This window comes from Lagenorhynchus albirostris, chromosome 4 (genome assembly GCF_949774975.1).
Source record: "Lagenorhynchus albirostris chromosome 4, mLagAlb1.1, whole genome shotgun sequence".
Lineage (NCBI taxonomy): Eukaryota > Metazoa > Chordata > Mammalia > Artiodactyla > Delphinidae > Lagenorhynchus > Lagenorhynchus albirostris.
In genome coordinates, this window is record NC_083098.1 from 17,480,991 (window position 1) to 17,541,938 (window position 60,948).

A 60,948-nucleotide genomic window follows, 5' to 3' on the forward strand; every position below is an offset into this window, starting at 1 on the left:
CACAACAAAGAGTAGCCCCCGCTCGCCGCAACTAGAGAAAGCCCGCACGCAGCAACAAAGACCCAACACAGCCAAAAATAAATGAATAAAATAAATACATAAACAAATACATAAATTAAAAAAAGGACATATGCATAAATAGAGGAGAAGGTTATTCTGCTTATAGTAGAATGTTAAGGGCCAAACAGCCAATGTGCAGGGAGTGCTGGAGAGGGAAAATCATCATTTTGCAGCTACAGAGTAGAGAGTAGGTCAGCAAGAAACACCGATGGATGCTAAATCCAAGGGGAGATTTTGAAGAGGAACAGGATACATGCCTTAAAGTGTCTCCTCGCAGACTGCTTATGAGTTCAAGGGAGAAAATAAAAGCTAATAATTATTTAGCAGAGATCAGAATTACCTTCACCAGTGCATAGTGTGTGTCTCCTGACGCACCACCCTGTGAAGGACACAACTTCGCCTGTGCGGCATTATGGCCAGCAACACATAACCCCAGCAGAATCATCAGACAGACAAAAAATCAGGACTGTTCTGTTTTCTACAAGAAAGGTACATGTATGGGAGGGGGGACTCTATTTTTCAAAATGTCAATGTCACAAAAGACAATGAAAGGCTGTGGAAGTGTTTCAGATTAAAGGAGACCAAAAGAGCGTGACAACTAAACGCAGTACCCAACTCTGCACTGAATCCTGTGCTGGAAGAGAATGAAGTGCTGAAAAGAACATTATTACATCAACTGACAAAATCAGGATTCGGTTGCCAGATTAGATGAAGGTATTCCATCAATGTAAATTTATGAAGTTGATAACTGTACTATGGTTATGTAAGAGAATATTCTATTCTGAGGTAATACACACTGAAGTATTTAAAGGGAAAATACCATATGCAATTTACCTTCAACAGGTTCAGAAAAAAGAATTCTATATTCACACACATACGTGTGTGTGTCTCTATATAAACACAGATGCATGGATGGATGGATGGATGGATGGATGGATAGATAGATGATAGAGACAGATAGAGGGAGGGAGGGAGGGAGAGAGGGAAACAGGGAGGGAGAGAGAGAGAGAAAGAACAAAGTTCCTTGGGGAAAGAGAGAGCTCTGGGGGAAGAGAGACATTTGTTCCCTGTGCCTGTAGCGCTTATTAAGGCTGGATGAACTAGTCCTCTGGCCTGAAGAAATGACCAAAAATATACAAGGTGAATTTGGGGCACTGGTTAGAATCAGATTTAGACTCAAGTGAATACACCTAATGCACTAGCTCCCTTTCAGTGTCCATGTGCTATGGTACATTATAAACAACTCTAGCTTAATCACTGTACCAGTCAACTTTCCAGCAGGAAACAGATGGCAGGCTGAAACTAGATAATCCAGGACAGTTTAATAAAGGATATTTACCAAAGTGGGGGACAGAATTAGAGAAACCAACAAGGGAAGGTGCAGCTCCCCATGAAAAGCAGCAGTGAGGAGCCAGTGCTGTCAGAATAAATGAAGGGAGAGAGCAGTTCCCTGAACTCGAAGCCCAGAGAAAAGCTGTGTGGAGACCTGGTCTGGCCACTCGACAGGAGCTGTGGTCTCTGGTAGAGGGATGCACCTGACTCTGCAGCCAACCCTTAGCAACCCAGCAGGGAGGGAGCTATAGGGACCAAACACCCTGACTGTACTTTCCTTGCACCCTCTGGTCTCCTGCCAGGGTCTCCCATTGGCTGAATCCCCCTGGCAGCCGGCAGGGAAGAGAGCCTACACACGTCAATCTCCCAGGGCTATACTGGGTGATTGTAGGGTGGAGGAGGGTAGAGAGTGAATCTTACAGGGGAGATGGATTTGGCAGTGATTTGGGGCTGCAATGAATGTTTAACTTTGTAGAAGCACAGAGAGCTGACATTCAACATCACCAAGCAAAAGAGTTCTGATTGTATGGAAAAGATTCTTGGAACTGGAGTGGTTAAAGAGTTTGATAGGAAAGTTGAAAAAAAAAAAAAGTGCTGTTTTCCTGATTTTTGGAAGTAGGATTTTTTCAGTCCTTACTTTCTCTCAAAAAGTAATTTTCTAAATTGTCAACCATGGCCAGTAGGAAGATAAACATAGGAGAATTCATTAACAACGTAGCAGTTACATTCAATCTGGATGGAGAAATTCTCCCATTAATTTTTCCTGGAAGTAGAATACCTATCGGATTTGACAAAGTGCTAAGTTTCTGGAATGCTCCACCAAAGTGTGGCCCAGCATCGGTGGTATATTCAGTGGGGGTCTCTGCAGAGGGCAGGAGGACAAGGCAGGATGTTAACAGCACGGGTTGTTCCCAAAGGAGATTCAAGGGGCAAGATGAAACTAACGACTGAAAGATGAATCATAAAATGAGAAGCTGGGAGGTCTGGAGGAAGAGCAGGGGGTGTGGCATATGACAACACCTGGCCAGTGATTCGGGACAGGGTTGTGAGAGGCCAGCGCTAAAGTGTCGTTAGCCGTTTGTTTTGGAGGCAGGACTCACTGTGGAGAAGAGAAGAGGACAGACCTCACTGCAGGACGACTAAGACCAAGCTGACTCTTCCCAGCCCATCACGTCCTCTTTTGGAAGACACCAAACCCAGCCACGATTTCCCAATACACAAAACTACACTGAGTCCTGTCTTTCCAGCCCCACGTCCCACCACTCCCTAACTCCTTTCTCCATGCTCCAGTCACAAGGATTTCCCTGAACATATCGTGTTGTTTCACACTACTGTCTTTGAGCATTACATTAGACTTCAGGTTAAACTGCTGTAACAAAGAGAGAAAAAAATAGAGGACACTAAATTAAGTTTTTCTCCCTATGAATGGCAGCGCTGCTCCCATTTAAGGAACCAGGTTCCTAACATCCTGTTATATCATCATCTCCTGGGGTACTGCCATCATCCACAGAGTTGAAGTGGGCTTTACCTTCATGTCTGGCAAAGAGAGAGTCCAGGAAAAGTGACTTTCTCTCTAAAGAGATGGCTCAGAAGTTACACACGTAACTTTTGCTCACTCTCTATTGACCTGAACCTAGTTACATAGTTATTTCTAGCTGCAAGGGAGTCTGGAAAGTATACCCTCTACCTGGTGGCCCTGTGCTCTACCCAAACATATCACATTCTTTCATGAAAGGGGGACTAAATGGAGGATGTCACCAGAACTTGGGCGACAGGTCAAAGGGGACCCACTGGACCCCAAATTGCATATAGTTGGAGCACTAAAATATTAAGGACAATAATAAACTATTTTAAAATGGGAATGCATCAGACCATATCAATGATTTGAAAAGGTACATAAATAAATAGGGGAGACGGGAGGGTTCTTGTTAATGGTACCCATCTGCCACCAGTCTGCCATTTTCTCAGGAATGGACTTTGCTCACCTTGATCACATCCCTGAACCTCCCTTTCTGCCCTTTTTTGACTTAGTTAAAATTAAACTTTCCCTACTCCCCAACCCCAGCATTTTGTTATCTCCTCTCTGTTATAATTATCTGTGTACAACTTAGACTGTGAGCTGAAGAAATCAGCAATAAATTACCAAAATCACTCCCAAAATAGAACAATTTTTATAGAGTTTATAAAAGTCAGTTATTGCAGTCTTCACTTGGTCACCCTTCATAACAGTATTGTTGTTGAAGGAAAATGGTTTCCAATCCTGATCATACTCTTTCATATACTCTCAAAGTGAAATATCTTCTGTGACCAGGAAACGGTCTCTCAGGCAGTGACTATACTATTCCTCTTAGTTGTTGTCTCTTGCAGCAAGTTGTGTCCCCCTCTCCACGGTCCTACAATAGAACCTGCTCAACTTTACAGACCAGACATTACTGTAATCATAAGCTGCTCTCATCTGTATCAAAATAAAACTTATGCATTGACCAAAATCTAACAGCTCATTTGTGAAAAGTTTGTGCTGCAGAGAGCTGAGGTCTTTTGATGAAAGAGCACGGAAGTAGGCACTCACTGAGTATTAACTGAATGAATGATTCATTCACTGAACAAATGAACAAATAAGTGAAAGAACAAAGTTGGTCAATATTTGATCCAAAAGCTAGTTATAAAAAACTTTAATTTGAAAAGATACATGCACCCCAATGTTCACAGCAGCACTATTTACAATAGCCAAGACATGGAAGCAACCTAAGTGTCTATCAACAGAGGAATGAATAAAGAAGATGTGGTATATATATATATACATACACATACATATACACACACACACATATACACACAATGGAATATTACTCAGCCATAAAGAAGAATGAAATAATACCATTTGCAGCAACATGGATGGACCTAGAGATTATCATACTATGTGAAGTAAGCCAGACAGAGGAAAACATATATCATATGCTATCACTTACATGTGGAATCTAAAAAAAAAAACATGATACAAATGAACTTATTTACAAAACAGAAACAGACTCACAGACATAGAAAACAAAGTTATGGTTACCAAAGGGGAAAGGTGGGGAGGGCAGATAAATTAGGAATTTGGGATTAACAGGTACACACTACTATTTATAAAATAAACAAGGACCTACTTTATAACACAGGGAACTATATTCAATATCTTGTAATAACCTATGATGGAAAAGAATCTGAAAAAGAATATATATATATATACTTATAACTGAATCACTTTGCTGTACACCTGAAACTAACACAACATTGTAAATAAACTACACTTTAATTTTAGAAAAAGTTAGTTACAAAGAGTCTGGTTCTTTCAGTTGTCTTTTTTTTTTTTTTTTTTTTTTTGCGGTACGCGGGCCTCTCACTGTCGTGGCCTCTTCCGTTGCGGAGCACAGGCTCCGGACGCGCAGGCTCAGCGGCCATGGCTCACGGGCCCAGCCGCTCCGCGGCATGTGGGATCTTCCCAGACCGGGGCACGAACCCGTGTCCCCTGCATCGGCAGGCGGACTCTCAACCACTGCGCCACCAGGGAAGCCCCTTTCAGTTGTCTTAATCATCAAATGGCATTTGCAGGTCACGTGAAAGCAATTGTATTACCTAGAATCTGATCTTGATGAAGGGTGGTACTAAGTTTCATGATTTCTAGAAGTCTTGGAAATTAAAAGGAATAAATTCTGTTGGACTGCTGGTGTAGAGGGTGGTCTAGGTAGAATCTGCTTTTTCAGGCTTGCAGGACAGTCCTGCTATGGCTTTCCCCCAACCCTTTTGATACAGTCCTTATTTAAGGTGGAGCAATGACAGCAGAACACACAGCCCTCCTGTCACTTCAGAACCCACCCAGGGCTCCTGCATGTGGTGGGAGACCCTGGTAGCCATCAGAATTATAGGCTGGCAGCTCTATCCAAAACAGGCTTGCTTGAGCCTGAAGGTTTAGGACGACAAGATAAGTAAGAAAAATGATCTAACATCAAGGATTTATATTTAAAGACAAAACAACCCACCAGCTACATCTTGGGATCAATAAACATTCAGCCCTGTCTCCATTAATATCCAACAGACTCCATGAAAAGCATTGGTTCCGGTAATGACATAGCTCAGGCGCTGTAAGACCCCAAATCATCCTAGATCCAACCATGTTCAGAGTCCTATACTTCCCAAACATTGGAATATGAGCTTATAGAGTCTAAATCAAAATTTCACTTTTACTCTATCCCCTGAGTTTCCTGAGTTCATTTTATTAATGAAACCTGTTTCTTCCCAAACAAAATAGGGTCTGGAACCTGCCAACGTCCTAAACCCCTAAAATCTAGAGAAATTCCAAGCTACTTGGTACAGTCCCTTATCAAACCAGATGTTTGGTGTGTTTTCTCCTAAGAATAACAAGAAACATCCTAAAACAGGAGTTTAAGTTTTTTACGACCACCCTAAAAACTAATCACAACCTTTGAATAACTACAAAAGTATCAACTGAATTATAAGAATTTATGTCACACTTTTAACAGGGGGAGAAAATGCCTTTGCAGACTAATACTGGGGAGACTGTCACATAAATAGAAGCACAATAAAGTTTAATGAAAGTGAAGGGAAAGGTTGTTGACAAGAAGGCCAAATATTCTTGTACAGGCAGACCTCGAAGACATTGCAGCTTCAGTTCCAGACCAGCACGATAAAGCAAATATTGCAATAAAGTGAGTCACACAAATTTTGGGGCTTCCCAGTGCATACAAAAGTTACGTTTACACTATACTTCAGCCTATTAAGTGTGCAATAGCATACATCTAAAAAAACAATGTATATTCCTTAATTTAAAAATACTTCATTGCTAAAAAAATGTCAATCATAGGAATATTCAGTGAGTTGTAGTAGTAACACCAGAGACCACTGATCACAGATCACCATAACAAATATAATAATAATTAAAAAGTTTGAAATGTTGCCAAAATGTGACAAAGACACGAAGTGAGCAAACGCTATTGGAGAAATGGCACCAATAGACTTACTCGATATACGGTTGCCATAAACCTTCAGTTTGTAAAAAACACAATATCTGCGAAGCACAGTAAAACAAAGCACAATAAAATGAGGTCCGCCTGTAATGAGATTTCCAAACAGATAAAATACTATGTCCTGTTACAGGATACTATAGCTGATGTCTGACGTAGGACCCAAATGGGATTCAAACACATCTAATGTAACTGTTGAGTAATAGGCAGTCCTTAGAGTTAATAATTTACATAAGAAGACCGAGAGTCTGTCATACAGAGTGAAGTAAGTCAGAAAGAGAAAAACAAATCCCGTATGCTAACACATATATATGGAATCTTAAAAAAAAAAAAAAAAAAGTTTCTGAAGAACCTAGGGGCAGGACAGGAATAAAGATGCAGATGTAGAGAATGGACTTGAGGACACAGGGAGGGGGAAGGGTAAGCTGGGATGAAGTGAGAGAGTGGCATGGGCTTATATACACTACCAAATGTAAGATAGATAGCTAGTGGGAAGCAGCTGCATAGCACAGGGAGACCAGCTTGGTGCTTTGCGACCGCCTAAAGGGGTGGGATAGGGAGGGTGGGAGGATACGCAAGAGGGAGGAGATATGGGGATATATGTATATATACAGCTGATTCATTTTGTTATAAAGCAGAAACGAACACACCACTGTAAAGCAATTGTACTCCGATAAAGATGTTAAAAAAATTTACGTAAGAAGAACTGTCTGTGGCTGAAGGAGTGAAGAGGGGCTGGGGCACACGTGCCTGATGTCAGTGCCCCAAACAGCTGGTCAGACATGAGACTCAGAAGACACCATTTAGTGAAATGGACATACTACAAGGAGAAAGCAAAGTGTATATGAAACATTCTGGGCTGCAAACCTGGCCTCTAATCTATCTTTGCCTCGGTGTCATTTCTCCAGTACGTGCCATGTATTTGGCTTGGGCTAGATGATGTCTGTGGACCTTCCAGTTACAGTGTTCTCCAACTCTAAGGAGAACCGTGACCAAAAAGTTAATAAAATAAAATAAGATGGTATGGTATAGTAAGTATCAAAGTCAGTAAAGAAATGGCAGGCAGAAAGGCATGGAAAAGAAGTGGCCAGGAATGTCTCCTTTATCAAATGGAAGAAGGATCTGAAATCCACTTCTTTGGACACAGACAGAGGGCAGCAATAGCAGCGGAGTCATAGATTTCTGTCGTGTCTACAAATCCCAACAAATTCTTGTTTCCATGGGAATGAGGAAACAAGGCTGCTTCCTAACAGATTGGTGGTTTTAAAATCCCATCTCTTCTGAAACTTTCCTTCCATCTGTTTCTGCTGTGCTGCACTCTGCTTTGGTAGCATGAAAATGGAAAGACAAGTTGCACCTGAAAGAAAAAGAAATTGTCCCCTCCTACTCTTCCAGTACATTCTATTCAAAAGATGGGCAATGCGGAAAAATGAAACCAAATAAAATGATACTGAAAATTCTGAATGTTATTTTTTTCATACTCCATATGAGTTCACAAATCTGTTATAATTGTCAATCAAATCCTTAACATTTTTATCTCCTTTCAATCTCTTCTCACTCCCTATATTTTAGTACTATTTTGTGAATTCTCCTACCATGCTCTTGCCCTTGAGATTTTTCTCAATACCCTTTTACCTACAAAAAAAGAAATATATAGCACAGTGATGAAAGGAATGGTATGGACAGACAATGAGGGGAAAAGATGGTCCAAAAATACCCCAGCAATACTAAATTCTTATCTGCAGTTGTCTCTTGCTAATGACAGTCGGGTGGAAATGGAAGGTGGTAGAGAGAAAGCAAAACACACTTTCCTCACCCTTTGCTCAGCTACTATGTGTGTCACTTATTATGAGACCCAATTCTTTCAAGGAAAATACAGAGTGGAGAGTCTGCTCTCTGCCATTCTCAGATTATTTTGCTCTAAGATGACTGACATGCCCTAAAAGCAAGTAGATGTGGAAGAAGATGATTAGTGTAACTTACTGGTGAATTATTTGAAGAATTAAATGAAGATAATAGCAATAATTAAGGGTAATGTTGTATATTGATTGCACTAATGAGCCAATCCTTCATGCCTTCTTATATCCATGCTCTTGGTAGTGCCCTATACACACTGACTTTCTGTCACATAACTTGCTTTGGTCAGTTGGGTTGTAGCAATGTTGATTCAAGTAAGGGCTTTGAAAAAATCCTCTCATGTTTCCACCTCCTCTCTTGTTCTCTGTCATCATCATGAGAACTAGTCTGCTGGTGGATGAAACTCATGTGGTAAACCCAACCATGGTCTATCGTGATAGCTGAGGCCATCATAGATTAGATGACAGGCAGATGATCCCCATACATGTGAGTGAGCCCAGATGAGCCCAGCCCTGATCAAAAGAGATACCAGACAACCCATAGACTTGTGAGAAACAACTGTTGTTTTAAGCCACGATAGGTATGTAGGGTGATTTGTTACATAGCAATAGCTAACTGATACAGATAACAATGATAATTTTTTGAGTATTCACAATATGCCAGGGACTCTTTCATGCTTCTTTCAAAAATCATTTGATCCTTATAACGAACATAATAGTACTATTACAAACTCAATTTTTTAGTTCAGCATATTGAGTCTGAAATATAAATCTTCAAAATAATTTTTCACATACCTTTAAGCATCACAGATATCCTGTGCCACAGATAAGGAAGATACTATTTTCTCCACTGAGATCTGTGAGACAAACGGACACATTAAAAGTGAGCACTGTGTTCACTCCTGCTTTCTGCCTAGAGATACTTTCCAAACCAAACTGCAAAACGATGAAGACCAAGAGAAGAGACGTGACATTGCTGAGCTTAGGAAGCAGAGATGAGAGTGCAGGGCTGCCAACGTGGCTGGACTCTGCCAGGCAAGGTACCAAAGAGGAGAGAGCTGCCCAGAAGGGGGTCCATGGAAGTCTACATGGGCATTCACCTAGGTTCTTAATTGTACATGGGCAGTGAGAGACATCTTGAGGCCCAGCAGAGAGTGGGCTTAAGAGCTGAACAGGGTTACCAGGGGTTGTATAGTCCTGGAAGACATTGGAGTTCTATTTCAGCCAGAATGAAGACACCCACACTAGCACCTTGGGCATTTCAATGAGACCCCAGAAAGGTCACACTTTAGGAATAATGACCATGCACTAGGAAAAGGGTCACACCTTAGGAATAAGAAAAATATCAAAATAGATCCTAACAAAGCCTAAAATCAAGCTTGAAAGGATTTAGAAACAATCTTCCAGTAAATCACCTACCTACCAGAACAAAACTCCATCCTTTCAACAAGAAATCGTAATTTAAACTCCCTACAGAATAACGTTCACAATGTTCAGCATACAATATAAAAATTTTAGACACGCATAAAAGCAAGAAAATATGATCCACAATCAAAAGAAAGGAATCTCAAGAAGACCCAGATGTTGGACTTATCAGAGGAGTATTTTAAAACTATTATTAATATATTTAAGAGTAAGTGAAGAGATATACATAATAAGTAAATAGATGGGAGTCTCAGCAGAGAATTGCAACTACAAAAAAGGTAACAAATGAAAATTCCAGAACTTAAAAATAAAACATCTGAAATGAAAATTCAAAGATGTGTTTGACAGAAGATGTTACAGAAGAAAAGGCCAATAAATAACCCTGAAGACAAATCAATAGAAATTGTCCCAACTGAATAACAGAGAGGAAGAAAATTTTAAATAATGAAGAACAACTCAGACACATCAGGTAGTCCAACATACATGTGATTCAAGTCTCAAATGAAGAGGAGAAAGGATACAGTAGAAAATATTAGAAGAACTAATGGCCAAACATTTCCCACATTTTGTAAAAAAAAACCAACCTACAGATCAAAGAAACTCAGAAGACCATTAGTTGAATAAATACAAAAAAAAAAACCAAAACACACACATTTAAGCACACTATAGTTAAACTCGTTGAAAATTAAAGATAATATCTTCAAGTCAGCTAGAAAAAATTCTTAAATGATGTTACAGAGGAACTATAAGAATGATATCTGACTTCTCATCAAAAACAATGGAGGCCAAAATACAACAGAATGACATCTTTAAGAAAAGGGAATCCTTGTACACTGTTGGTGGGAATGTAAATTGGTGCAGCCACTGTAGAAAACAGTATGGAGATTCCCCAAAAAGCTAAAAATATAATAGAACTACCATATGATCCTGCAATTCCACTCCTGGGTATACATCCAAAGAAAACTAAACACTAATTTGAAAAGATACATGCACCCCAATGTTCATAGAGGCATTATTTACAGCCAAGAAATGGAATCAACCTAAGTGTCCATCAACAGATGAATGGATGTGGTATATACATACACACACACAATAGAATATTACTCATCCATAAAAAAGAATGAAATTTTGCCATTTGCAACAACATGGATGGACTTGGAGGGTATTATGCTAAGTGAAATAAGTCAGACAGAGAAAGACAAATACTGTATGATATCGCTTATATGTGGACTCTAAAAAATACAACAAACTAATGAGTATAATGAAAAAGAAACAGACTCAGAGATATAGAGAACAAACTAGTAGTTACAAGTGGGGAGAGGGAAAGGGGGGCAAATAGGAGTAGGGGATTAAGAGACACAAACTACTATGTATAAAATAAATAAGCTACAAGGATATATTGTACAGCACAGGAATATAGCCAATATTATAACTATAAATGGAGTGCAATCTTTACAAATGGTGAATCACTATGTTATATACCTAAAACTTATATAATATTGTACATCAACTATACCTCAATAAAAAAATTTTTAAGGGGACGGGGGTGGGCAAAATGGGTGAAAGCAGTCAAAAGGTATAAACTTCCACAAATAAGATTAAATAAGTCCTGGAGATGTAATATACAACATGATGACTACAGTTAACAACACTATATTTTATATTTGAAAGTTGCTAAGACAGTAGGTCTTAAAAGTTCTCATCACAAGAGAAAAAATTTGTAACTATTGATATATGTGGTGATGGATATTAGCTAAACTTATTGTGGTGATCATTTCACAATATGTACATATACCAAATCATTATGTTGTACACCTGAAACTAATATAATTTTATATGTCAGGTATATCTCAATTAAAAAAACATTTTGATGTATGAAGCACATGAAAAAGAAGTGAGAAGATATTTCAAATATTAGAAAATGAAAGTCAAAACGAAAAAGACATCTTTAGCACTAAAAGGGGAAAAAAATCAATCTTGAAATATATACACGGTTAAAATACACTCCAAAAATGAAGGGGAAATACACATTGTCAAGTATATGAAAACTAAAAGAAGTCATCACCAGCAAACCTGTACAAGAAATGCTAGACAGAGGGAATTCTTCAGGCTGAACAGAAATGATAACAGATGAAAACTCAGATCTGCAGGAAGTAATGAGGAGCACCAGAAATGTAAATATGTTGGTATATATGAAAGGCTATCATTTTCCCTTTTATTAATTATGTTAAAAGATAAATGACTCTTCAAAAAGATTATTTTTACCATTTACAATTTGTGGAGATATAAAATATTGTATATGACAACAATAACACAAAGTACAAGGGTATAAACATTTCAGAAGCCTCGATTTCTGGTGTCTAATATTTACTTTAATTAAATGCCTCTTTTTTTTTTTTTTTTTTGCCATACACAGGTCTCTAACTGTTGTGGCCTCTCCCGTTGCGGAGCACAGGCTCCGGACGCGCAGGCTCAGCGGCCATGGCCCACGGGCCCAGCCGCTCCGCGGCATGAGGGATCCTCCCGGACCCGGGCACGAACCCGCGTCCCCTGCATCAGCAGGTGGACTCTCAACCACTGCGCCACCAGGCAAGCCCTAAATTCCTTCTTATCATGCCTAAAGTTTGCTACTTGCTATCTCAGTAGCCAACCAGAGGAACAACAGAAATAGGAGACATGGTCTTTGACATCAAGGGTCATACAAGGAGTTGAGAAAGCAAAATATACAACAGTGAAATACCTTAGCAATAATTACAAAGCAGTGACTGGAAGATACAAGAAGAGACAAAATGCCTAAGTTTTCCTAGGGTTCCTGACACAAAGGAGTGATAGAACTCACTCCTAGCGCATCTGGAGAAGTTTTGTGAAATAGGAGGGGGAAACCACGTTTCTCCTCATCGTTGAACAAGGATGTGTGAGCTTGAATTTCAGCCCCACCAGCCCTCAGTGGGCAATGAAACTGCACAGGCAACCACAGTGGCTCTGATCTCAGCAGACACAGAAATAATTAGGAAAGACTTCCAGGGTCCTGAGCTCTGCTTCATGAATATGGACTGTCCTCATCTCCAAAGGAAAGAAAATAACTTCCACATTAATTTTCAGAAAGAGCTTCAAAGGATCTCAAGCCTGGTATATTTTTGGAAGTTCACATCCAGCTTGTTTAAACTTTGCTCTGTCTTTCTGTTTCTAACAATCTTATGGAAATGTCTTACATTTCATCTTTAAACTTCTTTGTTTTAGGAGAAATTGTGAAGACAAGTGTTCAAATGACAGAGAAAATATAAAAGTTTGTACTTGTTAATTTGTATTGAATTTAAGTAGCCCAAAGAATATTTTGCTAAGCAGTGACTCTCAGGAATGATTTTTTTTTTTAAATAATATTTATTTTATTTTTTAACTGCATCAGGTCTTAGTTGCGGCATGCAGGCTCTTCATCGTGGCGCCCGGGCTTCTCTCTAGTTGTGGCACGTGGGCTCCAGAGCACGTGGGCTTGGGCTCTGTAGTTTTGGTGCATGGGCTCTGTAGTTGTGGCATGCAGGCTCCAGAGCACATGGGCTCTGTAGTTGTGGCGTAGGGGCTCCAGGGTACGTGGGCTCTGTAGTTTGCAGCACGCAGTCTCTCTAGTTGAGGTGTGCGGGCTCAGTAGTTGCGGTGCTCGGGCTTAGTTGCCCCGCAGCATGTGGGATCTTATTTTCCTGACCAGGGATTGAACCCGAGTCCCCTGCATTGGAAGGCAGATTCTTAACCACTGGACCACCAGGGAAGTCCCAGGAGTGATCTTTAAAGGAGTCTTTTTCCCACCTTTCCTATTGAACACACTCATGTATGCATATACACATAGTCCATCTGTGCTAGTACAAATATTAAAATTTGGCAGCATGATTTTTCTCATAGTAAGTCATTGATTGCCAAATTGGGAGTTAACAGCTCCTGCCATTTAAATTATCATTAGTTTTTTTTTAAAGAGTGTAGAAATTTTAATTTTTAAACTATGGGGAAATGATATTGTTTGTTATCTTAAAGAAAGTAAATAAAAATTGTAAATCATTATTCTTTTTTTTTTAATCTTTGTTTTTGGCCTCACTGGGTGGCTTGCGGGATCTTAGTTCCCAGACCAGAGATTGAACCTGGGTCCACAGCTGTGAAAGAGCCAAGTCCTAACCACTGGACTTCCAGGGAATTCCCTGTAAATCTTTATTCTAATTGTGCCCTCAAAATTCACAAGTTTGTTAATTATAAAATTGTTTATGTTCACTATAGTGTTGTGTTTCAAAGACATAAAAAAGAAAACTTTCAAATTCACAGTCCAGTCACTTAGAAATAAACAATGCTAATGTTTTCGCTTTCCTTCTCATCTATCTTTTCTGCATGAAGAGGCATGCCCAGACAATATCATGAAAAGTTATTTTTAATACATTTTAGATTATATTGAATTAAAAGTTTTGAATCCTTTCTTTCAGTTAACCTATTATTAAAGATCTTTCAAACACCTTATTTTAGATATCTGCCATAATTATTTGTCAGTCATTGTGGTAGCCAGCCTCCAAGACGACCCCCAATGACTATGGCCTCCTGGTATTCATGACCTTGTGTGGTACTGCCCCACACTGAATAGAGGTGACCTGTGTAACCAACTCAGAAGTAATAGTTTGACTTCCAAAACTCTGTCATAAAAAATATTGCAGGGCTTCCCTGGTGGCGCAGTGGTTGAGAGTCCGCCTGCCGATGCAGGGGACACGGGTTCGTGCCCCGGTCCGGGAGGATCCCACATACCACGGAGAGGCTGGGCCCGTGATCCATGGCCGCTGAGCCTGCGCGTCCGGAGCCTGTGCTCTGCAACGGGAGAGGCCACAACAGTGAGAGGCCCGCGTACTGCAAAAAATATATATATATATATTGCAGTTTTCATCCTTTTTGGTTTACTCAGTATAGGAGAAGCAGGCTGACGTGTCATGAGGAGTCCAGCATCCCTGTAGAGAGGTCCAGGTGGTGAGGAATTGAGGTCTCCTACCAATAACCATCACCAATTTGCCAGGTATTTGAGTTCATCACCATGGAAGTAGATCCTCCCACTCAGGTTCTCAGATGACTGCAGCCCTAGCTGACACCTTGACCGCAACCTCATGAGAGACTCTGAGACAGAATCACCAAGCTAATCTGCTCCTGGGTTCCTGACCCATAGAACTGTGTGAGTTAATAGATATTTATTGTTTTAAATATTTAAATGTTGGAATGACTTGTTGCACATAGATAAATAATAATGATTTGGGGACCGGAAGTGGGACACTACTATAACAAAAACCTAAAATGTGGAGGTGACTTTGTGACAGGAAAGACTGAGAAGTAAAAGCATAAGGTACATGGAAGAAACTTAGCAGAAGCCTGGTGACCTTCAAGGATGCTATTGGTAAGGACTTGGAGAAAAATCTGGAAAATATTATTGGGAACTAGAAGATAAGAGATCCTTGTTAGGGACTTCCCTGGTGGTACAGTGGTTAAGACTCCGTGCTTCCATTGCAGGGGCACAGGTTCAATCCCTAGTCAGGGAACTAAGATCACGCGTGCCGCGCGACACAGCCAAGAAAAAAAATTTAAAAGACGGATCCTTGTTAGATACGATAGAAAATTAACCACCACTGTCACATGCAAAAATATGGGGGGGAAAAAGAAAATATGTCTGATGAACTAAGTGATCTAGCTAAGGAGATTTCCAGGCAGAGTGTTGAAAGTGCTGCTTGGTTTCTTCTTTTAGCAAAATGTGAGAGGAGAGATAAGCTGAAGGAAGAACTATTGAATTGAATAAAAAGGAGTCAAGACTCTCTGCTTCTGAAATTTTCCAGATGACAGAAGATGCTAAAATTGTAAAACAGCTTCCAGGCAAAGATAAATCCGGGGCTCTTCCAAGAAAACATGGTCTAAAGATGAAGTTGAGGCTGTGACTGTATAATCCCATTTAATGATTAAGGAGAACCTAAGGGAGTGCTTCAGAGAATCCTAAGGCTTCTGAGAAGCTTACAGGCAATGTTCCTCAGCAGTTTCAACAAAAGCCCAAGGTAGAAAAGGGCTTGTCTTGAAGAGATTTATGGTGTGGTTTTTGTCTAATGGAATAAACGCTACCTACTACCCTATTGCAGATGACCTACAAAGTTGTGGGTTTTTTTTAATTAATATTGGCAGAAACATTATCAGGTTGGACTGAATGGACAGAAACCATACAAAGTGAAAAGAGACCTTCAGACTCCCAAACTTTGAGAGGCAGGAAGCAGGCTGAGACTATCTCTTAGCTGCAAATCATGGGTTACCTTTAATGGAACAGGAAGGAAGAATGAGAGGGTGGAACCAAGGGCTCAGAGGGCAGAACCAGGAGCCATGGAGAATCATTCCCAGGAAAGAGCAGACCTGAGTCCTCATTAAGGAACTTTCCATATTTGCCTGGGTGAATATTAGGATTTCTGTGAAGCAGTACCCTCTGCGAGCCTCCTGTTCTCCCCGTTTTGAATGGGAATATCTACAGCAGTACTGTAAGGTCCCACCAGTATATATCAGGTGTGGGAGGGGGGCAGATAACTTGTCTCTGTAATTCATGGGTCTTCAGGGCGACAGGAAGTCCATGTGAACTGTACTTGGAACCACATACTGAAGAAACTGTACCCAAAGAGCTTCATCTGCCCCTGGACCTGATGTAGCTGGTGAGGCTCTGGACTTGGAACTGATGCTGAAACAGAATGAAACTTTTGAGGAACTTGTGAAAGGGTGATTGTATTTTGCAAGAGTAAAGGATACGAATCATCGGAGGCCAGAGCACAGACTCTGACTGTGGTAACCACCCTCTCCAATGATCCCCAGTAATTCTTGCCTTCTGGTTTTCATGTCCCTATTGAGGTCCCTCTGAATAGGGACACACTGAATAGAACCGATCTGTGAAATGCAACAGTATATTAGAAAATAACAGAGTGTGACGTCCAAAAAGAGACATTGCAGTTTCTACTCTGCTCTCTCTTGGATCACTCGCTGCAGGAGAAGCCAGCTGCCATGTCACGAGAGAACAACTCCAGTCCTATGCAGAGGTCCACGTGGGGAGGGACTGAGACCTCCAGCCAACAACCAGCACTGCCTCAGCAAGCATGTGTGTGAGCCACCTGTGAAGCAGAACCTCCAGCCCCAGTCAAGCTTTCAGATGACCGCAGCCCTGGCCAACAACTTGACTGAAACCTCATGATATGTCTTGGGGCAGAACCATCCAGCTAAGATGTTCCTGGGTTCCTTATCCACAGAAATTGTGTGAGATAATAAATATTTATTGTTTTAAGCCACTAAGTTTTGGGGTAATTTGTTATTACTAGTAGATAAATAATTCAGTCTTATCTTATCATGTGGATATACCATAATTCAGTGTTGAACATTTAGATTTCTTCTAATTTTTCATCATTACAGAACAATGCTACTATGAAAAACCTGATAAATAGTAAATTGTCTGAATCTCTAAGTGTGACTCTAGACTAAATCCTTGGAAGTGAAATTACTAGATATGAACAATGTAGGTTTACAGCTGCATTATACAAGAGTATTTGTTTTACTGCAGCCTCTAGTTATGCTTTTAAAAACCACAGGACAAGGATATCCATTATCAGTATTATTATTTAACACTGTACTGGAATAAACACACATAGGAAAGAAAATGAAATTAAAAGCATAAAAGTTAGAGACGAAAAACTTAAACCTCCACTATTTTCATTTGATATGATGAGTATTTGGAAAACACAAGAGAAACTATTGAAAACCTATTATAAATGACAGGAGAACCCAATAAGGTAACAAGAGACCAAAGAACTTCATCGCTACCCTAGATGCATTCAAGACGCTTTGAACAGAGGTCTGACCAATTGTGTTTATTGGCAGAGGTAGGAGGAAAAAGAGCTGCCTCTTGACTGTATCCTACTGAATTCATCTCATTCAACAAACAAGTTACACAAATACATACAATAATGTCAGCTGTATAACACTTGAGTATCACATGTACACCTCTCAAATGTGCACACGGTGCACTTATAATCCCTAATTATCGGGAGGGGGAATTGTTGCTGATTTTGAAACTACAACTAGCAAGAGGGAAATAAGGGAGCACATGGTGACTGAAGAGGTTCAACCTGAATTACCTCATTCCTTACCTCAATCCCTGAAGTTTCTCCTACTCCATCAATCTTCTCTGAGACTGACAGACCAGGTCTTCGGCATTTAGCATCTCGCTTCCTGAGTCACGGCTTAGTCACTCTCCCACTCCTGGCAAGCCCTTCCCTGTGAGAGTTTCTGCTAAGCTCCTATCCTGAAGGGTATGTTCAAGCCCAGAAGCCTAACCAGACTGATGCTGCTAGCTGTCAACTCGCCCTGGCTACAGGCCTCAGGAACAGGGGGATCTTGATGCTGAACCACAAGCTAGATTCTGCCCTTGAGATTCACCCTTCTTTACCAGATCAACTAGCAAGGGCCAGAGTTAATCAGGATGTTGTCGCCTCCGCTCACTCTATCACACGTTCCCTGAAGAAGACAGCAAGGATTATCTTTTTTGGATAAAAATGAGGAAGGGAATAAGGAGGGAGAAAGGGCCCAACGCGTGAACGGCAAGTCTCTGGACCACGAGGACTGAACGAGATCTCACTTGGCACTTTGGGCTCCACCCGCAGGCTCAGAGCCCTGGCAGGAATGTTTTATACGCATGTGGCCTTCCTGCCAAGTCTGACAAATATTCCTAAGGCTAAAGTGTGTTAAAACACAGGAAGAGATCGTGGGTTCATTCTTGCAGAAAGACCTCAGAGAGCTGAGTGCACCAGGTGCTATGAGGAGACTCCAGATCTCCCCTTCCCTGTCCCCTGCCCTGCAGGATGGGGTTCGGGCACGAGCAAAGAGGAGGGGTCTGCACGTGGCTTTTCAGCACCCACAGAGAGAAGCCGCTCTCCACAGGCCAGGAGGCAAGTTGCCAGAAACCCAGATGAGCCTCTTGCAGCAATGCGTGCTCTCTTCCCAAAGTGAACCACAGAGGTCCTACCCTCCAGTTTCAGCAAGTGAAGGCGGGGCTTCTGAGAATCTCTCATTCACAGCTTGGAGAACTTGCATGGCTGAAGTGCATGCTGTATTCACTCACATGAAACTGCAAGCTAGGCCTATAGAGAACAGAGCAATTGATTTCTAAACGCGTAGGAAGAGAGAAAATATACGAAAGTCATCCTCAGCATTCCCGCATCTAGGAAGCCATTAAAATAGTCACATCCTGGAGTCTCCAGAGTGTGAGTTTCCATCAGGTTTCACCACACCTTTCGGCCTCTTTATTTACCCCATGAGATATTAAAGAATTCACAAAACAGATTTACAATTAATTTTATTTCAAATGAATATATAGCAGATCGCATTTGGTGAGTCAGAGAGGAAATCTGAAATAAAATAAAAATAGAATGTGGTGATCTAAAAAATAGTGCAACTCATAGCTCTCCAGACAAAACTGGCATCTTAAATGGACACAGAGCAGAACAGTGCATCACTGTCCTTTTTGAACGTCATAGATGTTTGTAATTCTTCGTTTGGGGTTTTAACCTCGATTCATATTAAATTTCAAAAGCACAGTCTCAGTTCACGATCCAGTTTGATTTACCTTCTCCTACATGCTTGGCACTGAGCTAGACACTAGTGAGACAGAGGAGAATCACACACATCTGCCCAGAAAGAGTCGAGAAGTTGACATTCTTGCTATTTTGCTCTCCAAAAGAAATAATGCACCAAGTTAGTGCAGCAAACATTTTAGAGAGCGGACTGTAAGGTCCTGTGCGAGGCCCCAAGAAACCCCCAAATAATGCCAGGCCACAAGTGGCTTTCTAAAGCCACAGTACATATTGACTCTGTAACACAGAATGTTCATCTGGGTAGATTTATTTCCCTCATTATGTTTTGTTTGTGCTGATATTAAAATGAGCCTGTATTCCCTGATCATCTTCAGAGGAAGAAGTGCTTTAGAAGCATGCTGGGCAACAAGATAAAAAAGGACTGACGATACCCAAGCCAAGAAACATGGCTCCTCTGTCCCGTTCTCTACTCCTTCCTCTCCGTGCCTTTTTTTTTCTTCCTTCCTTCCTTTATTTCCTTTTCTTTTTTTTTTTGAGGAATTATATGTGACTCCTTTGGAATATGAAAAATGTTTATAGTAATCTTCATAAAGTCATGGGAGGAAAAAGAAAACATTTTAATTTATTGAGCCCCTGCTAAGGGCTAGATATTGTACTAAGTGTTTCATAAGTTGTCTCTTAATCCTCCCTAGAGCCCTGTGAAGAAGGCATTGTTATCATCAGTTTAGAGACGAGGACACTGAAGTACGAAAGTATTTACATAACTAATAAAAGATTGAACCAGAATTTGAATAAGGTCCACCAACGTTAAGACCTATTTCTTTCTATTGTCCAGTTCACACTAACCTTTTTTTTAAGAGTTTTTTGATGTGGACCATTCAAAAGTCTTTACTGAATTTGTAACAATACGGCTTCTTTTTTATGTTTTGGTTTTTCGGCCACGAGGCATGTGGGATCTTAGCTCCCCAACCAGGGATCAAACCCACACCCCCTGCATTGGAAGGCGAAGTCTTAACCACTGGACTGCCAGGGAAGTCTCCACTCTAATCTTTAATATCCCAATTTACCAACAGCCCAATAGAGAAATGGGCAAAGGAGAGGACCAACAGTTTGCAGAAAAGGGCCTTAAACATGTATTTTTTTAGATGTTCGATTATACTCGTAATAAGAGGAATGCAAATTACAGCTTCACCCACCACCATAGCAAAGCTAAAGAACACCTGGTATCACACTGTAGTGGTGAGTATGGGGGAAGCAGCTTGCCCTTACATTGCTGGTGAGAGTAAAGACTGACATAACTGCTCTGAAGGGCACTTGGGTAAAATTCCTATCAAATTCCTCTTCTGTGACTTCTTCCTCAGGTATACTTGCATTTGCAAGAAATGAGATATTCACAAGATTATTCACTGCAACATTGTCTATAATAGCAACAGATTGAAACAACCTGATGTTCATTAATGGGAGACATAAATTATGTTCATCCATACAAAGAATTATTTACAACCATAAAAATGAGGGGGCTTCCCTGGTGGCACAGTGGTTGAGAGTCCGCCTGCCGATGCAGGGGACACGGGTTCGTGCCCCGGTCCGGGAAGATCCCACGTGCCGCAGAGCGGCTGGGCCCATGAGCCATGGCCGCTGAGCCTGCGCGTCCGGAGCCTGTGCTCCGCAACTGGAGAGGCCACAACAGTGAGAGGCCCGCGTACCACCAAAAAAAAAAAAAAGAGAGAGAGAATTATTGTGGATATAATTTGCTAAGTGAAAAAAGGAAGATGAGAACAGCAAGTGCTGTGCTTCAATTTGTGTGAAGGGGGAAATATATACAAGTTTTGGTATATAACTAGACTATTAAGAAATTAGTAGCACTTGTGGCCTCCAAACAGGCATGAGGTGGGTGAGACTGGGGAGGACAGGAGAATTATTGCTATACACCCTTTGTGTCATTTGAATTTTGAACCATGTTAATACAAAACCTATTTTTTTAAGTAAAACTTATTTTTTTAAGTATATTTTAAGTAAAAAGCTAAAAAGCACACCAATTAATTGCCTTTCATATTTAACTACTGCATAATAGAAGAGGGCAATGATACTTTACTGGGTTAAACCTGAAAGTTGTACAAACTGAAACAAAATCACCACCAGCTTGCTTTCTCTTTGGCCATTCCTGCTGTTGGAATTACTTCTTCCTTAAATTGTTGTTTAAGCCTATGACTTAAACTCTTTAGTTGTCTTCCTTCTCCTTATAACAATAATATAACAATGATGAGAACAATTTATGGAAGGACTGCTATTTGTAAAATTCTTGAGTTTAGAGCTGTGGTTATATTGTTTAATCTTCCTGATAATCTTATACAGTGGGACTATCAACCTCATTTAAAAAAACTGAACTATAGTTGATTCACAATATTATGTCAGTTTCAGGCATCCAACCCCATTTTTAAAATAAATAAATAAATAAATTTAATTTTTGGCTGCGTTCGGTCTTCGTTGCTGCTCACGGGCTTTCTCTAGTTGCGGCGAGCGGGGGCTACTCTAAGTTGCGGTGCACGGGCTTCTCATTGTGGTGGCTTCTCTTGTTGTGGAGCACGGGCTCTAGGCGTGCAGGCTTCAGTAGTTGTGGCTCGCGGGCTCTAGAGCACAGGCTCAGTAGTTGTGGCGCACGGGCTTTAGTTGCTCTGCGGCACGTGGGATCTTCCTGGACCAGGGCTTGAACCTGTGTCACCTGCATTAGCAGGCGGATTCTTAACCACAGTGCCACCAGGGAAGCCTGAACCCCATTTTAAAGGTGAGAAAATAGAAACTTAGACAAATTAGTATTTTCTATTTTAATTGATTTCTAGATACTATGGAGCAACTGTTTTCTAATGTGTATGGCTTTGAGAAGAGAAATTTAAAAAAAGAAAAGACCTTTGAAAGTCCATCATGCCACCCAGAAAACGAAGATGCTGACACACAATTTATTGCACAGAGATTACTCTATTTACTCCACAGAGACACTTCTCACATTCAGGTGCTATTCAGAAAAAAATAGCCCATGTGTTATATAAGAGATTCTAATATTTTAAAGGAAGAAAATTCCTGTATAGCGATGGTACCTCCTCTTTCCATTCCTTTCCATTTCTCAGCTGCAGTGCGTACAAAGCAAACGCTCTGTTTTGACACAAGAGAACCAATTTTTTTTTTTTCTCACCAGACAATGATAAAAATCACATAGTCTCTCCCTTCACCAGCCCTTGGCACTAGCCTCAAGCATCTTCTCACAAGTTAGGATAGAGTCCAGGATAAAAGCCTGACATACTAAAAGGTATATCAGAAACTCTCCACTAAAATATACTTGATATTTTATTATTGAAGTAAAGACAACAAAATAAACCATTCAGCCTTGGGCTTTTCCCCCGTCACCGTGTAGGAGGCTTGAACTGATGTTATGGTGCTTACAAAAAACGCTTACAAGAAGGACCTTTGATTCCCTTTGCCCCAGCTGACATCCTAATCAGCCTGTGTCCTCCAGCCCCCTCTCTCTCAGCCATGAAGGGAGTCACAGCTCACTAAGGAGCTCCCAAGAGAAGGGGCACTGTTTCTTGTTCCAAAATGAAGGAGGCTGAAAGCAGTGTTCCCATAAAGTTGCCATTTGGGCTCTTAGTGGGTTTTCATTGCACTGTGAGGACAGCACCTGAATTCTGACTTCTTGATGATAAAATCTCCTTGTTGATCTTGGTGAGCTGGAGTGACTGAACTGTTACTCCAAGGGTAGAAGATGGCATGTGGGCACAGGATAAGGACATCATGAAAATCATTTTATCTCTCCTTTGGCTTCTGGTGGATACAGACTTTGTTTATTGCTTCCACATGATTCAATACAGTGGGACCTATTATATTTGTCCCCTATTTATGGCAAGGAATTGTCCTAGGCACGGAGGACACAGGCAAATACAAAACTAAGACCTGCCCTCTAGGAGTTTGATATTCTACTGGAGGATACAAAAAATACACAAGTCAGGTAATTGATGTATGACACGACAAAGAAAAAAACAACTGAATAAGGAAGTGGAAACCAACAAGGGGTATGTTTTCATTAGGGTGGCAAGGGATGGAGTCTGAGGAGTGGCCACTTCCGAAGAGAACTGCATGAAGTCTGTGGCTCCCCCAGGAGAAGGGTCCAGTACAGAGGGAACAGCAAGGCCAAGGACCTGAGATGGAAGTGGGTTTCACAGGAATAGTGGAGGCCTGTACAAGAAAGGAAGGAAGCAAAGGGGAGAGTAGAAGAAAAAGGGGTCAGAAAAATTGCGGAGATCCTTGAAGGGCCTCGTGGGTCATAAGGACTTTGGACACTGGGAAGCCATTGACAAATTTTGAGCAGGTGAGCTCCATGATCTGATTTACATTTTAAAACGACATCTTTGGTGGCCAAAATACCAAAATGCCTATTGTATTTATAGACTAAAAACTGCGTGTAAAGCCTTTTCTGTTAATCCTACTCTTAAAGATGATATTCTATGTGACCAGAGAAATCTTCCTTTGAAACAACAGAGTTCACCTTGGTGGTTACTTTTTCTGAACAGCACAGGTGAAATAATTATCACTGGGTAACAAAGAACCACTGTATGTACCCACGTGTAATTCTAGAAGTGGACCTCCCTCTCCTTCATTTACTTATAATATCCACTAGACCAAGGCTATTTTTCTTTAATATAAACAAAAGTACATTTGAATAAAATTTTAATAAGTTGTAAAAAAATATTCTATGTGACCAAATATTTGGACTCATTCTGGACTTAGGCATTTCAATGTTCTTGGTTTTTTAATTTAACTCTTTTCACAGCCATGTTGAGAGTAAAAATAAATAATTTCTGTCTGTCTTCCATTTCAAGTATTTCTGGATAAGGGATTCAAAAAACTAAAACTGTTTTTGCTTATAACATAAAATATGGAATTGATCTTTCCAGGGTCAGAGATGATTAATGTTTTTACTTTTATACATTATTTTCTTAAACTAGTTCACATATAAACATTTTTATATGTTTGTAAGCAAATATGCTTTCACAGCATACCTTGTGTATGTGTAAAGATAAGTATTTAATTCTCACTGTTCACTTTTAACTGACAAAGAAAAAAAGTGAAAATGACAGAAACTGTGGTAGAACCTTACTTGCTGTTCTGGTCCTGGTTGTACCCGCCTTTGGCCAATCCCATAGCTATTCAAGAAATCTTCCCAACAGAGTACAACAGGATGAGAATCTGAAATCATTTCTGATATTCCCTACTAGATATTGATTGTTATATCAAGTAGTAAGTGGTAAAACTTTTAATTGACAATTAGTATAACTGTGGGTGGATTCTGATTTTGTTTTTAATTCTGTAGATTGTGTTTAAACAATTCAAAAGTATGTTCCTGATTTTGAGATACTGATATTGTACAGTTGTCACTTTATTGAATGTGTACAACACTCCCATGAAGTTTATAAGTGTACCTTTGTATAGCTTCAGCTGCTAAAATTAAAATTGATCTGTTATGACACACACAATAAAGACATTTTTGGAATCTATCATTATCTCAAAATAAACAGTTTAAAAAATGCTATCACTGGCTGTTGGGTGGAGAATAGACCACAGGGGATGTAGGCAGACTCTTAGATGGCCCCCAATGACCCCCACCTTCAGTGTTCCTGCCCTTCTATAATGCCTCCCCTTGAGGACAGTCTGCTATCATGGACTCATGTGTAATGAATAGAATGACAGAAGTAATGGCATGACACTTCTGAGACTAGGCTACAAAAAGACTGTGGCTTCCATCTTGAGCATTCTCTCTTGCTTCCTCTCTCCCTCTCCATCTCTTAGATCACTCATCCTGGAGGAAGCCAGCTGCCATACTAATGAGCCACCTTATGGAGGGGTCCACACGAGGTGACAAGGAACAGAGGCCCACAGTCCAAAGCCCATGAGGAGCTGAAGCCTGTGACAGACATGTGAGTGATCTTGGAATTAGATCCTTCTGCCCCAGTCTTATGTTGCCGTAATGGCAGCCCTGACCCACAGGTGGGCTGCAACTTCACGAGAGACTTTGAGCCAGAGGCACCCAGCTCAGTGGCAATTCCGATTCACAGAAATGGTGTAACAATGTATGATCATTGGTTTTGCCATTATGTTTTGGGATAATTTGTTACACAGCAATTGATGACTCATACAGGGGAAATAAGAGTAGAAGCAGAAAGACCAATTAAAGGCCATTGCTGTAATCAAGAGACAACTTAGAATAGGGTAGTAATGGTAGAAGTGGTGAGAAGTGGGCCTGGGCAGGACAAAGGAGATAAGAAAAGCAACAACGTGCTCTCTGTGACCTGGAGAAAGAAAGTGAAAAACTATGGCCCTGATTTCCACTCAGTGGAGAATAACCAGCAAGTCCCACAGTGGAGCTGCATGTTGGCATGACAGAGAGAATAACTCCGGAAGGATTTTGGCTCCTGTGGGAAGGCACGGGGACAAGAAGTCTGAGGACATGGCCTGACCTGAGCCTTGTCTAGCACCCTGTAGCAGGACTGAGAAGCTGATTCCAGGAGCTGGGAAAGGGAAAGGGACAGGATCTGGCATCAGTCTGAATTTACAAAGCAAAGATGATTGCAACAGGTCCAGAACACCTCTGTTTGGTTGAAGTAATCAGAGAAACTCACCTGAATAAATATGTCAGTCCAAGTCCTATGATTAAAAATTGTAAAAAGCCATATTCTTTTTTTTTTTTTTTTTTTGCGGTACGCGGGCCTCTCACTGTTGTGGCCTCTCCCGTTGCAGAGCACAGGCTCCAGACATGCAGGCTCAGCGGCCATGGCTCATGGGCCCAGCCACTCCGCAGCATGTGGGATCTTCCCGGACCGGGGCACGAACCCGTGTCCCCTGCGTCAGCAGGTGGACTCTCAACCACTGCGCCACCAGGGAAGCCCAAAAGCCATATTCTTAGGTGCTCCTCTATCAGGGCAGATCACCAGGTCCTGTACCTCTGGGACAAAGAGGCAGGCTGTTACCAGCCATGCAGACATTGGCCCTGGAGGCAGTTATCCTAATGGTTAAGACTATGGGTCTTGGGGCTTCCCTGGTGGTACAGTGGTTAAGAATCCGCCTACCAGTGTAGGGGACATGGGTTCGATCCCTGGTCTGGGGCGATCCCACATGCCGAGAAGCAGCTAAGCCCGTGCACCACAACTACTGAGCCTGCGCTCTAGAGCCCATGAGCCACAACTACTGAGCCCACGTGCCACAACTACTGAAGCCTGCACACCGTAACAGAGTAGGCCCCGCTCGCCGCAACTAGAGAAAGCCTGCATGCAGCAACGAAGACCCAACGCAGCCAAAAATAAATAATAAAATAAAAAGTTTTTAAAAAAGCTTCATATCTATTAAAAAAAAAGACCATGGGTTTTGATGTGAGGAAGGCTGAGGTGGAATTCCAGCTCCTCTCTTGCTGTGTGACCTCAGCAAACATTTAAATTCCTACAAGCTTCTGCTTTCTTGACTGCAAAATAAGGATACTAAAGGCACTTACCCCTATTACCTTTAGTACAGCAATGAATGGTTGGAAGGATTGGATAAGATAGAGTATGTATTTTTCTTAGCACAGTGCCTGGCACATAGTAAGTTCTCGGTAAATAAGCACTGAGCTGCCACGATGTGAATTGTCACCTGCTGCTGCTGTTCTAAGTCCCTGGAGGAACACACAGGGTGACTGAAGGAGGTGGCAGTGCCCTTTATTTTAAAGCAAAGCTGTACTGCTATGTCTGACATTAAAAACAGGAAGGTACACACATCCCTGTATAGCTATTCTAGGAAAATCTTGATCAAAAGCCCACTTTACCCCATCAGTGAACACAGCTGCTGGTTCCCTCTGCCCTCTTCTCACTCTTGATAAGCGAGCTTTTAACATGCCTTAAAGGCAAGTCCTGCTGCCGAAATGAAGGCGGCCCAAATGGGGACAGGGTGGATTCATGGAGAGTGTCACTCTTTTTAAGCAGCCCTATGCACACTGTGTCACCACATCTGCCCCTGACATTCACTGGCCACTTTGTGACTCACTGATGTACAAAGAGACAACCCACCGAATAAGCAGGTCAGGAGGGTCACTGGAGGACAAAAGGCCCACCAAGGCACCCACAAGGCATAGGCTAAGCTCGGGGTCTGTGTGTCATGTCATAGCTGCGAGGGATACTCCTGCCCAGATGGCATACCCCATGCCTGGGCATTCAGGGTCCTGTCACTAAGAGCTAACACATGACACTGAAGGCAAGACAGACTCAGCAGCTGCTATGTTCAGACACAAAAATCATCACAACCTAAAGCCACCAGCACAAACTCTGCTGGAAAGAGTGGTCACCGTCATGGATGATAACACCACACCATGAATACAGAGAACAATGTTATCAACAACCCAACAAACATATGCAAGTATACACAAAGGCACATCAAACGTTATAACCAAAAACTGAATACTAACATTTGTAACAGGAAAGAACAAAACGTTTGTCTTATGAATACATCTCACCTCAAAGTCCACTGTTTAGTTCAAGATATCCACCTGAAGCCAAGAAAATGTCACCATTTTCTCAGCTTGGCTTCCTGTTCTAAAATGAAAGACTTCAGAAATCCAGACATACTTATAAATCTAAATGCTTTTCATTTAGATCTATAATTAAGCCATAACCCCCTGCTAACACACATAAATAATTCATATTTGGAAATAAAAGTATCAAAACTTATACAATATACAAATTTTCTTAATATTCTTCCCCACAGTGGATCTTTGCCAGCATTCTGTCATTTCTAATCTATAGCGTCAGATTGACAGTTAAACCCAGCAAGAGCTAATGATTGTGACAGGGGAAAGTAATCAGCACATCCATTCATTAGCGGCCTGTTCACACATTCATTGTCAATTATAAATATTTGCTTGGGCTAAACTCTGCCATCATCATAGGAGCCATTACCACCTGTAACCACGTGATACATTTGCAGAGTCAAGCTTCCAGCGTTTTGCACCTGGGACTCAATAATCAAAACGTTCATCAACTAACACTTGGGTCCCAGCAGAGTATCTTGCTTGAGATAACAAATGATTATCCTGGACAATGGAACTACAAGTCTCTGATTCATGAGTTTCCCAATTATGTTTCTGGGCTGTATCCATTAGCTTTTGTTGAAAGCCATTTCACTTGCTATTTGGGAACATTTTTAGGGGACATTCAAGTACACAGTTGGACTTGTACATCGGCAGATACTGCAGGATTTGGCGGGGCGGGGGGGACTCCAGACCCTACTACATGTAACGGAAGCTGTCCGGTGCCCCGCCCAGATGCCCTTTAGGGGCCGGCGCACCCACCCCTCAGCTGCTGTGACTAGAGGTTGCCAATGACTCACAGCTGCCCTCTTCTCCGGAGGCCTGCTCTCCAACAAACCCAACCGGTCTTGACCTGGAAGCCGTGTCCTCCCCACTTTAAAAAAAAAAAACTAAATTCTGAATTTATTTCACCTCCACATCTTGTAATGAAGGTCGGGTAGTAAGATTTGTACAAACCGTGGTAATAGTTTCAACTTAGATATGGAAATGAACATGTGTATTTTTCTGCCAGTGCACAATGGAGCCAGAAGCAGGGCTCATGTATATAGAGCTATATTTGTTAGAATGTATCCTTCAAAGTGAAATCTTAAACAAAGTTAACAGTATATACTTCTTGTGCCGCTCATAAAACGTATCAGCCAAAACCGCCTACCAGGTGGATATGAAATCTGAGTTTGCTTTTACATGCATTCATAAATTACTCTTTCAGGGCAACCAGGTGGTACTTGATTTCCAATAATGTGTAATGTTTTGGTTTTGCCAAATATATATATTACTGTGGATCTCATGGTACCACATTACATTTTTCCACCAAGGACTTACCGAAATGGAGTACAAAGAGCAAGTTGCTTCTCTCAAGGGAGGGACAGCCGGCTCTGGGAGGCAGTTCATGCTCTGGAGCTTCCCATGGGGCCCAGCTGAAGCTAGTCTCCCACGGAGACCACATTCCAGCTTAGTTTTCCTCCTTTGACCTGTCCTGGTTCTCTCACTCATCTTCTCCTGAGAGGACTCTGGAAATTAATCGCTTGAAAAAGAACCTCCATCTCAGCGTCTGCTCCTAGAAAGCCTGACACTAAGAAATTCTCTTTACCCTGGATGGGACTGTGCTCCTTCCAGGGCCTCCATGAGCCCTAAGTCCCACCCTTGAACTGGTTGCTATTTCCCAAGTACTCGAAACAGGTGTCTTTCCGTTTGCTGTGTCCCATCCATCCCTAGCACCTGGCACAGTTCTGGCAGAATTCCTCATCACAGCCCAGACCAACAAAATCCTTCTCAACCTTTCTTAGAAATCAATTAGAAAAAGACTCAAAACCCAACAGAAAAATAGGTGTAGCAGATGAATAAAAACAGCCCACTGAGATGGAAATGGAGGCGTAAAAACATAAGAGATGCTCATCCTCACTCAGAATAAGTGAAATCTGAATTAAATCTACACTGAGATACCATTTTTCAATCATTAAATTGGGGAAAATCTGAAATATCGTTTTTTATTCTATCTATATATCCAGTCCAGCGATAGTGGGTTTTTTCTTCCCCTGTTACAAATAAATTGTTAGTCCAAGAAACACCCCTCTGGGATTCCACTGCTGGGAAATGAATCTGATAAGGCTCTACAAAACCCTTTAGGGCTGTTGGTGAGAGGAGGGTGCAAACCTAAATTATTAACTTGAACATCGACCTCCTCAGGAATGTTACATACTATTTTATGTTCCTTCTCCAGGTCTTAAAGAACGTACTGCTTTCCTTATTTCCTCTGCTTATCCTACCCAGGCAAGTGTCCTTATTGCCATTTTTATCTATTTCTCACTTTTACCTGAAATCTTTTTTTCTTCAAGACCACAAAATGTCTTGATAGCATAAGGGCCATACCCTTCAGTTTGCTATATATTTCCTATCCATCTTAGTGTAAAGTGGGATTAAATGGAGTATGCATTTTCCTCTATTATATTGTGCCTGGTAGTTAACTGTACAGGTCCACAGATCTACGTGGTTTATTGCATGACTTTTTTCAAATATTCGCTTCCTCTCTCTGCAGAAAGATTGTAACTCTTTGCCCCAATGATGTCAAGTTTGGTCTTATAACTTGCATTGGTTAGTGAAATGTGAGCAGAAATGACAGAGGCAACTTCCAGTCAGAAGCTTTAGGATTTATCATGTGGTTCCAACCATCCTGTTATTTCCTCCACTGCAAGACCATCCCCAGATTAGCACATCTCAGGAACGGTTTGTTCCTTTAGCCTGGTCCTGGAATAAAGACGAGATAGAGCAGAGACACGAAGGACACAAAATGTGAGTGAGAAATAGACCTTTGTGGTATTAAGCCCCTGAGATGTAGGAGCCGTTTGCTATCGCAGTATAATCTTGCCCAGCTGACTGCTAAATCTATAAGCTCTGATGCATTTTATTATTATTATTATTTGTATCCCAGAGAGCACCTAGCATAATCCTTTGCCCATAGTGCACATTTAACAAAAATTGGCTGAATATTATTTTTCTCTTACTCTTTCATTTCCCTTCCCTTTCTTTTCTAAACAATTCAGTCCGAAAGCCATTATAAGGGGCAGAGGAAGGTAGGCGTTTGGCAAAGGTGTGAAGAGGAGCTGTCATGACACAAAGCAGGGTGTCAGGGCTTCCCTGGTGGCACAGGTTGAGAGTCCGCCTGCCGATGCAGGGGACACGGGTTCGTGCCCCAGCCCGGAAGATCCCACATGCCACGGAGCGGCTGGGCCCGCGAGCCACAACTACTGAGCCTGCGCGTCCAGAGCCTTTGCTCCGCAAGGGGAGAGGCCACAACAGTGAGAGGCCTGCGTACCGCAAAAAAAAAAAAAAGCAGGGTGTCAGAGCCTGAGCAAGACCAGGAGGCTTGGTCAAATCAGTAACTATATTATGGATTGTGGGAGTCAAGTTTCTCACTATCAGAGAAGGGAGTTCCAAATATGGAAAGGGGGAAGATTAGAATAGACCCTGTTTAGTTGGACTGGAATTGGAGATATTAATGTGAACACACGGTTTTCAATATATGTAGATAAATATAATTGTAAACATGTGTATATATATAAATTGCCTAGTTCTTGAAAGGGCTTGGGAGTAGCAACTTCCCAATGGAAATGACCACACCCAGCACCAGGTCTTGGCTTCTAAATACTATTCTAAACTAAAGGAATCAGGACTCCTTGGGAAAAGAGCTGATTCCAAAGCTGAGACAGGGAAAGTAAGAAATGAGCCTGGAATATCCTATTCTGCCATAACTAAGGAAGTGCTCAAAAAAAAAGAAAAATGATGTCAAAAGGAAACAGAATCCAGTTTGAAGAGGCTGCTACTGGCTATATCTGAGTCAGAGCATCAACATAAATAATGAGAGTAATGAATTAAAACCCAGGAAACAACAAAGGAATTCATTATATAAATATCTAGATAGATAAATGGGGAAATTGAAAGTTTGATGAGGAACAGGGCATTTACATAACCTCAAAGTACCACCCCTCAAAATACTCAATTATTAAGAAAGACGTAGTAAACTTACATTGGAGAAGCCTGGCAACCACCACCCTAACCAAGTGATCATGGTTAGTATCACCAGTAATGGAACAAAGTATTATAAAATGTGTGCCCTAACAGGCTGCAGTGAGCCACACAGGACCACTTCTGCGATATCCCTGCCAAAGAAACATAACCAGAATCTACTCATGAGGAGGCATCAGACAAACCCAAACTGAGGAATATTATAAAAAATGATTGGCCTCCGATCTCCAAAATTCTCAAGGTCATGAGAGTCAAGGGAGGACTTCAAAACTATTCCAGATTAAAGGTGATGAAAGAGAAATGACAACTAATGTGGCTGGGAAGGCAGAGATTTGGAGGGATGCAGCCACACGTCAAGGAATGCTGGCAGCCATCAGAAGCTGGAAGAGGCAAGGAATGAATTGTTCCCTACAGCCTCTGGAGGGAGCATGGACCTGCTGACACCTTGAAGCTTGTTTTGGATTTCTCTGGAAGAAAGTATTTCTGTTTCAGTTTATGGTTATTTGTGACAACAACCAATGAAACGAATTCGGAATCATTCCCTAACACTTAAAGTCACCACGGTAGAGATGATGGCTGATCAAGAAGTAGATGTTCCCGTATCTGGCTACTCTCCGTTACCAATGAATTGAAGCAAGACTGGGGATATTCAACATTTCCCGTATCATCATGCTTGAAGATCCAAGGAAAATCACAGATCTAGTACACTGTTAAAGTGGGTTTATCTTTAAAAAGAAGGCTAACAGTAAGATAGTTAATATTCCTGAAGAGGTAGATGTCCTTGTTAATAACTAAGGATTGTACTCTCCTTTCCTCCACAGCTTGAAATGGTTTTACACAACTTTATTAAATTTATTTCCCGGTAGTAGAATGCCACAGGGGTATCACTTGATCTAACAATTCAGCTGTAGCAGGGTGTATTAGTCAGGGTTATCCAGAGAAACAGAAGCTACAGGATGTGTATATATATAGAGAGAGATTTATTTTAAGAAATAAGCTCACATGATTTGGAGGCTTAGCAAGTCCAAAATCTGCAGGGTAGGCTGGCAGGCTGGAGACTCGGGGAGGAATTGCAGTTTGAGTCCAAAAGCCGGCTGCAGGCAGAATTCCTTCTTGCTTGGGGAAGTCAGTCTTTTTCTATTAAGGCCTTTATATGATTTGATAAGATCCACCTACACTATGGAGGGTAATCTGCTTAAGTTAAAGATTTAAGTTTTTTTAATACTTTAATTTTTTAACTGAAGTATCATTGATATACGATATTATATGTTACAGGTGTACAATATAGTGATTCATATTTTTTAAAGGTTACATTTCATTTATAGTCATTATAAAATGTTTGCTATATTCCCTGTTTTGTACAATATATCCTTGTAGCTTATTTTATACCTAATAGTTTGTACCTCTTAATCCCTTACCCCTGTACTGCCTCTCCCCACTGGTAACCACTAGTTTGTTCTCTAAATCTGTGAGTCTGCTTCTTTTTTGTTATGTTCACTAGTCTGTTTTATTTTTTTGGTTCCACATATAAGTGATATCATATAGTATTTGTCTTTCTCTTTCTGACTTATTTCACTTAGCATAATGCCCTCCAAGTCTATCCATGTTGCTGCAAATGGCAAAATTTCATTCTCTTTATGGCTGAGTAGTATTCCATTGTGTGTGTGTGTGTGTGTGTGTGTGTGTGTGTGTGTGTGTGTGTTTGTATATCACATAAACATTCAAATGTTAATCTCACTAAAAAAATACCTTCACAGAAACATCTAGAATAACGTTTGACCAAGTATCTGGATACTGTAACCTAGCTAAGTTGACCCAGAATATTAAACTTCACACAAGGAAAAAAGAACCCACTGTCATTGGGTTGGACATATGCATAGAATAAGAGCTCACCTTTTTGGATTCAAGATCATTTACTTTCATCTCGTGTCATTCAGTAATGTGTACACCTTTATCTCATTTTTTTTTACCTGGTTTTCATTTTCAGCAGGAAAAGCAGCCTTGAGTATCATCAAAGTTTGGGACTCATTTTGCCACCTGGCAAATGCATTTTGTAACCATCTCACTAGCATAAAACATGTGGGAAAGTTTCTTACTAGCTATTCATGGAGTGAGAAAATCTAGGCCCATCTGCTTTACAGACCTGAATCAAGAAAGGCTACTCTCAGGACCCGGTCTTAAGGGTGCTACAGAAGAGATCTAAGACATAAGGATGTTTTCACCTAAAAGTTTTTGACTGATTTTATTTAGAACAGTCTAACACATTCACTATAGAAAACAAAAGATCAGAGTTCAGCTGTGGCAGGAATCAACTACAAATTACTCATTCTGTTTCAGAAGATGATGTAATTTCTTCTCCCAGGGAGAGAAATGACACTCACCTTGGATCATGTGGCCATGCGCAGGAAAACAGAAGTCAATCCTCGATGGATCTGAGAAATGTCTCTTCCCTCACGCCTTCCTAGTTCTTTGGTTTCTTAGGAATATCAGCTGGGAAAGGATATGTATCGCAACCAAGAGAATCAGGGGGATTGTGAAGTGACCTGTCAATAACATAATAATGATGAATTAAATGTCTATTTTGTACCAGATGCTGTCCTGGTTACCACGGAGACAAGATGACGACAAAACATGGCCCTTGATCCTCTGTCTAGTGGGAGCAACAAATAAATGAGTCACTGTGATGCATGAGGGAGAGAGCTGCAGGCAAAGAGTTGACAGAAACAAAGGAGGGAGTGACTAACTCTGAGGGTCTAGGAAGACTTCACAGAGGAGGTGACCTTTGACCTGTACCTTGGAAGATGCTTAAGAGTCTAGCAGGAGGAATAACAGGAAACAGAGGATTCCAGAAACTGGGAGTTAACTTTTTGTTTATTTACTTACTGGTTTTATTACTGATTATTAAAGTACTGAAGATTCACTTAGAAAATATGGAATATACCAAAAAATTATAAAGAAGTAAAAAAATAAAACCAAAATGACCCATAACTTTAATATATAGATGCAATACAGCAGCAATAATTACTCTGCCATAATTCCTTATTTTCTTTTTCTATTCATTTTAACATAAAATTATATTTATTCTATAGCTATAACTTTGTATATTGTTTACTCTCAAAACATGTTCTATCATTTAAAAACTTGGTAAACTAATATTTGATAGCTTCTTGAAATCTCACCAAGCAGATTTATCACGATATTTGTAAAAGCACTAGTTTACTGTGGATTTCTGTGCTCCAGGTTTTCATTCATATAAGGCATGTCTTTGTGTGTAAACTTTTGTCATATTTTAGAAGTGGAAACCCTAGGTTAAAGTATTTGAACATTATTAATGCTCTTGATTACTAGCCATATTGTTTTCTAGGACAGTTGCAACAAATTATCACTAACAAAGTTGGAAAGTGCCTTTCTTACTAAACTATCAACTTTGCATAGAATTTTTAAAAACAGATTTTAGCATGCATTCAGTAAAGTGCACTAATCTCAAATGTATAGCTACTGGAATAGTATCACTTTTTACCTATTTGATAATGTAATAGGAAAAATTTTTGTTTCTTTTAAAAAATATGTATGTTGCATTTGTCATATTTGCTGTAAATATTTTTCCCAGATTGTTGTTTCTTTCCATTTTCTTTGTGATGTTTTCTGACAATCAAACATTTTATTGTTTGTGTTGTCAAGTTTTCCTGTCTTTTCTTTTGAGATGTCTTTCAAGTAGAATTCAAAATATTTCTAGATTTTTTTGAGACTTCTTCTTTGACTCATGGGTTATTCAGAAGTGTGTTGTTTAATTTCCAAATAATTTGGAGGATGATTCAGCTATATTTCTGCTACTGATTTCTAGTTTAATTCCATTGTGGTGAGAACATTCTTTATATGATTTCTAAGTTTGTTAAGGTGTGTTTTGTGGCCTATCGTGGTGAATTGTTGCATGAGCTTAAGAAGAATGTATGTTCTGCTGTTGTTGGATAGAGTGGTCTGCAGGTGTCAATAAGATCCAGTTGATTGTGCTCGCTTAGGGAGCACATATACTAAAATTGGAACGATACAGAGAAGATTAGCATGGCCCCTGCGCAAGGACGACACGCAAATTTGTGAAGCGTTCCATATATTTGTCTGTCATACAGAGTGAAGTAAGTCAGAAACAGAAAAACAAATACCGTATGCTAACACATATATATGGAATCTAAAAAAAAAAAAAAAATGGGGCTTCCTTGGTGGCGCAGTGGTTGAGAGTCCGCCTGCCGATGCAGGGGACACGGGTTCGTGCCCCGGTCCGGGAAGATCCCACATGCCGCGGAGCGGCTGGGCCTGTGAGCCACGGCCGCTGAGCCTGCGCGTCCGGAGCCTGTGCTCCGCAACGGGAGAGGCCACAACAGTGAGAGGCCCGCGTACCGCAAAAAAAAAATGGTCATGAAGAACCTAGGGGCAGGATGGGAATAAAGACGCAGAGCTACTAGAGAATGGACTTGAGGACACGGGGAGGGGGAAGGCAAAGTGAGAGATTGGCATTGACATATACACACTATGAAATGTAAAATAAATAGCTAGTGGGAAGCAGCCGCATAGCACAGGGAGATGAACTCGGTGCTTTGTGACTACCTAGAGGGGTGGGATAGGGAGGGTGGGAGGGAGATGCAAGAGGAAGGAGATATGGGGATATATGTATATGTATAGCTGATTCACTTTGTTATAAGGCAGAAACTAACACACCATCGTAAAGCAATTATACTCCAATAAAGATGTTAACAAAATAAACAAGATCCAGTTGATTGATAGCGCTACTCAGGTTATCCACATCCTTACTGATTTACTGCCCGCTTGATCCATCAGCTATTAACAGAGGGATGTTGAAGCCTCTATTTAAAATAGTGGATTTGTCTATAACTCCTTTCAGTTCTCTCAGTTTTTAACTCAAGTATTTTGGTACATATTTAGGTGCACTCTTGTTTAGGGTTGTTATGTCTTTTTGGAGAATTACACCCTTCATCATGATGTACTGCCTCTTTTTTTTTCTTTCGGTACGCGGGCCTCTCACTGCTGTGGCCTCTCCCGTTGCGGAGCACAGGCTCCGGACGCGCAGGCCCAGCGGCCATGGCCCACGGGCCCAGCCGCTCCGCGGCATGTGGGATCCTCCCGCACCAGGGCATGAACCCGCGTCCCCTGCATCGGCAGGCGGACTCTCAACCACTGCGCCACCAGGGAAGCCCAACTGCCTCATTTTATTCCTGATAATCTTTCTTGTTCAGAAGTCAGCTTTGTCTGAAATTAATATAGACACTCCAAGTTTCTTTAGTTAATGTTATCATGGTATATCTTTCTCCATCCCTTTATTTATAATCTCAGTCTTTATATATAAAATGGGTTTCTTATAGTTAGGTCTTGTTTTTCTTAATCCATGTTAACAATCTCTGTCTTTAACTGGTGTATCTAGACCATTCACATACATAACTCCACCATGAAAATCTGGTAGCATTCCTGGAGGTAAGAACCACAAAACTGTGGGGACTTTCCCCAAACACTGTGGTCCCAGGAGTTTCTCACTTGTAACAGTCCATATTCAGCCTCTGGAATTTCACTCAAAATTACCATTCAAGTATACAATTCTTTTTTTTCTTCCAGTTATATGCTATAATTTATGATATAATTGACAGCACCGCATAAGTTTAAGGTGTATAGCATAAAGATTTGATTTACATACACTGAGGAGTGACGCACACAATAAGTTTAGTGAACATCCATCATCTCCTATAGGTACAAAATTAAAGAAATAGAAAAGTTTTTTTCTTGTGATGAGAACTCTCAGGATTCAGTCTCTTAACTTTCTATGTAACATACAGCAAGCAGTGTTATATTTATCATGTTGTATATTACATCCCTGGTTCTTCTAATGCTTCTTGACTTGTGTGTAAATGCCACCTGTTTTCTCTAAAAATTAAATCATAATCTATGAAATTATGACAGAAAGGAATTACAAAATTTATTGTCGTTAGAACTCATGGTGCAAAAGTCATGATAGGTAAAATAGACAGCACATTAGCATGAAGCCAGTGGTACCAAACTGTGCTACTATTCATTGTATTCTTCACTGCCAGTTCCTCAAGTGTACAACGCTTAACTGACCAACGTCACTGAAAATCTGGACCAAGGAGATAAAGATTTAGCACATCTAGAAAACCATTTCTTTAAAGATACACAACCATGGCATAAGCATATTGTCTAAAAAGTGTCTATGAAGTATCCTTTTAAAATGGCTTAGTTTATATGGACACCAAGAGCATGCTACCACTGTAGACCTACAGAAAATCTCACAGAGCCAAGTCTTGGGAGCAGAGAGCCAAGGAGGAGTGACTTGGAAGGCAGAGTGGCTAAGCAAGGGTAGCCTTTACTGCAGCCCCTTGGGCTGCGCGTCTGGGGAGAGCATCTCTAAGAGCTTCTCAGAAACAGCAAAGTAAGTGTGAATTTTATATCTGATACCCAAAGCACCCCCCCCTTTATCCTGCTAGTGGCTTTGTCTGTATGTATTCAGAGCTGCTCAGTTTACAGGTCTGGTCAATGTCACACCATGTTATTATGCCCTAAAGGAATTTCACAGTCCCTGTGTACACCTCCCACATTCCTGCTGTGGCAAGTGAATAAAGGTTCCAGTCCAGTTTGGAGCAAATAAAAATCTGGACCACGCTGCGTGAGGTCACCTGGACAGCCTCTTGCAGCTCACCACTAGGACTACTAAATGCACTGTGTTAATTATATTACTGAAAGATTCAAGCCACAACAAAACTATAGTAATCAAAACAATGAAGTACTGGCTTAAAGATAGACATATAGGGACTTCCCTGGGGGCGCAGTGGTTAATAACCCGCCTGCCAATGCAGGGAACAATGGTTCGATCGCTGGTCCAGGAAGATCCCACATGCTGCGGAGCAACTAAGTCCGTGTGCCACAACTACTGAGCCTGTGCTCTAGAGCCCGTGAACCACAACTACTGAGCCCGTGTGCTGCAACTACTGAAGCCTGCGCACCTAGAGCCCGTGCTCCACAACAAGAGAAGCCACCGCAATGAGAAGCCTGCTCACTGCAATGAATAGTACCCCCACTAGCCACAACTACAGAAAACCCCCACACAACAACGAAGACCCAACACAGCCAAAAACAAAATAAATAAAATAAATAAAATTTTTTAAAAAGATAGACATATAGATCGATGGGAAAGAATTGAGAATCCAGAAACAAATCCTTACATTTTTGACAAGGATGTCAAGACAATTCAGTGGGGAAAGAATAATCTTTTCAACAAATGGTGCAAGGACAACTGGATATCCAAATGCAAAAGAATGAAGTTGGATCATTACCTTGCAAAATACAAAAATTAACCTAAGGGGAGCTTCAAGATGGCGGAAGAGTAAGATGCGGAGATCACCTTCCTCCCCACAAATACATCAGAAATACAGCTACATGTGGAACAACCCCTACAGAACACCTACTGAACGCTGGCAGAAGACCTCAGACCTCCCAAAAGGCAAGAAACTCCCCACGTACCTGGGTAGGGCAAAAGAAAAAAGAATAAACAGAGACAAAAGAATAGGGATGGGACCTGCACCAGTGGGAGGGAGCTGTGAAGGAGAAAATGTTTCCACACACTAGGAAGCCCCTTCGCGGGCGGAGACTGCAGGTGGCGGAGGGGGGAAGCTTCGGAATCACGGAGAAGAGCACAGCAACAGGGTGCGGAGGGCAAAGCGGAGAGATTCCCGCACAGAGTATCGGTGCCGACCAGCACTCACCAGGCCGAGAGGCTTCTCTGCTCACCCGCCGGGGCGGGCGGGGCTGGGAGCGGAGGCTTGGGCTTCGGTCGGAGCGCAGGGAGAGGACTGGGGTTGGCGGCGTGAACACAGCCTGCAGGGGGTTAGTGCGCCACAGCTAGCCGGGAGGGAGTCCGGGGAAAAGTCTGCACCTGCCGAAGAGGCAAGGGACTTTTTCTTACCTCTTCGTTTCCTGATGCGCGAGGAGAGGGGATTAAGAGCGCTGCTTAAAGGAGCTCCAGAGACGGGCGCGAGCCGCGGCTAAAAGCGCGGACCCCCGAGACAGACATGAGACGCTAAGGCTGCTGCTGCCGCCACCGAGAAGCCTGTGTGCGAGCACAGGTCACTCTCCACACCCCCATTCCGGGGAGCGTGTGCAGCCCGCCACTGCCAGGGTCCCGTGATCCAGGGACAACTTCCCCGGGTGAACGCATGGCGCGCCTCAGGCTGGTGCAACGTCACGCCGGCCTCTGCCTACGCAGGCCCGCCCCGCACTCCGTGCCCCTCCCTCCCCCCCCCCCCCCCCCCCCCGCCCCGGCCTGAGTGAGCCAGAGCTCCCGAATCAGCGGCTCCTTTAACCCCGTCCCGTCTGAGCGAAGAACAGACGCCCTCCGGCGACTTACACGCAGAGGCGGGGCCAAATGCAAAGCTGAGCCCCTGGGAGCTGTGAGAACAAAGAAGAGAAAGGGAAATCTCTCCCAGCAGCCTCAGAAGCAGCGGATTAAAGCTCCACAATCAACTTGATGTACCCTGCATCTGTGGAATACATGAATAGACAACGAATCATCCCAAACCGAGGAGGTGGACTTTGGGAGCAAGGGTATATATATTTTTTCCCCTTTTTCTCTTTTTGTGAGTGTGTATGTGTATGTTTCTGTGTGTGATTTTGTCTGTATAGCTTTGCTTTTACCATTTGTCCTAGGGTTCTGTCTGTCCGGTTTTTTTGTTGTTGTTGTTTGTTTTTCTAGTATAGTTTTTAGCACTTGTTATCACTGGTGGATTTGTTTTTTGGTTTGGTTGTTCTCTTCTTTCTTTTTTTAATTAAAAATTTTTTTATTAAAAATTTTTAATAATTATTTCTTAGTTTAATAACTTTATTTTTTAAATTCTATTTTATCTTCTTCTTTCTTTCTTTTTTTTCCTCCCTTTTATTCTGAGCCGTGTGGATGACAGGCTCTTGGTGCTCCAGCCAGGCGACAGGGCTGTGCCTCTGAGGTGGGAGAGCCAAGTTCAGGACACGGGTCCACAAGAGACCTCTCAGCTCCACGTAATATCAAACGGCGAAAAACACCCAAACATCTCCAGCTCAACGCCAAGACCCAGCTCCACGCAGCAACCAGCAAGCTACAGTGCTGGACACCCTATGCCAAACAACTAGCAAGGCAGGAACACAACCCCATCCATTAGCAGAGAGGCTGCCTAAAATCATAATAAGGCCACAGACACCACAAAACACACCACCAGATGTGGACCTGCCCACCAGAAACACAAGATCCAGCCTCATCCACCAGAACACAGGCACAAGTCCCCTCTACCAAGAAGCCTACACAACCCACTGAACCAAACTGAGCCACTGGGAGCAGACACCAAAAACAACGGGAACTACGAACCTGCAGCCTGCAAAAAGGAGACCCCAAACACAGTAAGTTAAGCAAAAGGAGAAGACAGAGAAACACACAGCAGGTGAAGGAGCAAGGCAAAAACCCACCAGCCCTAACAAATGAAGAGGAAATAGGCAGTCTATCTGAAAAAGAATTCAGAATAATTATAGTAAAGATGATCCAAAATCTTGGAAATAGAATGGGGAAAATAAAATAAACGTTTAACAAGGACCTAGAAGAACTAAAGAGCAAACAAACAGTGATGAAAAATACAATAAATGAAATTAAAAATTCTCTAGAAGGGATCAGTAGCAGAATAACTGAGGCAGAAGAACGGATAAGTGACCTGGAAGATAAAATAGTGGAAATAACTACTGCAAAGCAGAAAAAAGAAAAAAAAAGAATTGAGGACAGTCTCAGAGACCTCTGGGACAACATTAAGTGCACCAACATTTGAATTATAGGGGTCCCAGAAGAAGAAGAGAAAAAGAAAGGGACTGAGAAAATATTTGAAGAGATTATAGTTGAAAACTTACCTAATATGGGAAAGGAAATAGTTAATCAAGTCCAGGAAGCACAGAGAGTCCCATACAGGATAAATAAAAAGGAGAAACATGCCAAGACACGTATTAATCAAACAATCAAAAATTAAATACAAAGAAAAAACATTAAAAGCAGCAAGGGAAAACAACAAATAACACACAAGGGAATCCCCACAAGGTTAACAGCTGATCTTTCAGCAGAAACTCTGCAAGCCAGAAGGGAGTGGCAGGACATATTTAAAGTGATGAAGGAGAAAAACCTACAACCAAGATTACTCTACCCAGCAAGGTTCTCATTCAGATTCGATGGAGAAATTAAAACCTCTACAGACAAGCAAAAGCTAAGAAAATTCAGCACCACCAAGCCAGCTTTACAACAAATGCTAAAGGAACTTCTCTAGGCAAGAAACACAAGAGAAGGAAGACCTACAATAACAAACCCAAAACAATTAAGAAAATGGTAATAGGAACATACATATCAATACTTACCTTAAATGTAAATGGATGACATGCTCCAACCAAAAGACAGACTGGCTTGAATGGATACAAAAACAAGACCCGTATATATGCTGTCTACAAGAGACCCACCTCAGACGTAGGGACACATACAAACCTAAAGTGATGGAATAGAAAAAGATATTCCATGCAAATGGAAATCAAAAGAAACCTGGAGTAGCAATTCTCGTATCAGACAAAATAGACTTTAAAACAAAGACTATTACAACAGACAAAGAAGGACACTACATAATGATCTAGGGATCAATCCAAGAAGAAGATGTAACAATTGTAAATATTTATGCACCCAACATAGGAGCACCTCAATACATAAGGCAAACACTAACAGCCATAAAAGGGGGAATCGATAGTAACACAATCATATTAGGGGACTTTAACACCCCATTTTCACCAATGGACAAATCATCCACAATGAAAATAAATAAGGAAACACAAGCTTTAAATGATACATTAAACAAGATGGGCTTAATTGATATTTATAGGACATTCCATCCAAAAACAAGTGAATACACTTTCTTCTCAAGTGCTCATGGAACATTCTCCATGATAGATCATATCTTGGGTCACAAATCAAGCCTTGGTAAATTTAAGAAAATTGAAATCCTATCAAGTATCTTTTCTGACCACAACGCTAGGAGACTAGATATCAATTACAGGAAAAACTCTGTAAAAAATACAAACATATGGAGGCTAAACAATGCAGTACTTAATAACCAAGAGATCACTGAAGAAATCAAAGAGGAAATCAAAAAATACCTATAAACAAATGACAATGGAGACACAACCACCCAAAACCTATGGGATGAAGCAAAAGCAGTTCTAAGAGGGAAGTTTATAACAATAAAATCCTACCTTAAGAAACAAGAAACATCTCAAATAAACAACCTAACCTTACACCTAAAGCAATTCGAGAAAGAAGAACAAAAAACCCCAAAGTTCGCAGAAGGAAAGAAATCATAAAGATCAGATCAGAAATAAATGAAAAAGAAATGAAGGAAACGATAGCAAAGATCAATAAACTAAAAGCTGGTTCTTTAAGAAGATAAACAAAATTGATAAACCATTAGGCAGACTCATCAAGAAAAAAGGGAGAAGACTCAAATCAATAGAATTAGAAATGAAAAAGGCAAAAACTGACACTGCAGAAATACAAAGGATCATGAGAGATTACTACAAGCAACTCTATGCCAATAAAATGGACAACCTGGAAGAAATGGACAAATGCTTAGAAATGCACAACCTGCCAATACTGAATCAGGAAGAAATAGAAAATATAAACGGACGAATCACAAGCACTGAAATTGAAACTGTGATTAAAAATCTTCCAACAAACAAAAGCCCAGGACCAGATGACTTCACAGGCGAATTCTATCAAACATTTAGAGAAGACCTAACATCTATCCTTCTCAAACTCTTCCAAAATATAGCAGAAGGAGGAACACCCCCAAACTCATTCTACGAGGCCACCATCACCTTGATACCAAAACCAGACAAAGATGTCAAAGAAAGAAAACTACACGCCAATATCACTGATGAACATAGATGCAAAAATCCTCAACAAAATACTAGCAAACAGAATCCAACAGCACATTAAAAGGATCATACGTTATGATTAAGTGGGGTTTATCCCAGGAATGCAAGGATTCTTCAGTATACACAGATCAATCAATGTGATACACCATATTAACAAATTGAAGGAGAAAAAACATATGATCATCTCAATAGATGCAGAGAAAGCTTTGACAAAATTCAACATCATTTATGATAAAAACCCTGCAGAAAGTAGGCATAGAGGGAACTTTCTTCAACATAATAAAGGCCATATGTGACAAACCCACAGCCAACATCATCCTCAATGGTGAAAAACTGAAACCATTTCCACTAAGATCAGGAACAAAACAAGGTTGCCCACTCTCACCACTATTATTCAACATAGTTTTTGAAGTTTTAGCCACAGCAATCAGAGAACAAAAAGAAATAAAAGTAATCCAAATCAGAAACGAAGAAGTAAAACTGTCACTGTTTGCAGATGACGTGATACTATACATAGAGAATCCTAAAGATGCTACCAGAAAACTACAAGAGCTAATCAATGAATTTGGTAAAGTAGCAGGATACAAAATTCATGCACAGAAATCTCTTTCATTCCTATACACTAATGATGAAAAATCTGAAAGTGAAATTAAGAAAACACTCCCATTTACCATTGCAACAAAAAGAATAAAATACCTAGGAACAAACCTACCTAAGGAGACATAAGACCTGTATGCAGAAAACTATAAGACACTGATAAAAGAAATTAAAAATGATACAAAGAGATGGAGAGATATACCACGTTCTTGGTTTGGAAGAATCAACATTGTGAAAATGACTGTATTACCCAAAGCAATCTACAGAGTCAATGCAACCCCTATCAAACTACCACTGGCATTTTTAAACAGAACTAGAAGAAAAAATTTCACAATTTGTATGGAAACACAAAAGACCCTGAATAGCCAAAGCAATCTTTAGAAAGAAAAGCAGAGCTGGAGGAATCAGGCTCCCTGACTTCAGAGAATATGGTAGTGGCACAAAAACAGAAATATAGATCAATGGAACAGGATAGAAAGCCCAGAGATAAACCCACACACATATGGCCACCTTATCTTTGATAAAGGAGGCAAGAATATACCTTGGAGAAAAGAGATCCTCTTCAATAAGTGATGCTCAGAAAACTGGACAGCTACATGTAAAAGAATGAAATTAGAACCCTCCCTAACACCATACACAAAAATAAACGCAAAATCGATTAAAGACCTAAATGTAAGGCCAGACACTATCAAACTCTTAGAGGAAAACATAGACAGAACATTCTATGACATAAATCACAGTAAGATCCTTTTTGACCCACCTCCTTGAGAAATTGAAATAAAAACAAAAATAAACAAATGGGACCTAATGAAACTTAAAATATTTTGCACAGCAAAGGAAACCATAAACAAGACCAAAAGACAACCCTCAGAATGGGAGAAAATATTTGCAAATGAAGCAACTGACAAAGGATTAATCTCCAAAATTTACAAGCAGCTCAATAACGAAAAAACAAACAACCCAATCCAAAAATGGGCAGAAGACCTAAATAGACATTTCTCCAAAGAAGATATACAGATTGCCCACAAACACATCAAAGAATGCTCAACATTATTAATCATTAGAGAAATGCAAATCAAAACTACAATGAGATATCATCTCACACTAGTCAGAATGGCCATCATGAAAAAATCTAGAAACAATAAATGCTGGAGAGGGTGTGAAGAAAAGGAAACTCTTGCACTGCTGGTGGGAATGTGAATTGGTACAGCCACTATGGAGAACAGCATGGAGGTTCCTTACAAAACTACAAATAGAACTACCATATGACCCAGCAATCCCACTACTGGGCATATACCCTGAGAAAACCATAATTCAAAAAGAGTCATGTACCAAAATGTTCATTGCAGCTCTATTTACAATAGCCAGGAGATGAAGCAACCTAAGTGTCCATAATCGGATGAATGGATAAAGAAGATGTGGCACATATATACAATGGAATATTACTCAACCATAAAAAGAAATGAAATTGAGTTATTTGTAGTGAGGTAGATGGACCTAGAGTCTGTCACACAGAGTGAAGTAAGTCAGAAAGAGAAAGACAAATACCGTATGCTAGCACATATATATGGAATCTAAGAAAAAAACAATGTCATGAAGAACCTAGGGGTAAGACGGGAATAAAGACAAAGACCTACTAGAGAATGGACTTGAGGATATGGGGAGGGGAAAGGTAAGCTGTGACAAAGTGAGAGAGTGGCATGGACATATATACACTACCAAACGTAAAATAGATAGCTAGTGGGAAGCAGCCGCATAGAACAGGGAGATCAGCTCGGTGTTTTGTGACCACCTAGAGGGGTGGGATAGGGAGGGTGGGAGGGAGGGAGATGCAAGAGGGAAGAGATATGGGAACATATGTATATGTATAACTGATTCACTTTGTTATAAACCAGAAACTAACACACCATTGTAAAGCAATTATACTCCAATAAAAACGTTAAGAAAAACAAAACAAAACAAAACAAACTAAACCCACCTCTTCTCTCAGACGCTGCAGCCTAGAAGCGGCTTCTGAAGCACTCCCTCAGCCATGCACATGTACCTGCTAGGACCCCAGCCTCCCAGGCAAGGAAGCCCCTCACACTCTATCAGAAACAGTGGCTGTTCCCTGGACCAAACGAGTTTTGTAATAAAATTGTTCCTTGTCCATGTGAAACTGAGGAAAATGGGAGCAACGCACTTAACTTTTTATGAAGCTAAAATTGAAATAACTCTTTTATTCTGATGTTATGCCCTTTTTAAATTTGTGATGTTAAAATGTTCTTTTTTTCACCTTATGGAGATAGTAGATGCTGGTTCTTTTTTTGTTTGCTTGTTTTTGGGGGGGGGGGTTTGCTAGGTCACTTTTAAATTTCCAAGGGGGAAATACATTATTCAGGATCTTCTACACTTGCCTGATTATACAACTCTTTCACTGAAAAGCACTTAATAGAAACTATTTTTCCATTTACTATTTTTTTCTATTAACTATCTTTGTTAGTTGCTTTCATTTTGCCCCATTTGGCAAAATTAAATGGTTGGGAAACTCCCCTCCGCAATTTTAGAAATATATATCTTACTGACCCATTAAATACAATAACCTGAGAAACAGTGATCAAAAATGTCTTTCAGAGGAGCACCACAGGAAGTTGAATCCAGTGTCAATAAAATGTGTTCAAAACAGATACCATTATGGTTACAATGTACTTCAAATGAATACCAAAAAGTAACAGTGGAGCAGCTTAGCAGGTATAAAAATAATCCTTTAAAACTGCAAATGATGTGCAAACATGTCACTCCTCAAAAACCTTGGCAGGAAGAGTTAATGGAAAATCTATTTATTATCTGGGGACTTCCCTGGTGGTCCAGTGGTTAAGACTCCATGCTTCCAATGAAGGGGGCACGGGTTTGATCCCTGATGGGGGAACTAAGATCCCACATACCGCAGTGCAGCCAAAAAAAAAAAAGTCTATTTGTTCTTAAAGACTGCTGGTCTCATAAATCTTTTTCTTGCTTTAATAGTTTTAACAATCATCCTTTTAAAAAAACAATTTACTTTAAAAAAATGTTTATTGGCGTATAGTTGATTTACAATGTTGTGTACAGCAAAGTGAATCAGTTATATATATACATATATCCACTCTTTTTTAGATTCTTTTTTCATATAGGCCATTATAGAGTACTGAGTTGAGTTCTCTGTGTTATATAGTGGGTCCTTATTACTTATGTAGTTTATATATAGTAGTGTATATATGTCAATCCCAATTTATCTATCCCTCCCTCACCCCCTGGTAACCATAAGTTTGCCAAACAATTTACTTTTATTTTAACAACTTCAGTAAAGTCAGAGCAAAATATTAATGTAAAGTCTAAAATTGTTCATTCCTATGGTCAGAAAAATTATATTTTACCCATAAATGGTAATAATGTCAGTAACGGTATAAGTCTCCATGTGTCTCTTCTGACATATTTTAGGATTCAAGTCTACATTACTAAAAATTTGTAAGCCCATTTACCTGCATCTCTTACTCCCTGGACAAATTTCTGTGACAGTAGACTTAAAGTCTGATACTGAGATGTGAATATGGTCCCTAAAGGATTAGAACAATGGCCTGGATATCATTATAGAATCATGGTATTTTTCATAAATTTCTTGGTTCAGCATTTCTCAACAGTGTTTCTATTAAGCGCTTTCAATAAAAGAGTTGTATAGTCATGCAAGTTTAGAAGATCCTGAATAATGTATTTCTCCCTTGGAAATTCACAATACACACTGGCCATTAAAGGTTCTAAGAAGCCCTGCCCTAAAAAAACCTCTTCAGCCTGGTTTAATACAGTTTTCCCAAACTTTCTTTAGCATTTATCATTCATGAATGGAACACACTTGGAGAAACAATGATCTAATTCAGGGTATTTTATTGGTTGTAAAACTAGGACCAGAGAAAGGTTAAGAGATTTTGTTCAAGATTGCCCAAGAAAGTAATAGCCATCAGGACCAGAAACCCAGGTTCCCCCAATACTCTATTATGACATGCTGCCTTTGTTCGGCCTCATAAAAACTTTGGAAATTATTATGGAAAACCTGTTATGAAAGTGAAACAGAGAAAACCCAGGTGGATACAAAGTGCGTTCTTATCAATTTCCATTCCTTTCCAGTTGATGTTACCAGAACATTTTTTAAAACTTGGTGGTGTGTGCATAAATGGGAAGCTTGTAATTGGTGAATGGTGTAGAGAAATTGCTTTTTCTTCAGGCTACTGTTATTCAGATTATGTTTGAATGTATGAAAATTTAGGACAAAGATGTTAGCTTCTAAGTAACACACTGAAGCCCTCTGTATCTAAGGATCAAGATATAACGGGTTGAGATAGTATGAACTTGGATACTCTGTGTCACAGATTATGTATTTTGGACAATTTATCTAACAACTGATCCTTAAAACATAAAACAATACACTATACAACAGCAGTCCCCAACCTTTTTGGCATCAGAGATCGGTTTCGTGGAAGACAATTTTTTCACGGACGGGAGTTGGCGCGGGGTTGGCGGGGGGATGGTTCAGGAGGTAATGCGAGTGATGGGGAGCGGCAGATGAAGCTTCGCTTGCTCACTGGCTGCTCACCTCCTGCTGTGCAGCCGGGTTCCTAACAGACAAGGCACCCTTCCGCGGCCTGGGGGTTGAGGGCCCCTCCTATACAGTGTAAGCACTCCACAAAACCTGTTCATGTTTATTTAGTAATCCCTAATACCTTTTTTCATTTAGAAATTTCTAAACTTTAATTTAACCAACCTCCATTTAAAAAAATACTTTTAAAATGTTTGAATAATTGTCATGTGGCATTACTGTCTCCTATCAGAATAGAATTAGTCACATACTTTCTATTACTTTGGAATATTGTGAGATGGTTAATTATAGTGTACCTGAATGATTTCCAGTAGTCCCTTGAAAAAGGCCTCAGGATCCATTTTGTACCAATGGGTTAAGAAAAGCAAAATAAACACACTTCCAATTTCATAGTTCTTTTTTTCTGTGTAAAAACCACTTTTTAAAAGAGATAGTCATTAAGAAAGATTTGTAAGGGGGTGGGGCAGTACAGGGGTAGGGGATTAGGAGATAAAAACTATTATGTATAAAATAAGCTACAAGGAACAAGGACCTACTGTATAGCACAGGGAACTGTATTCAGTATCTTGTAATACCTATAATGGAAAAGAATCTGAAAACAATATATATATATATGTATATATATATATACACACACACACACACACATATAAAACTGAATCACTTTGCTGTACACTTGAAACACTGTAAATCAACAATACTTCAATAAAAAAATAAAATAAAATAAGGTACAAAGATATAGTATACAACACAGGGAATATAGCCAATATTCTATAATAACTATAAATGGAGTATAACCTTTAAAAATTATGAATCACTACATCGTACACCTGTAACTTACATAATATTGTACATCAACTATACGTCAAAAAGAAAATACTCAAAAAAAGATTTGTAAATTTTTTTCTAATTAATTTTTATTAGAATATAGTTGCTTTATAATATTGTGTTAGTTTCTGCTGTACAGCAAAGTGAATCAGTTATACATACACCTATATCCCCTCTTTTTTAGATTTCCTTCCCATTTAGGTCACCACAGAGCACTGAGTAGAGTTCCCTGTGCTATACAGTAGGTTCTCACCAGTTGTAAATGTTTTTAAGAAACACATCTCCAAATTAACCCACATAAAAATCTTGTAATAGTCAGAGAATAGAACTTCAGAATAGTCTTCATATAATTCATATAATTAATGACAGAAGTGGTTAGTGACACTTTGTTTCAAAAATGTACAATTTAATATTCATAACTTACAGCCCTCCTTTTGTTTTCTTTTAATTTTCTATATGAGGACAATTTTTTTTCCCCACTGAGACTATACTTATTAATATTTATTTATTTTTTCTGCGCTGGGTCTTATTTGTGGCACACGGGATCCTCACCATGGCATGTAGACTTCTTAGTTGCAGCATGCATGTGGGATCTAGTTCCCTGACCAGGGATCAAACCCGGTCCCCCCGAATTGGCAGCGCGGAGCCTCAGCCACTGGACCACCAGGGAAGTCCTGAGACTATATTTAAATTACAGAGGAAGAACATGTTAAAATTTCTTTATAGCCTCATGTCACTTCTCTGTTTATTGTACACTCCACCTTCAGAATCCTGTCCTTGTTCTTCTAAACTTCTGTTGCAGGCAGAATTCTAATGTCCTCCATGGTCTCTGTCCTCTAATGGTTTCCCCATCATTATATAAGTTACATAGCAAAAGGATTTGACAGGTGCAGTTAAGTGTATTAATCTGTAGACCTTAAGCCAGAGAGAGGATCTAGGAGGGCTTAACCTAATCACATGAGCCCTATAAAAGCATAGAGTTTTCTCCAGCTGGTAGTAGAAGTCAGAGAGATTCCAAATATGTGAAGGATTTGACATGCCATTTCTGCCTTTGAAGATGGAGTCGGCCATGTGGTAAAGAATATGAACAGCTTCTGGGAGCTGAGAGCAGCCCCCAGCTGACAGCCAGCAAGGAAATGGGAATGACAGTCCTACAACCACAAGGAACAGAATGCTGCCAACAACCTGAAAAGGCTGGAAGAGGATTCTTCTCCAGAACCTCTAAGATAAGAGCCCAGTCCAGCCTATACATGAATTCTTAAAAAAATATGTTAAAGAAATGTCTACCAATTCTTGTGATATTAAGTTTTTTTTTAAAGTCAAGAATGTCAAATTTTGTAAAATGCCTGTACACATCTGCAAAGATACTCCTATCATTTCTCTCCTTTATCTATTAATCTAGTTAGTTATTATTGTTGCCTTAGTAATTTTCCTTGTATCCCTGGTATGAATCCAATGAGGGCATAGACTGTTACTGCATTAATTTGCTACTGGATTCTAACTGTCCTTTATGGGACAACCTGGGTAATCTTAAGGAGAAGAGAAGGTTAATTTCACTTCGGTCTCCTATAGGAAATCTCTTAAGGCATAGGCAGCTGCTGAGGTTATTTTATCACTTTTTCTGTTTTTCTACTGTAGAATAAGTTATAATACTGTGTTCATTACAGACGTGGAAAAGTAAAGTAATCAACCAGCAGGGGCCATCCATAATGACCATATCCCAAGTATAATAGCCAGCCTCCAAACTGGCCCCCAATGATCACTGCATCCTGGTATACATGACCTTGGGTAGCCTCCTGCCATATTAGGTAGCCATAGGATATTGCAAAAAATAATAGGTCGTGATTTCTAAGCCTAAGTCATAAAAGATGTTGCAGTTGCAGCTTCTATATTGTTCTCTCTCGAATCACGTGCTCTGGGGGAAGGCAGGTGCCATGTCGTAAGGTCATGCAAGCAGCCCTACGGAGAGGCTTACATAATGAAGAGCTAAAGTCTCCTACCAACAGCCATGTGAATGAACCATCTTGGCGATGGATCCTTAAATACCAGTGAGATTCCAGATGACCACAACCACAGCCAATGTTTTGCCTGCAACCTCATGAGACATCCCAAGTTAAACCATCCAATTAAGCCACTCCTTTATTTCTGACCCACAGAAACTATACAATAATAAATGTTTGCTTTTTAAGTCACTGAGTTTTAGGGTCATTTTTTTTACTCAATAGATAACTAATACCAAGTTTCATATAGTTTCCTCCCAACAGAATTGCTGAAAGGTACCTACCTCTCCAAAACCTTTCTTTCCTCATAATGGATCTTTTTCATTACTTTAACCTGGTGTCCAGTGGCTAAGACTCCACGCTCCTAATGCAGGGGGCCCGGGTTCAATCCCTGGTCAGGGAACTAGATCCCACATGCCGCAACTAAGAGTCCGCATGCCACAACAAAGATCCCGCATGCCGCAACTAAGACCCAGTGTAGCCAAATAAATAAATAAATAAATATTTTTTTTAAAAAAAGATAATTGCCTCTCACCCAGGCTGTGAAAGTGAGAGTTCCTCTTCCTGAATGATGGTCTGCCCTCACCATTTCCCTAATGACTATTTTCCCAAATAATGCCCATACAGTGGGAAAATCTTGGCCCAGAAAAAAATCATCCAGAAACGTAAATCTTAGAATACTTATTTCCCTGTGGTTATCTCTTTTTTCCTCTCTGTCAAGATATAAGTATAATGTGAATAAATTGTTAGAGAAAGGAGCAAATGTGCCATTATCCTTGGTTCTGAGACATAATTATACTCTAAAGCATTTATCTCAATCTTTCTGAATAACCTAGAGTTTTATAAAATACAGGCCCCACACCTAGGCCTCACTCTAATGGCTCTGATTCAGTACGTCTGAAGTGAGACCCAGGAATCAGTGGTTTTTTTTAATTGCGAAATTATTCTGATGATTATCCACTGTTAATTTGTCTTTTTACTAAAACCACATGAATTCCTTATTATGTTTCTTTGTCTCCTCCCTCTGAAATATAAGCTCTATGAAGGAAGATATTTTTGTCTATTTTGTTCACTGATGTATCCCCAGCAACTAGTACTATGCCTGGCACACGGTAGGTAATCAATAAATGTTGAATAAACAATTGTAAAAGTTGATGAGCAGTATGGGAAGAAACAGATCTGGGAATGCAACATGGAGTATTTATAATTTAAAGGGTTATAGTAGGATAGACTTCATTGAGAAATGACTTGAGGATATAACAGAGTGTACCATGTGAACATCTGGAGGAAGAGGGTTCCAGGCAAATGAAAAAGCAGTACAAAGATCTTGAGTCTGGGATAGTCCCAGAAACATCAAAAAGACCAGAGTGGCTGAAGTGAAATGAGTAAGGAGAGGACTGAGAGACAGAAAATCAAAGGAGTAAATGGGGCCAGATCACACATGGCCTTATAGATACGAAAGAACGTTGGCTCTTATTTTAAGAAATGAAGAGCTATTGCAGTGTTTTGAAGAAAGCCATTGCATATTTAAAAGCTCATTCTGGCTGTTTGTGTTGAGAATAGAACGTCGAGCACAGATGGAATTAGGGAGACAAGGCAGAAGGTAGGCTGAGCCTTATTTAAGTGACTTCAGGAAAAATTGTAAGAAAGAAGTTGGATACAATGAGTAAACAGAGCCTTTTTGAGGTTTGCTGAAAAGGGGAACAGAGAAATGATTCAAGCAAAGGTTTTATGTTTTAAGATGGTAGACATAATAGTGTCATATTTGTATGCTAACGGAAATGACCCAATAGAAAAAAACATGGGTGGTTCCAAAACCTAGGATTCTAAACTCTAGGAGAGACAAGGAACAATTGACAGAGAGAGCAGAAGAGCAGGAAAAATATAAGGGGCTATTAAAGAACAATATGTAGACATGTAGACTCTAGCTTCAGATTGTAGCTACCAAAAAACCCATTTCCCTCTGAACATCTGAGAGTAGGGTAGCATATCTCCATCCCCTTCCACATAACAATTATGTGTCAGGAGAGAATAGTTTCCCACAGAAGTGAGAGAGAGTTTGTCAACTTTAATCTCCATGGTATGTGGGGGGGGGTACTGTGACCCCTTAGTTCACATTACCATCTCCTTCAGTTCTTGAGTTTCTTCTCTGGTAAACTGATGTGATTTATCTTAACATTTAAATCCTACCTCTCCACCCCACTGTAGCATATTGACTCATCAAGGCATCTGCTGTCTGCTTGCTCTCTTGATTTGCACATACCATAGCAGAATTAAATGGGTGAGTTACTTACCTGAATATCTTTCTGTTGGAGAAAGATGTGACCATCTAGATCAGGGTTTCTTAATCTCTGCAGACTGACATCTTCGGCTGGATAATCCTTTTTTGTCTGGTGCAGTGTAGGGTGTTGAGCAACATTCTAGGTCTGGACCCACTAGAAGTCAGAAGCACCTTCCTCTCTGTCCCACTTCCTGCCCCAGTTGTGACCAAAAGAATGTTCCAGACGTTGTCAAATGTCCCCCAGGAAGTAAAAATCACCCCCCACCCAGTTGAGAACCACTGATATAGATGTAAAGCTTCTCAATACATTATTAATAGATCCTGGTGCTGTCAATGATAAAACATGGGATAAAGCCGGGGGTTTGTTACCTATACCTTTATTCTGTGCTTTTGTCATAGATAATCATTGTTAACCCTCCACTTCTTACCACTATTCTCAAAATGAACATTATGGACCTGGTATAAAGAAATAACTTCACGCTCACTTTAAAAACTGGTACATTTCCACACATGATTGGACTGGGGAGAATGAAGGAATGAGAATAGGTGAACTATGGACACTTAAAATACTATTGGTGAGATTTTGCCATCTGAGGCTTTTCAAAATATTTGTTCAAGCACCATATAGATATTTTTTTTCCTATCAACTGATTGCTGATAACATAAAATTGGCCTTATCTGCATTGGGGGCATAAATATGTATTAATTTGTGGTATCAAAAAACATCAGGACCAGAAGAACCCAGTCAAGCTTGAGAAGAACGTATTTGAATTCAAGACATAGTACAAAGTTACAGAAGTTAAGACAGTGTAGGATTGGCACAGGATATACAAATAGACCAATGGAAGAGAATAGTCAGAAAAAGACCCAGTTTATGACAGACATCAATGCAAGTCTATAAGGGAATGAATAGCTTTGCAATAAGGGGTATTGGAACACGTGGATATTTTATGGAACAAAATGGAACTTGACCCCTACCAAACAGGGTATACAAAATTTAATTTGAGATATATCACAGTTCTAAATGTGTAAAACAATAAAGCTTTTAGAGTAAAACAGGAAAATTTCCTCAAGACAGTCCTAAATAGAAGACAAAAAATACTAACCATAAAAGACTGACTTCATTAAAATTAAGAACCATACCCATCAAAAGACACAATTAAGCAGGTAAAAAGGCAAATCACAGACTTAAGGATCTTCATGACACGTACGTCCAACATCTCTAAATCAGTAAGAAAATGACAATAATCCAACTTTTTAAAATGAGCGAAATTCCTGAAGAGGTCTGTCACAAAAGAAGCTATTCAATGGAATACTACTTAGTAATTTAATTAAAAAAAAAGCTACTGATACTTGCAACAAAACAGATGAATATTACAGACATTATATTAAGTGAAAGTAGTCACAACAGTACATACTGATGATGCATTTATATGTAGTTTAGGCAAAACAAATAATGATGGAAGTCAGAATAGTGATTACCTTTTGAGGGTGTGTTGACTAGGGAGGGGCATGAGGAAACCTTCTGGAGAGATAAAATATTCCATAAATTTATATGGACGGTGGTTTCATGGGCCCTATGGAACATACAGATAACTCTTTTGAGGAGTTTTTCTGCCAAGCAGAGAATCAAGGCAGTAGCTGGCAGAGAATGTGGGGTTAGGAGAAGTTTCCTAAAGGATGGGGAAATAACATATGTATATGCTCATAGGAATAATTAAGTAGCGAGGGACAATGGTGATGGAGGGAGAATGCTGGCGTAATGTCCCTATGCAAGGTGGGAGAGGATGAGATGTTCTCCCTATGTGGAGGAAAGGGAGGTTCTATAACAGCAGGAAAGATGCTAGACTACATGTGAGTGATGGTTTGGATTGTATAGTGTAGATGTGATGAGAGCCTAGGAAGTTCTTTTCTGATTGTTTCCATCTTCTCAGAGAATTAGGAAGCAAAACTGGCAGAGTGAGGATAGAGGAAGTGACTTGGAAATAGGGGAAAAGAGAAGTGTGAAATAATCCAAAGAGTAGCACAGTGAATGGACCAAGAATCTATACTTCAACCGTGAGGTATCATTGAGGCCCACTTCAGGTTAGGGTGATGAATTCAGTTAGTGTGGTGTGTTTTTCTCCAGGTAAGTCCATCTTCATAGGTGCAGGCACCTGAGGGGTACAGCACTGGATTTAACCAGCTTTGCAGTTTTGCCATAGAGTGCCAATTTTGTGAGTGAGATCATATATACCTGGGAATCTTATTTTTACCAGTTGGGGCATCATTAATTCTATGTTCTTTCCATGGACAAAACTAGGAAATGTTCTTAAATATTTTTAAATGAGTTCATATTAATATTTATAATCATATTTGATATTACAGGGATTTTTATGAACTTCTGGGTTTATATTTGTGTATCTTTTCTCTGGCAGTGAAAGTCTTGGGTCCTCATAATTCTATTCGTATCAGCAATAAAATTACCAGTGAAGTTTCAAGATTTCTTTGCAGTTCTTTTCGTCCTTAGAATGTATCCTATTAAGGAAGTACAAATGGAGTATTATATTCAACATTCATTGGAATAATTATATTCTCTGTATAGATCCTACCAAAATGAAATAAAAATAGGCCTTTTGATTGTTGGAGTTAAATTTGGATATTTACATTTTATATTCCTTCTAAACTTAATTTTGAATATATAAAACACATTAGTAAGAGAAAATCAAAACTATAAGAATTATACTCATATATACATATGTATAATTCAATCACTTTGCTATACACCTGAAACTAACATAACATTGTACTATACTTTAATTTTTTTAAATGGTTAAAAAAAAGAAAAAAAATTATACTCAGAGAAGTCTTGCTCCCATCCTTCTCCTGTTCCCATGGCCTCTTCATCCCTTATAGGTAAACATTTCTTCACTCTGTAAAGAATTAAACATTTATCCTGCCTTTGGGGAAGAACTATTATTTATCTCCTGTTGATGAGGGAAAATTCTTCTTTAGAGAAAAATGCCAGCTAATAAATGTAGGAGGAATTACTTAATTGGAAAAATCTTTTTGCAGTTCTTATTGAAATAATTAATTCCGACAGGATGTTAAAACCATTGGGTAAAGGTTTTTGAAGATGATATTGGCACAGAACCAAATATCACCCCACAGATTACTTGCTTATTGTAAAGGAAAAACATATCTTACAACTGATTGAGCTGGCATTATCATCTTAGCCAAGTGACAAACTTGACACTTTGTACTCACTGATGGGATGCAATATTAAATGTACAGCATTAACCATGAAGCATTCTTGCCAAGAAATGTTTACCATGTTTCCAGCCAAACCTTTGGGCTAAACCTCCAGTTAATAGGAATATGGGAGTTAAAAGAACAAGTTAAACAATCAGACAAATCAAGAATGTGGGACATCTTACTAGACAAGTGATCTGGTTTCTTCCAATGGCAATGTCAAGGAGGAAAGGTGGCAGAGCTGTTCTAAAGAGACTAAATAAGACTAAATTTTAAAATGACATAATGATTCACAAATAGTAAGGTATTCACAACAGGTACATAAAGTTCAACACTTTGCAATATTAAGTAACTTATTATTACTCTTACAGTTGTGTATAAATAGTTGTAGAAATAACAAGTAACGTGTGAATTGTTACTGATTCTTTACCTTATCAGAAAGATGGACGTTGAACATTAAAATTGCAAGGAGTTTTATTTATAAAACCATTTAATAACATTTCATTAAAGTTTCAGAAACTATTTAAATTTTATTTAAAATTGAGACACTGGGCTTCCCTGGTGGCGCAGTGGTTGAGAGTCCGCCTGCCAATGCAGGGGACACGGGTTCGTGCCCCGGTCCAGGAAGATCCCACATGCTGCGGAGCGGCTGGGACCGTGAGCCATGGCCGCTGAGCCTGAGCGTCCAGAGCCTGTGCTCCGCAACGGGAGAGGCCACAACAGTGAGAGGCCCGCGTACAGGAAAAAAAAAAAAGTTGTCTTAAAATATTCAAAGTTATTAAAGCTAAAAGACAAAATATGAACACTAGCTGTATTCATATTTTGTCTTTTAGCTTTAATAACTTTGAATATTTTAAGACTTTTTAAAACAAAAATAATTTTAATATTTATTTTAATTTCCATGTTAATGAAATATATTTAAATATTATACACTTGGAATACATTTTTTATACTTTATGTTAGTACCAACAGATATTGTGAGAAAATTCTTATAAGAATATAATTAATGATTTTGTTAGAATGAAAGCAAAACAAACGAAAAAGTTTCTTCAGAATAAAGATTTGAAAAGACAAGAAAAGATAAAAGCAACAGAAGAATATCCAAATATATAGAGAATAGAATCAAAACAAGCAGCATTCCTGAAGGAGAGACCTGAACAAAAGAAACAAAAACATTGTTCAAAGGCATATGACTTTATTATTCACCCAGACACTGCTGTTGAACACCCAGATATGTGCAATAATTAAATTCAGTCCACTTTGATATTTTGTACTTTGTCATATAAAAACCATAGTGCTACCCATCTTTTTCAATTTTATTGTAATAAAAATTTATTTGCCAAGGTAAGAGGATGGAATATATTTTAAGTTTGTTATCATGATTCAAACATTTAAAATATTTAGACATATTGTACATGGATCTCCATTTGAACTCTTGCCTTGGATCCTGTAAACATTAGGGGTGGGCCTGACTGCAATTTCAAATACCAAAGTAATTAAGCAATATCTATAAAGTTCTCAAAGAGAAAACTGCAACCCTAGAATGGTAAACCACTTCTGTCTATTCAAGTTTCCTTCAACATGTAAAAAGAAACAGATGATTTCAGATGAGCTGAGAAAATAAAGCATCCATGAGTCCTTGAAAAAGTTACATAAAGATGTCTAACAAATGACCCAAAGTTAAGAGCTCAAGATTGGGAGATTTCAGGGAAAACAGCCGTGTGAATTAGTTCCTACTGCTCAACTCTTTCAACTCCAGCCCAAATACCAACTACTTCCCCCAAGCAAGCAGGTAGAGTGTATAAGCTAAACTTCAAGTCTGCTTAGATCTCTTCAGAAGAGATCAAACTCCGGACTTTCCCTTTCAGGCCAGATAAAAACCTTGGGGTCCTGTAGAAAGAGCAAGAGTCCTGGTGTGAGGATTGAAAAGTCACTAATATATGATCATACCAAACCTCATTCCTCTTCACCTGTCTGGCCCTTAGGGATAGTGGGGAAGTGACAAACTGACTGAATCCTTCCTGCCCCAGAATCAGGAATCCAGAGAGCAGAGAGTTCTCAGTAGGGGATAAACAACCTTCTGGCTTGAGTGCCAGCAGGCTGCCAAGACAGAAAACACCAGTGCCTCTCAGAAGTAGTGGAGTTGCCCTGGAGGTACACCAGCAGCAGGACTTGAGCCCTGAGCAAGGGTGGGACCCCGTGGAGGCAAAGGAAAATAACAAGGCCCCTAATCTAGCAGCCAGAGTGAGGAAGCAGCAGCACACCCAGCACTGAGATCACCTCCTGAAACAGAGCTACTGGAGGGCAAAGCACCGACCTTAAACATACAAAATGAAAGTGCTTAAAGAAATCTGATTACAAATCACAGATGATGGATTTAAATTTTTTAAATTAAGTAGATAAATGAAAGTGGAGAAATGTCACTATTTAGACCTTGATTAATTAAAGGTCAAGTCAGAGACCTACCTTTTTTTTAAAAAATTTATTTTTTGGCTGCGTTGGGTCTTCATTGCTGTGCACGGGCTTCTCATTGTGGTGGCTTCTCTTGTTGCGGAGCACGGGCTTTAGGCATGCAGGCTTCAGTAGTTGTGGCACGTGGGCTCAGTAGCTGTGGTGCATGGGCTTAGTTGCTCCGCGGCATGTGGGATCTTCCCAGACCAGGGCTCGAACCCATGTCCCCTACATCGATAGGTGGATTCTTAACCACTGTGCCACCAGGGGAGACCCAGAGACCTATCTTAAAACATTGAGCAAGCATGCAAAAAACGGGACTCGAGAGAAAAGATGACAACTGACCTGGACAGATCCAAAGGCATCTCTCATAAAAAAGTCACGGAGTGCCAGGAGAAATTCACAAAATATAGATGAAGGAAAGGCAATCATTAAATAAATTAATAAAAGAAAATATAAGCCTGTAGATTGAAGGGGTTAGGAGCCACAGTTAATGTTGTTTGAGAAAATACACACCCTAGATTAGCTTCATAAAATTCTCTATTACTTCAAGGGTAAAATCATACAAGCTTCAAGAGGGAAGAGATATGGGAACATATGTATATGTATAACTGATTCACTTTGTTATAAAGCAGAAACTAACACACCATTGTAAAGCAATTATACTCCAATAAAGATGTAAAAAACAAAAATCATACAAGCTTCTAGGCTAAAAGAACAAAAGATTGAGAGAGAAAGAGAGAAAAAGAATCATCTTCCCATCCCACCCCCAAAAAAGATCAGTACTGGATTCTTTTTAACAATGCAAGGTAAAACTAGTTTAGCTTCTTTCTTAATTAAATTTGAGTCTTTTCTTGAGTATTTTGCTAAGATGGTATAGACAGCTGGTAGATTTTCTGAATATTTCCCTTTCTGAGATTTTTTTTTTTTCACTCAGCTAATGAAGGATAACAGACACTTGTAGAATACATAGTGTGCCAGGCATTGTTCTAAGCACTTTAAAAGTATTAACTCTTTTAATCCTCATAACAAC

At 40.0% G+C, this 60,948-nt stretch overlaps 1 long non-coding RNA gene and 1 other non-coding gene across 3 annotated transcripts; one reads left to right on the top strand and one right to left on the bottom strand.

Annotated features, from left to right (window-relative positions):
* Positions 1-22,163: 22,163 nt before the first annotated feature.
* On the bottom strand, positions 22,164-58,122 carry LOC132519651 (uncharacterized). Of its 2 annotated transcripts, XR_009540228.1 has the most exons (4): positions 57,071-58,122; positions 54,247-56,750; positions 34,312-34,473; positions 22,164-23,535 (listed from the first exon to the last, which is right to left on the bottom strand). It is a non-coding gene; the product is annotated as an uncharacterized LOC132519651 (long non-coding RNA). The 2 variants fall into 2 exon arrangements; XR_009540227.1 differs by having other exon boundaries at positions 22,169-23,535; positions 54,247-58,121.
* LOC132520143 (U6 spliceosomal RNA) lies at positions 35,938-36,044 on the top strand. Its single transcript, XR_009540503.1, has one exon. It is a non-coding gene; the product is annotated as a U6 spliceosomal RNA (small nuclear RNA).
* Positions 58,123-60,948: the final 2,826 nt, after the last annotated feature.